This window comes from Microcaecilia unicolor, chromosome 2, assembly GCF_901765095.1.
Source record: "Microcaecilia unicolor chromosome 2, aMicUni1.1, whole genome shotgun sequence".
NCBI lineage: Eukaryota > Metazoa > Chordata > Amphibia > Gymnophiona > Siphonopidae > Microcaecilia > Microcaecilia unicolor.
Window position 1 is genome coordinate 159,091,393 of NC_044032.1, and position 72,089 is coordinate 159,163,481.

Consider the following 72,089-nt stretch of genomic DNA (forward strand, 5'->3'; position numbering starts at 1 on the left):
TAGCTGTCGAGCAAAAGGGTTAGAAAGGTCAGAGAAAGGAATTTCTTTCACCCTTGTGAATAATGAAAGCTAGCTCAACAGCTGTATATTATTAGGCATACTGAATAGTTTTGTAGGCAGGCAGTTTGTTTAGGATTAAATAGAAAAATGCTTAGATAGAAAATACTATTTAGAGAGAGAGAGGCAATAGATTAGTATTTACAAGTTTTTGATATTTAGAATATGTGTTATAAGGATGCTTACTTTAGAATATGTTGTATTCTGTGTAAATTAATAAGGTTTGTGTCTGTGTAGAATATCTGTTAAATTCTGTATTACTCTTTGTCTGCTGTTTAAGAGGTCAAGCAAGGACTGCATTGAGGAGATCAACATGTGGTTTGACTTAGCCATAGTTCTGGCTGGTTCAATGTATAAGCTGATAGGTGAAGAGGTCAGAACTAGTCAGCTCTCTTCTCCTTGATTAATTATAGCTAAGTGTAGGACTGGCCTCCTGGAAGTAATAACCTGATATGTATGCTATTAAGTAAGATTGGCTTTTGACCCCTTTAATGAATGCCAGAGTTTAGTTAGCAGTTAGTACTAGGAATATGAGAAATCAATCATAATAACATGTAAGAGACTGGAGACCAAATGTCTGGCTTAAGGGGCCCCAGGTCAGAGGTCAGTTTAGGATGTCTGGAACCTATGTAACTGATATTTCAAAAGTAATGATTGGTTGAGGCAAGGTAGCCAATCAATTTCTTAACCAATTGGGAGTAAAGGGGGCTAGGCTAGGAGGAGGGCTTAGGACCCTATTTAAGTAGGAGCAGAAGCAGTTTACGTCAGAAGGAGCTCAGAAGAAAGAGAAGGACAGAAGGAACAGACAGAAGAAGGAGAAGACAGCATAAGAAGAGAAGCAGCTGAGACAAAGACACAGAGAGCTGAGAGAAAGAGAAGAGAGCTAGAACTGATGTCTTGCTTTGTTTGCTGGCAAATAAAGAAGATTTTTCTCTCATACTGGTGTGTGCTGTCTGACTCCTGAAGTATCACAAATTCATGCATCCATTCCTGCAACAATGCTACACTGGGAGGGGGGAGCGTAGAGATGCTTGCAAAGGTGTACATCAGGCACATCTTTACAATTTATATTGCAAATTCACTGTGAGAAAATTTTCACGCATTGGCTTTCAATCTTATTCATAGCGTACACCTAACTCTTTAGGACAGACCTTGGTGTTTGCTAGTGTGAAATTTAGGCCCGCAAAGAGCTTCCCCTCATCAATCGTACATGTCTCCATCCCCCAGAAAGTTCCTGTTTACCAATTTAGGCAATCCTCTCAACCCAGATAGCAAGAGCCCCTCCTCCAAAGCCCTTCCTTTCAAGGCCTAGTTCACCCTGCGGGTTACCATATGGCTCCAGAAAAAGGAGGACGGATTGAGCCAGCCGGGTTTTACTTCCATTGCTTTCAATGGAAGTAATTGAGCCAGCCGGGTTTTACTTCCATTGCTTTCAATGGAAAGCAATGGAAGTAAAACCCGGCTGGCTCAATCCGTCCTCCTTTTTCTGGAGCCATATGGTAACCCCCTGCTCATGTGCTTACATATTTAATTTAGCAACACAGGCAAAGTTGTCATGTCGACAAAGTTCTCATAATCTGAATCTGTATTATGGCCCCTCCTCCAAAAGCAAAGATTCCTCTCTGAAAAGTCCAAAACCCTCTCCCGAAGCTGTGAGCTGTCAGACACTGTGTTACCCCCTTCCCCGCCTCATGGGGGAGCGCTGAGCCCCCGCACCGTCTCTCCCTCCAGCAGGAAGGGCGGGCTGAGGAGGGAGTGGCTTTCCTCGCACTAGCTATTGCGATCTTTCTCTTTCGCCGGCGCGGGAGAAAGAGAGCTTCACCAGAGAGGCGAGGCGGTTGTTGTTGCTGCTGCTGTGGCGCCGAGAGGTAGGCGATTGGCGTTGCTCGGGGAGGGACAGGAGCGGGGAGGCACGAAGCGGCTCAGGCGGGGCGGTTCCCGGGAGGGAGTGCGCTGAGTCCCGTGCTTCCTTCCCGTCAATCCTGTGGCCGGTGTACAGGTGATGAGGCGGATGCCCTGATGGTGCAGAGTCCCCAGAGTCGGAGCTGTGCTGGCAGGGCGCGTTCCCCCTGCTTTATCCGATCAGCATTTCGGGGAAGGCCCGGGCTCTAGGCTCGCAGTAACAAGGAAGAGTGGAGGTGAGCGCAGCAGCAACCCCCAGCAGGCTGGCTTAATGAGGTCATCGGCGATCCTCGTACAGGAAAGGATATGTAAAGGCTACTTCAGCAATTACCAAAGTGCCTTCTGCTCCTGAAAAGTACACTCTTTTGCTTTATATTTAAGGTGGTCTCTTGCTTGTGCGTGCCACGGCTGTTATTTGCCAGTGGGTCTCTGTAGAAAAACAGAGAGGTTATATAGTACGTAGACCTTGATGTACAAGACTGGTGTTTTATTCCGGGGGCGGGGGAGGGGAACTTTTTTCGTGGTTAGTGTATGGATTGTAAATAGACATATTGCTGAGCTACGTTTATCTGACGATACTGTTAGTCTTGCAATCAAATAACTACAGCATCTGCCATTTTCCTAGACAGGTGCAGCATTTATTTTAGTACAGTGCATGGTACTGGGAATTTATCTATAAAAAGGATAAGAATGAATAACTAGTCTGTAGAGCAGGGTCAATCGGACAAGAGGTTTGTTTTGGATTGGTGCAAGACGACCAGATCACACATCGACTAGTATGAGTAAAGCTGTGTTTTTCTTACTTGAAGGTGTCTTTTTTTTTTTTTTTTTTTTTTTACATAATTTAGTAGGTAGTGAAAGGAAGCAAAATCATTCAGAGTAACACAGTAGATGATGGCTGAGTAAAAACCTGGTGGGTTATTTTGTGAAACCAGGTGTCTTCCGTTCAGGTTCATTGCCTTTTGGCTAGATGAGTACATAAATTTACTTTCTTAGACCCAGAACTTAAGATCTTTTCCTCTGTTCTAACCTTCTTGCTTCATGTTCAAATTCTGTTCTTGCTTCCACTGGGAAGCTGATTCATGTTTTCTGGTTCTTACAAATGTGCTTTATTCAACACACTGGCTGCCTCACATATCATACTAGCAAGCATTCTTAGCCCACACAGCCACCAGAACTAGGGAGGTTGTGTGAAGTTCTTTGCTACTCTGCGTGGGTTACTTACGTGTATTTGTAAGCCAGAGGCAGTTAAGAGCATAAGAATAGCCACATTGGGTCTAGCCCAACAGCCTGCTTCCAACAGTGGTCAATCCAGGTCATAAGTACCTGGCGGAAATCCAATTAATAGCAACATTCCATGCTACCAGTCCCAGGGCAAGCCACTGGTAGCACCACTCCTTTACCTGGTGGTTGACTTCTTTTTGGCCCTCTTGGGTCCACTGGAGAGATCCTTAGTGGATTTTCAAATAGAAACTACTTGCAGCAGATATCTGCTCCTCCCCTTTTTGTACAAGAAAAATACATATATGTATTGGAAAATGCAACATACTTGCGTAGTTTCCAACCCAAATCTAGTCGCATTCCTGAGTAACATCTATTAACCAATATAATGTGGGGGGATTAATTTCTTTACGGTCAGGCCTACCATCTAACCTGTTGCTTGGACATTTGAAAATCTGCTTGTATATAATTGAATAAACACTAAATCCCATCCTCATTTGTTTTACTTTTACCTTCTCCTGCCATCCTGCCCTGTTTTTCCTTGATATCTGGGTCAGATCCTAGACTAACCTACCATAGACATCCATTTATTGTTTTCTCAATCCCCTGCCCCCCTAGTCACATTTTTTCACTATCCCATTCCCTCCAGGGCTTTTTGTTCATGGGCTTACCTCTCCCCCACCATGTTTTACCTTTGGAACCATAGCAAAGGGAAGCTGCAGGGCATAGTTCTGGGTTGGCAGCAATAGCAGAGAGCGAGTGGAGAGTGCAAGAGTGGTTAGAGCAGTGGGCCGAAGTAATTTTCACCCTCTCTTGTGTCTGGTAGAAGTGAAATACTAGAAATGTACTGCCCCAGAGAGCGATATTGAAAGCCCAAAAGTGAGATTTACAGGCAAGTGTGTCTGAGGTATAAATCTAGAAAGGTATTATTATTACATTTGTATCCCAAATTATCCCACCTTTTTTGCAGGCTCAATGTGGCTTACAGTTCATCGAGGATACTGGAAATAGAAAAGAATGTACATTTGGTTTTACAGCGAGTTTTGGGTACATGATGGTGAAATACATAATATTAGAAATAGAAAAGAGTATACATTTGTTTTAGCAGAAGTTTTGGTTACATGATGGTAAAATACATGATAGTGTTAAAGCCATAGACATTAGGTGCATGATAGTGTGAAAGCAGAAGACATTAAAGAACATTCCTGAGTAACTTAAAGAAAGTAGAGTTACACGTGTTGTTCTTTATGATATATTTTGTCGAAGAGATAAGTTTTCAGGAGTTTGCGGAAATTGGTCATTTCGTAGACCGATTTCAGGTTACGTATAATGTCAAAAAGGCTTTACAAATGGAAGAAAATATTGAGCATAAATGGAAGAAAATATTTAGCTTTCGTTGGTGCCTTTGATAAATTTGAGATATAATGGGGCAGTATTTGGGCAAATTAATTTGAAAACTGTCCAAGTTCTAAATAGTTATCCTGGGTAAATTCTTTGGGTTGAGAACTTCCGTCTACTTAGTATATACAGTGGGGGAAATAAGTATTTGATCCCTTGCTGATTTTGTAAGTTTGCCCACTGACAAAGACATGAGCAGCCCATAATTGAAGGGTAGGTTATTGGTAACAGTGAGAGATAGCACATCACAAATTAAATCCGGAAAATCACATTGTGGAAAGTATATGAATTTATTTGCATTCTGCAGAGGGAAATAAGTATTTAATCCCTCTGGCAAACAAGACCTAATACTTGGTGGCAAAACCCTTGTTGGCAAGCACAGCGGTCAGACGTCTTCTGTAGTTGATGATGAGGTTTGCACACATGTCAGGAGGAATTTTGGTCCACTCCTCTTTGCAGATCATCTCTAAATCATTAAGAGTTCTGGGCTGTCGCTTGGCAACTCGCATCTTCAGCTCCCTCCATAAGTTTTCAATGGGATTAAGGTCTGGTGACTGGCTAGGCCACTCCATGACCCTAATGTGCTTCTTCCTGAGCCACTCCTTGTTGCCTTGGCTGTATGTTTTGGGTCATTGTCGTGCTGGAAGACCCAGCCACGACCCATTTTTAAGGCCCTGGCGGAGGGAAGGAGGTTGTCACTCAGAATTGTACGGTACATGGCCCCATCCATTCTCCCATTGATGCGGGTGAAGTAGTCCTGTGCCCTTAGCAGAGAAACACCCCCAAAACATAACATTTCCACCTCCATGCTTGACAGTGGGGACGGTGTTCTTTGGGTCATAGGCAGCATTTCTCTTCCTCCAAACACGGCGAGTTGAGTTCATGCCAAAGAGCTCAATTTTTGTCTCATCTGACCACAGCACCTTCTCCCAATCACTCTCGGCATCATCCAGGTGTTCACTGGCAAACTTCAGACGGGCCGTCACATGTGCCTTCCGGAGCAGGGGGACCTTGCGGGCACTGCAGGATTGCAATCCGTTATGTCGTAATGTGTTACCAATGGTTTTCGTGGTGACAATGGTCCCAGCTGCCTTGAGATCATTGACAAGTTCCCCCCTTGTAGTTGTAGGCTGATTTCTAACCTTCCTCATGATCAAGGATACCCCACGAGGTGAGATTTTGCGTGGAGCCCCAGATCTTTGTCGATTGACAGTCATTTTGTACTTCTTCCATTTTCTTACTATGGCACCAACAGTTGTCTCCTTCTCGCCCAGCGTCTTACTGATGGTTTTGTAGCCCATTCCAGCCTTGTGCAGGTGTATGATCTTGTCCCTGACATCCTTAGACAGCTCCTTGCTCTTGGCCATTTTGTAGAGGTTAGAGTCTGACTGATTCACTGAGTCTGTGGACAGGTGTCTTTCATACAGGTGACCATTGCCGACAGCTGTCTGTCATGCAGGTAACGAGTTGATTTGGAGCATCTACCTGGTCTGTAGGGGCCAGATCTCTTACTGGTTGGGGGGGATCAAATACTTATTTCCCTCTGCAGAATGCAAATAAATTCATATACTTTCCACGATGTGATTTTCCGGATTTAATTTGTGATGTGCTATCTCTCACTGTTACCAATAACCTACCCTTCAATTATGGGCTGCTCATGTCTTTGTCAGTGGGCAAACTTACAAAATCAGCAAGGGATCAAATACTTATTTCCCCCACTGTACACGGATATGTTGTCATTAGTGGAGCTCTCCAGATCAGATTTTCAAAGGGAGCTCTGCTAACATCCCTACCAGAGAGATGTAGAAACTCTTCTTTATGCTCTCACTTCTGGTGTTATGCTGTTGCCTGTTACTATGTACTCATTCAGTGAATGCTTGAATAATTTCTGCCTGGTTCTTGCAGTCCCCTTAACACTTGACGCCTAGATCCTTTTCCTGGTTGATGACTCCTAATGTGGAACCTTGCATCACGTAGCTGTAGTTTGGGTTCCTCTTTCCCACATGCATCAGTTTGGACTTGTTCACATTAAATGTCATCTGTCATTTGGATGCTCAGTCTTGTAAGGTCCTCTTGCAATTTTTCACAATCTTCATGCAACTTAACAACTTTGAATAACTTTGTGTCATCAGCAAATTTAATTACCTCTGTAGTTATTCCCATCTCTAAATCATTTATAAATGTTATAAAGCAGTGGTCCCAGCACAGACCCCTGGGGAACCCCACTATCTACCCTTCTCCATTGAGAATACTAACCACTTAATCCTACTCTTTGATTTCTATCTTTTAACCAGTATTTAAGAACATAAGTATTGCCATACAGGGACAGACCGAAGGTCCATCAAGCCCAGCATCCTGTGTCCAACAGTGGCCAATCCAGGTTGCAAGTACCTGGCAAGATCCCAAAACAGTACAATACATTTTATGCTGCTTATCCTAGAAATAAGCAGTGGATTTTCCCCAAATCCCTTTTAATAATTGTTAATGGACTTTTTTTTTTAAAGGAAACTATCCAAACCTTTTTTAAACCCCACTATGCTAACTGCTTTTACTACATCCTCTGGCGACAAATTCCAGAGTTCAATTACACGTTGAGTAAAGAAATATTTTCTCCAGTTCGTTTTAAATTCACTACTTTTGTAGCTTCATTGCGTGCCCCCTAGTCCTAGTATTTTTGGAAAGAGTAAACAAGCGATTCACGACTACCTGTTCTACTCCACTCATTATTTTATAGACCTCTATTGTATCTCCCCTCAGCCGTCTTATCTCCAATCAGAAGAGCCCTAGCCGCTTTAGCCTTTCCTCATAGGGAAGTTGTCCCATCTCCTTTATCATTTTTGTCACCCTTCTCTGTACCTTTTCTAATTCCACTATATCATCTTTGAGATGTGATGACCAGATTTGCACGCAATATTTGAAGTGCAGTCGTACCATGGAGTGATACAAAAGCGATACAAGGCATTATCCCATGACGTTTTAATTTCCTCAGGAGCCTTTCATGTCAAATGCCTTTTGAAAATCCAAATACACAATATAAACCGGCTCACCTTTATCCACATGTTCATCCCTTCAAAGAAATGTAGTAGACTGGTGAGGCAAGATTTCCGTTGACTAAATCCATGTTGACTTTCTCATTAATCAATGCTTATGTATATGCTCTGTAATTTTTGTTCTTTATAATAATCTCTACCATTTTGTCTGGCACTTACATGGTGCTCAGTGGTCTATAATTTCCTGGATCACCTCTGGAACCCTTTAAAAAAAATTGGCGTTACATTGGCCACCTCCAATCTTCCTGTACCATGCTTGATTTTAAAGTTGAATTAAATTACTAACAGTAGTTCTACAAGTTCAGTTTTCAATTCTGTCAGTACTCTTGGATTTGCTACTCTTCAATTTGTCAAATTGCCCCATTACTTTTTCCAGGTTTACAGAGATTTGATTCAGTTTCTCTGGCATTGGTGTATCTCCCACATTTTCCTTGGTTAAGACTGAAGCAAATAGTTTATTTAATCTTTCCGCTATGGCCTTTTCTTCCCTGAGTGCCCCTTTTACCATCCAATTGATTCTTTTGCTGTCTTCTTGCTTCTAATATACCTTAGTGAAGACTGAAGCAAAAAATTTATTTTAAGCTGATTTTCCAAAACTTGGTTCATTTTTCCTGTTTTTTTTTTTTTCATTCTATTTTTCAATATTAGGCTATTCCAAAGAGCTCAGGAAGGATTACATAAGAACATTGATAAAATTGACAAAAACATACAAATAAAACAGAGTGTGAGAGCTATTTTAATGTTTGAACAATAAAGGAATAACTGAAACCATATAAACTGTCAATTTATCCAGATTCTGCACAATAAATTTCTCCAATTTACTAGATACATTTATAAGGTTCACCTATGTGTACTCAAATCACTTATTGCAGAAATGATAATAGTTTATTCCGTAGAGCTGGGATAAAAGGCACTTCCATTATGTAGCTTCCCACTGTTCCGAACCTGTGAGATAGTTGTGTCTGTCAACCAGCAATCTCTATCTCTACTTTAGAGAACTGAAAACTGAGCTGTGACAGATCTCTCTTGGCATCCAGTCCAGCTCCTCAGTATTTTCTGTCTCCAGCAAGTGGATGGACACACTTTTCAGCCTCTGGTTCTGAGTGACTTGCTCCTGGTCCATTTGGTCAACTTGTCCCCAGTTGAGCTTTGCAGATGGCTTGAGTCTGCAGAGTCATATCCTGGAGGTCTTCAGAACCCTGTCTCTGTGGCCCTACAAATTTACTTCTTCCCTCCCTTCACCTCTCCCTTGTTTCCTGTGAAGCTTTCCATAACCAGCACAACAACCTTAAAAGAAAGAGGTTTAGTGAAGAAGTCCTGATCCTTCTGGGGTAAGACTTGTGGAGACTGAGAGCTTCGGGGGAGCAGCAGGCATTGGTAAGTCCGACTAAAGTTTGGCTCAGTAGAAATATACACGTTCTGCCTGGTGCAATGGGAGGGATCCTGACCTCGCTCCTTGGGACTGCATTGTGCTCCACATGTGACTTTGGGGGGAGGGGGGGCTGGAATGGCAACACTCACGGAGGCAGTTAAGTGGTGTTCCTGCTGTGGGAAATGCCGGCCGGCATCGGGGTGCTGCAGTGCGTGCAAGCTAGGTTCCCGCAGGATGCAGAAGAAATGGTCGACTGCAGCATGTTTTCAGATTTGACGCAGCATCCAAATATGTCCGACACTTTGTGCTCTCTGGCAGGGTTGGTGTGCAGCTTGACGTAGAAGAACGTGAGAACGGGTACCATTTTATCAAGACAACTGGCAGTGAGGAACAGCCTCTGTCTGATCATGTACAGAGCACGGCTGCCATTTTACAGCCTCATTCAGCTGCATCAAGATCTTTTTCTCTGGAGTTTACCAGGCTTATTTATCAAAGCAAGGCCAGTAGAGTTGGTGCAAGGTGCTTCAGTTGCCCGCCTTGCTGTCCCTCCGGCTCCTAAGAGATCTCGAGCCTCATCTGCCTACTCCTGGAGGTCTGTCTCTGCTCCTCCCTCCTTATATGATGTGGCCTTATTCTATTCATAGGCGCTATTGTTGAAGGAGCCGTTAGAGGAGGAAGATTATCTCAAAGTACTGAGGTTTCATAAAGAGGAGCTCAGTACTCTTTATTTTTGAGGTACTGCTACTACTACTATTTAGCATTTCTATAGCGCTACAAGGCGTACGCAGCGCTGCACAAACATAGAAGAAAGACAGTCCCTGCTCAAAGAGCTTACAATCTAATAGGTACTGGTGGTGCTTTCCATTGAGAAGCCTTTTGCTTCAACATCAGGAATTCTATCTTTGTTGATCATAAGGGGACTTAGACGCTCTTCTAAGGCCTTCCTAATGCATCCAAAAATTTAGCACCTGATTACAGCAGAATGGGTTTCTCTGGACGCAGGGGTTGAGATTGGGAAGAGCAATGACTCACCTCTACCAGTTGGTTCTGGAGGAGAAAGATAAACTACAGCTTGCCAGGGTGAACCTCTTGGTTACAGTGATGACTAAGAAGACCACCTTGCCATTGGAAGTGACATTGCCCTAAAAGACCTACAGGACAGGAAGCTATAAGACTCGCTGAAACAAGCCTTTGAAGTGTGGCCTCTTTGGGCCTTCAAGTAACAATTTGTAGCTTGTTCATGCCTGAACTGGCATCAGCAGTTGGCAACACTAGATGGTTGGAAGCGGGGTTGGTCTACTTGGCAGATGCTGTTTGACATGTTATGGTCCACAGTATGTCTTAGGCTGTCACGGATTTAGTGAAGGGAAGTCTTGCCTCACCAATCTAATGCATTTTTTTGAGGGGGGTAAGCAAACATGTGGACAATGGGGAGCCGGTTGATATTGTATATCTGGATTTTCAGAAGGCGTTTGACAAAGTGCCGCACGAAAGACTCCTGAAGAAATTGCAGAGTCATGGAATCGGAGGTAGGGTATTATTATGGATTAAGAACTGGTTGAAAGATAGGAAGCAGAGAGTAGGATTGCGTGGCCAGTATTCTCAGTGGAGGAGGGTAGTTAGTGGGGTCCCGCAGGGGTCTGTGCTGGGTCCGTTGCTTTTTAATGTATTTATAAATGACCTAGAGATGGGAATAACTAGTGAGGTAATTAAATTCGCCGATGACACAAATTATTCAGGGTCGTCAAGTCGCAGGAGGAATGTGAACAATTACAGGAGGACCTTGCGAGACTGGGAGAATGGGCGTGCAAGTGGCAGATGAAGTTCAATGTTGACAAGTGCAAAGTGATGCATGTGGGTAAGAGGAACCCGAAGTATAGCTACGTCTTGCAAGGTTCCGCGTTAGGAGTTACGGATCAAGAAAGGGATCTGGGTGTCGTCGTCGATGATACGCTGAAACCTTCTGCTCAGTGTGCTGCTGCGGCTAGGAAAGCGAATAGAATGTTGGGGTTATTAGGAAGGGTATGGAGTCCAGGTGTGCGGATGTTATAATGCCGTTGTATCGCTCCATGGTGCGACCGCACCTGGAGTATTGTGTTCAGTACTGGTCTCCGTATCTCAAAAAAGATATAGTAGAATTGGAAAAGGTACAGCGAAGGGCGACGAAAATGATAGTGGGGATGGGACGACTTTCCTATGAAGAGAGGCTGAGAAGGCTAGGGCTTTTCAGCTTGGAGAAGAGACGGCTGAGGGGAGATATGATAGAAGTGTATAAAATAATGAGTGGAATGGATCGGGTGGATGTGAAGCGACTGTTCACGCTATCCAAAAATACTAGGACTAGAGGGCATGAGTTGAAGCTACAGTGTGGTAAATTTAAAACGAATCGGAGAAAATTTTTCTTCACCCAACGTGTAATTAGACTCTGGAATTCGTTGCCGGAGAACGTGGTACGGGCGGTTAGCTTGACGGAGTTTAAAAAGGGGTTAGATAGATTCCTAAAGGACAAGTCCATAGACCGCTATTAAATGGACTTGGAAAAATTCCGCATTTTTAGGTATAACTTGTCTGGAATGTTTTTACGTTTTGGGAGCGTGCCAGGTGCCCTTGACCTGGATTGGCCACTGTCGGTGACAGGATGCTGGGCTAGATGGACCTTTGGTCTTTCCCAGTATGGCACTACTTATGTACTTATGTACAGCATGTTGGCAGCGCTGGTTGCAGCATTGGGCAGCGGATTCAGCGTCAGTCATGTCTAGTTAAACTGCCATTTCAGGGCAAGTGGCTGTTTGGAGAAGATCTTAGTAACTTGGCGAAAGAACTGGGGGAAACCAAGCCACAGTGGTTGCTGGAGGATAAGCTGAAAACTTCTGGTCATCCGTCTTCAGGAGGCTCTTGATCTCAATTTTGAGACAGCAGATGGTACTGGCCTAGTTGTCGGCACTATGGTTAGAAGTCCTGCTTTGAGGCTTGCCGATCTTCCTTTCATGTAGACAAGAAGTTCTCATCTGTCAGCTAGAATGCTCAGTGCCGCTTGAGTTTCACAGTGAAACGAGTCTGATCTACCCTTTTCCTCTGGTGGGAGGACATCTTCAGGAGTTTTGGAAGGACTGGGCCAAAATCATGTCAGACCCGTGGATTCTAGATATTCTTGCAGAAGGTTCAAGTTGGAGTTATCCCACCTTGTCGCTCCTCTCTTCTTGCAGTCTCCTTATCCAAAGGAAACCAAGGCAGTTGAGGTTCTGGCCACTAGATTCCTTGCTGGCGCTCCGGGCCATTGTTCCAGTTCCCTAGGCTGAACAGGGACAAGGTGGATACTCTATCCACTTCATTGTCCCAAAGAAAGAAGGCCCCCTTCATCCAGCCTTAGATCTCAAAGATCTAAACCGCTACCTCTGAGAGCAGTCAAAGCCTTGGTTCAAGAGGGAGAATTTCTCACTGCTCTTGATCTCAAGGAAACGTACTTGCATATACCCATATGGCTGCTGCATCAGAGACTTCTACATTTTGCGGTGCTGAGCTGTTGATTCAGGGCTTTGCCCTTTGGCCTCACCATGGCACCAAGAAGGCTTACCAAGGTTATGGCAGTGGTGGTGGCCTTCCTTCAGCACCAGGGAATCGAAAATCGCCCATATCTTGATGACTTGCTCATTCGTGTGTCATTCTATTCAGACAGCAAGGTAGCAATATACAAAGTTGTCGGTCTTCTGCAGTTGTTGGGTTGGGTGATTTAATTTCGAGAAGAGCAGATGCTGGAGTATCTGGATGTTTTATTCAACACAGCAAGGGAAGAGGATCTTTCTCGCGGAATGCAAGAGGTCAAAGATGGTTCGACAGATTCATCTTCTCTGTCAAGGCTGGCTCAGGGTCTGGAGCTACGTTCAAGTTCTGGGATTATTGACGGTGGCGATGGAAGTGGTATCATTGGCAAGGGCTCATATATGACCATTACAGGAGTCTTCTCAGCTGCTGATCCTCCTGTGTCACAGAAGTATTACCTTCATCTTCCTTGGATGCTGGTTGCCAGATGCAATATGCAATGGTGGTGGTCGCCCAGAAATTTGACTGTCTGAGCTCCCTTTCCGATAAGTGGGAGGTGGTGACAACTGATGCCTACAAGTCGGGTTGGGGAGCTCATGTGGCACAAGGCACCTGGACAGAACAGGAGTCTCAGTGGTTGATAAATCGCTTGGATTTCTCCATTGTGGAGTTTTCTTAAACAATGCAATGACAGTGGCCTATATTAACAAGCAAGGTGGGATCTGCGGCCATCTAATGGCAGTGGAGGAAACCTCCCTCCGTGAGTTGGGCAGAGAAAAATCTTCTTGCTTGTTGGCAGCTCAAATTTTGGTCCTGGAATACGGAGGCGAACTCTTTCAGCAGGCATTCCGACCCAGGAGAATGGGAATATCCAGCCAGGGTTTCAGCTGATAGTGGACTGATACGGTTCTCTGCTTCTAGACTTGATAGCAATGAAAAGGAATGCCAAAGTGCTAAAGTTTTTCAGCCATTGGAAAGAACTGGGTTTGATGCCTTTCTGTATCCCTGGCCAGAGACATATCTACTGTATGTTTTCCCTCCTTGGTCCGTAGGCTGTTTGTTGAAAAGGATCATACTGTACTGGGGTATAATAATTCTCGTAGCCCCGGATGGCTGCAGAGACCGTGGTACTCGGACCTGATTTGACTGTTGTACAGGGATACTCTCCATTTTCTGCAGGTACACAACCTACTGAAGTAAGGTCTGGTGCTCATGGCGGATCAATGCCCCTTTGATCTGATGGCTTGGCCATTGAAAGGGCTCAGTTGAGATGATTCTGATTCGGTCATAGCTACCTTGCTTCAGGCTTGGAAGTTCTCTACATCCATGGCGAATGCAAAGGTGTGGAGGTTGTCCAGGGGCTGGTGTTCGGAGCACTGACCTTCTCCCTTCTCTTCTCAGATGGTGCACATTCTAGTGTTTCTCCAGGCAGACATTCAGAAAGGATTGACGTTACGTTCTCCAAAAATTCAGATGGCTTGTTTCATGGGCTGACTACAGGAGATCTCTCTTGTGGCTTGGATATGATTTTATTCTTGCGGGGAGCTGGCTGCTTGTGGCCTCCCTTTCGTATGCTATGTCCAGAGTGGAATGTTAATGTAAGCCTCCTTTTGTGCCACTCCAGAAGGTCTCCTTGAAAGATCTTAGGCTAAAGACAGCGTTCTTGGTGGCTGTTGTGTTAGTACTTGGGGGTTTTGGAGCTTCATGCTCTCTTGTCAGGATCCCTTTCTTCACTTTTCGGAAGTAGGAGGTCTCCCTGCGCACGGTTCTTCCAAAAGTGGTGGGTCATTCCATGTCAGTTCAACCAATGGTCCCCTACCTCACCCTTTCAGAAATTGATAATAATCTACCAGAACGGAAACTAATGTACAAGATGGAAAACTGTAAAATTTCAGACTTCTTTCTTCAACCATTTTTGAGATATCTGCTTTTTATCCAGCAGGGGGTCGGCACAGTTTGTAGCTGAATGAAAGTTGGGGCAGCTTTTAGGTCTTAATAACTCTGCCATTAAGTGTCCTACAGCTGTGAAATTTGCACCACTTATTCAGAATTCTGTGTAGATTCAGAGACTGTAGCCCATTGTGAGCTGGGACACATGGTTTCCGAGATATTGTTAAAATGGGATTTTATTCAATCTCATGTAACAAAATGCCACTTTCAGCAAACCAAAGATATTAAAGGAAAATCTTTCCTTTAGCACTGGTTAAAATGAGCAATATGTGTTCATTTGTGCGGCTGGAAGCTATAGTTTTCCTGACATGCCTCACTGAAAATTGTCATACTCTGAGAGTCCACTTCAGAGGCAACTTTTATCATGTGGGACAGGTAGTACAAAAACAAGGTTTACATCATTTGAAAGTGCAAGAAAAGTCCTTTTCTTTTATTTGATGCCAGTTTCATTTTGCTTCTCTCAAGCTTTATATGCTAATCTTTATGAGCCAGAAGTTATCTTGTAGAACTATATGCACATCATAAGTAACCTGTAAAAATTCTAGTATTGGTTGCTTAAATTAAGTGAACTTGTAAATGTTTAGATCCAATTTTATGATGTTTAGTCATAATTTAGCTCTCTTAAAATATAAAGCAGACAAGCATTCTGCTATACAGTTCTCTTCCAGAGTAATTGTTGCATAAAAAGAGTCCAAAATTATTTTGTCTAAATTGCACTGATCTGTAGGTCTGTCTACAGATTTTCAATAACTTCTAGATAATTGCTGTGTAAACTATTTTTAAAGTTTCTAAAGGTAAACCAATGTTAAATATAAAATCCATATCTTTGGATTTGGTTTGGAAAATAGGTCAAGCCAACAAAGCTTTCTAGCCAATGAGAGCTTGACATGTGAAATTCTGGCCAGTGAGATTCTTGGCACAGCTGACCACCAAGAATAACTGGACACAGGTTACACGATTACATTTCAGTTAGATTCCATATTGACTCTGTTCAACAATGATTTGTTATACAATATTTTAGAAATCAGTGCGCTAAAGTTTGACTGTGATCTCTGGACAATTTCTTAACAAATTTAAGGCCTTGTTTATAAAGGTGTACTAGCGTTTTAGCGCATGCTAACCATGTAGACCGCCATATGAATATTATGGTCATAATTTTTACATGTGCTAAAAATGCTAGTGCGCCTTTGTAAACAGGGCCTCTCACTTTTCCCTGCGACTGTCCCTGCTGCCTTTAAACATGCTGTGGTCACACCTCTCCTTAAGAAGCCTTCACTCGACCCTACTTGTCCCTCTAATTACCGACCCATCTCCCTCCTCCCTCTTCTCTCCAAATTACTTGAGCGTGCTGTTCACCTTCGCTGCCTTGATTTTCTCTCCTCACATGCTATTCTTGACCCACTACAATCTGGTTTTCGCCCTCTCCACTCAACCGAACTGCGCTTACTAAAGTCTCCAATGACCTATTACTGGCTAAATCCAGAGGTCTCTATTCCATCCTCATTCTTCTTGATCTTTCCGCTGCTTTTGACACTGTCGATCACAGCATACTCCTCAATACCCTGTCTTCACTTGGATTCCAGGGCTCTGTCCTTTCTTGGTTCTCTTCCTACCTCTCCTTCTGCACCTTCAGTGTTCACTCTGGTGGATCCTCTTCTACTTCTATCCCTCTGCCTGTCAGCGTACCTCAGGGTTCTGTTCTTGGTCCCCTCCTCTTTTCTATCTACACTTCTTCCCTTGGTTCATTAATCTCATCCCATGGCTTTTCCTACCATCTCTATGCTGATGACTCCCAAATCTACCTTTCTACCCCTGATATCTCACCTTGCATCCAAACCAAAGTTTCAGCATGCTTGTCTGACATGCTGTCTGGATGTCTCAACGCCACCTGAAATTAAATATGACCAAAAACCGAGCTTCTCATTCCCCCCCCCCCCCCAAACCCACCTCCCCGCTCCCCCCGTTTTCTATTTCTGTTGATGGCTCTCTCATTCTCCCTGTCTCCTCAGCTCGAAACCTTGGGGTCATCTTTGATTCTTCTCTCTCCTTCTCTGCTCTTATCCAGCAGATTGCCAAGACCTGTCGTTTCTTTTCTTTACAACATCCGTAAAATCCGCCCCTTTCTTTCCGAGCACTCTACCAAACCCTCATCCACACCCTTGTCACCTCTCGTTTAGACTACTGCAATCTGCTTCTTGCTGGCCTCCCACTTAGTCACCTCTCCCCTCTCCAATCGGTTCAAAACTCTGCTGCCTGTCTCGTCTTCCACCAGGGTCGCTTTACTCATACTAGGGTCTTGATCTGTTGGAATTCATTGTGAGAGCAATTGTCACCAGAAAACTCAGTGCAAGAAGGCTGTGTGTTGAATGTCTTTTTTATCTGAGAATGAGAAGGATCTACTATTTGCAAGAATCTGTGAACTAGAAGGCACAGTTTCATCTTCAGATGCTACATTAGGCTACTGTCACAGAATGTTTACTTGGACAAGTGTGAATTTAGGCAAAAGACATGTGCTAATCCATTTTCAGTTCATGCTGCTGCAGTAAAGGGTGTGCTGAGAGCAGTATCCATGGATCTTGCTAAGAAAATCTCTTACAGCAGTAGAGGTGAACAAGAAATTAAACCTGGCCAGAAACTTTGTCCGAAGCGTTATAACATCAGCTTCTGCAGCAAGTTGTTTGTGTTCCAGTGGTACTGTATCAGAATATGAAGAAGATTTGAAGAGACCAATATTAACATGAGTCTAACTGCTCTTGGGTGCAGAAAAGATTGTGTTGGCTACGGCAGAAGAAAACTTGAGCAAACAAAAGAAACTTTGAAGACAGAATTTGCTTGTGCACTGAAAGTTGAAACGGAGGATCTACAGTCAGTACGAAGCTGCAGAAAATGTTCTGATCTGGATGAAATAATTAAAAACATGAAGGATACATTTGCTAGGTCCTGTAAAACAGGAAAATTCAGATACTGAGAGTGGTACCTTCAAACTGGACAGTAGAGCAAATTACTGAAGAATTTAGAGTTTCCAAACATATAGTTAAGAAATCTTGAAAGTTAGGGAAAACTACTTTTCATGGCTGAGGCAGTAAATTTAAAGAACTGTCATCTGAAGTTTCGTCTATAGTGGCTGAATTTTTTGAAGAGGATGATATTTCCCAAATCTGCCCTGGAAAGAAAGACTCTGTGAAGATTGGTGGTGTGGTTATCCATAATCAGAAAAAACTGCTCCTAGCGAATCTTCATGAACTATACAAAGTATTTAAACAGAAGATGAACGGAATTTACAAGACTGGAATTTCTAAATTCTGTTAATTGAGACCAACTGGCTGTATTACTGTTGGTGCTAAAGGAGCTCATTCAGTGTGTGTTTGCAAGATTCACCAAATGTCCCTGGATATGAAAACATAGGAGATTGTAGGGTGATATCAAACAGGTAGTGTATACAAAGAGGCCTAAGAAGATTTCTGAGCTGGAATAAATTCTATAAACAAAAATAGAAAGGATCACAGAAAACATTTTGGAATCTGCTACTTTTTCCAAAGAAAGATTTACAGTTTACAGACTGAAATGGTGTCCTGATTCTTGCATCTGCTACAGTAGCGCACTGGAGTTTTTGTTAGTGTTAGGCTACCATTAAATTCACAGTTTTTCCTCTTGCAACAACCGCTATGCCTGCTGCAAATACTCAGTCTAAAATCCAGTTGCAGGTTATGTCAAAGTCCACAAAGGGCCAAATCCAACAAGAAGCACCTTGTTTCACTAACCGGGCTGCTTCAGGGGATGTATACTCTTAATTCGACAATACCATGACACAGACTGTGCATTTTCTGATGTGAGGCTTATCCAGTTAATAATGGACTAGTTTAAATCACCCATTATTATAGCGTTTGCCATATTTGTTGGCTTCCCTAATTTCTGCTAATATTTTCATCTGTCCATTCTGGCCAGGTGCAGGCTATTCTCTTTCCCTTTAGACATGGAATTTCTATCCATAACAATTCCTCATTAAGATTGTTTCCGGTTGAATATTTATTCTCTTTGGCTGAATTCTTCCATAATATAGCGTTGTCTCCGATTCCTCTATCATTGCAATGTAATCTGTACCCTGTTATCAGTGTCCCATTGGTAATCCTTCTTCCACCTGGTCTCCGGGATAACCTATTGTATTGCTCTTCTTTTTAGTGCTGTATCCTCTCATCTGTTGTATCTTATGTTTAGGTTTTGAGCTTTTGTATACAGACATTTCAAAGTGTGTTTTTGTTTTTATCTTCAAGCTTCTTGGCAGTTGACGAGAATAATTTTTGTAGTCATCATCTGTCTGCTCTTCCTGTAAAATTCACCTGGCTTACTTTTGCCTTGATTGCAACATGTCTGTTGGGATGCATTTAACTTCCCTGTTTTGGATTAGGGTCCTTCAAGGTACCGTACACCAAACCATGTGCTCTTGAGTAACTGTTGGCTTTCTCACATGCCCTAATTTTAAAAGCTTTCTATCTCCTTTTTAAATTTGGTGCCAGCAGCCTGGTTTCACCCTGTTTAAGGTGGAGCTCATCTTTTCGGAATATTCTCCCCCGTCCCTAGAATGTTGCCCAGTTCCTAACAAATCTAATTCCCTCTTTCCTGTATTGTTATCTCATCCACATATTGAGATTCAGGAGCTTTATTTCCCTCTTGAGTCCTGCTTGTGGAGTGGGAAGCATTTTTGAGTGCTTGGAAAACTGTTCATAAACATGAAAAAGAGTTGAAATCGAATTGCTTGAAAACTTTCTGCATGTTTCACTCCCAGCATTAATCTAGTAAAGACACCATTAATAAAGGTCTGGTATGAATATGGCCCAAATCACAGAAGAAAGAACTTAAGGAAGAAAAATGTTTTTAAAGCAGCCTGTGGTCACAGAGAGACACATTTTTAACTCTATGAAAATATATTAGGTGTAGGGGAGGCAGGGAAGGAGTAGAAAAGACATAAATTAAAAGCAAATGGCTAAGCTATGGTATTTTAAAGATCATATATAGTATTGCTTCTTTCAAGCCAGAGTGCAAACATGAATTTGCATGTGTCTCTGCTCTCTTCCTGTTTTGGTATTTATCTATTGTTTTGCCAAACAATACATTGGTTATATACATGTACAGCATTTGTTCAATACAATAGAGAAGCTATTGAGATAAAAATGAATGTATATTCTTTCCTTCTGACTTTTGGTGCAATTACAAATTGGGGGCCTTTTTACTAAGCTGTGCTAGTAAATGGCCTTAGCATGTTCTAACAGATTTTCCTGCACGCTAAGCCCATTTCAGCATGGCGGTAAAAGAGGCATTTTTCTATTTGAGTTTAGGAGGTGCTAGGGATAGGGCTGGGTCTTAGGCAGGGGAGGTCGCACAGGGCCTCGCGCTCCTAGGGGCCCCATATCTCTGGCATGTCGGTCCTCCTGTCTCGGACACCTCCCTGCTCCGTACCTTAATGTGAATGTTAATGGTGTCCTGATTCTTGCATCTGCTACAGTAGCGCACTGGAGTTTTTGTTAGTGTTAGGCTACCATTAAATTCACAGTTTTTCCTCTTGCAACAAACCGCTATGCCTGCTGCAAATACTCAGTCTAAAATCCAGTTGCAGGTTATTTCAAAGTCCACAAAGGGCCAAATCCCAACAAGAAGCACCTTGTTTCACTAACCGGGCTGCTTCAGGGGATGTATACTCTTAATTCGACAATACCATGACACAGACTGTGCATTTTCACTGCAGCGTCCCGCCCCCTATTGATGTCACTTCCTGCTTCCGCAAGGGCGGGATGAATTTGCGAGGAGGCTCTGGGCTCGGCAGCTGATGTGATATGAAAATTGCTGCCACTGTCTGCCGCTCTCTGCTGAAACGTGGTGGATACATATCAAGGTATGGGGTGAGGTGGAGTTCCAAGAGCTCTAAACCTTCTTTTAAACCTCCTTTTAAGCCGTGAATTCACCCTGGAACTGCTTCTATTTGTACTTCTGTATTTGAACAGTACAAAAGTAGGATTGGTTTGTTTTTGACCTTCAGCATTGCTGCACCCCTTTGTGTTTACTTCTCTAACTGTGGGACTGGCTGATCAGAAAGTTTCATGCAGCTTTGTGCTTTAGGGGTGAAATAGAAATCTGTAAATGACATACAAATAAATCCTATTGGATTTATAAATGTTTTACCAAGATAACCAAGAAGCTTTTAAGGTAGCCTTTTACTTATAGAGAGCAAGCCATTTGGGTTGTGTGGCAGTGCTTGGGTCACCAGTTTATCTGCTGACAAATGCACTCTTTCAAACTCTTAAGCCTAAAATATATAAAATTTTAAAAAGTACAATTATGCTTGTGGTTTGATAGCCTTGACTTAGTTGAAAATAGATTTATCGGTGAATTGCTCAAGCGTCTGAAAATGTACCAAATCAGTCATATCCAGAAAAAGAGGATGTTCACTGCATTTCACTTTGAAAATCTGTGCTTCCTGTGAGCTAGTTTCTCAAATTGTTGCTGTCTTATTTCGGCTAGCAGAGATGTATGTCACGCCCTCAGTTGTTGGCACCTGTGTGTGTTTGTCCTGATGCTTAGCTTGCTCCTGTCTCTGCAGAATAATCTAGTAGTTGCAAATAAATGTACCTTCCAGATGAGTGGGCAGAAAGTGCAGCATTTTTAGGACTTGGATATTCTGTTAAGTCCTGCATGAAGCCTTGAATATCTGCATTCAGAGGCCTGCTTATCCTACTGGTCCTACAGCTGTTGGGTTGTCAGTTTATCTGCAATGAGGATGAACAAGATATGTGTGCATATATTGGAGACTAACCATATGCAAATTTATCATGTGCGCATTCATTGTGGATATCCTTATTGGGTAACCCTGCTTTAAAGGGCTACAGCTTGAAGGTTCACTAAATAGGGTTTTGTGCCTCATTATTTTGCATTTTTTTTAACAGGGAAATTTTAAATAGGTATGTGGTAACATTAACGAGGGTGGGCCCGGAGCTCAGGTAAGACAGAACCACACAGCGGTTGCAGGTGAAAGGAAATACAGTTATTATAAATATGAGATAGGGGTCCTATTCTATTCACAGGTAGGGAGACGAAAGTAAACACAAAAAAGGTTTTTAAATGTAGCAAGGTTTTTCCAGTGGCCTGCTTCTGCAGGGCTTACGGTGTACATTACTGTTTCTCAGCATGGCAGTACACTTTACTTGCTGTGGTCTAGTTCCTTAGAGCTACCAATATAGTCTCAAGTAGAGAGCCGCACGGGAGTGGGGATGGTGGGAATCCCCTTCAGGTCAGCAGGGATGACCTGGGGTCTATGGGGATCCCGCGGGGATGACCTGGGGTCCAACAATTGAACCGCCCTATGCTTTCCCTTCCCGCACATACCTGAAGTCACCCTGGTGGTCTAGTGGCTTGCTTTGGGGCAGGAAAGATCCCCACTCTTTCTTGCCCGCTGCCACCGCTTGTTTAAAATAGCTGCCGAGACTTCAGCGGAAGTCTTGCGATGCCACCACTTTTTTTGTGTGTGTGTTTCATTTGTACCCCGCGCTTTCCCACTCATGGCAGGCTCAATGCGGCTTACATGGGGCAATGGAGGGTTAAGTGACTTGCCCAGAGTCACAAGGAGCTGCCTGTGCCTGAAGTGTAATCTCGGCAGCCATTTTAAACAAGCGCCGCCGCTTGTTTAAAAGGATTTCAATCAGTGGCCTCGTGAGACGTCAGTGGAAGTCTTGCAAGGCCACCACTTGTAGTCTTGGCAGCCATTTTAAACAAGCGGTGGCAGCGAGATGGATTGGTTTCAGCGGGCAGGAAAGAGTGGGGATCTTTCCTGCCCCAAGCAAGCACTAGACCACTAGGGTGACTTCAGGTATGTGTGGGGAGGGCACCCAGGGCTGGAAGGGAGGTGGATGCAGAATATGGGTGCAGGGAGAAGGGGGGGGGGGGGAAATGAGCAAGGAGATGGTAAGAGACTAGCTCAATGGGTTGAAGCCAGCAGGCAGAGATTGCCGCCACACTTGTTCACCCTAAACAGTAGCAAATGATTATTGAAAACGGTAGCAAAAAGATTTATAGAAATAAGGGACTGCCTATGTAATGTCCATCTGTAAAAAGTCAAAAGCTGTTTCAGTTGGTAGGCAGTGCCTTAAAAGGCGGAAGACAAAAAAACGTTTTTTTTTTTTTTTTTGACAGCTTTTTAATTTGAAAGCTTCCCATATGTAGATATAATATCATGAAATAAAAACTGAATATCACTGAAAATAAGTTCAGAAATTATTGCTGGTAGAAACAGCACTAATTAATAAAGGCACATTTTTCTACACTGTTCCATATAATACAGTAATACATGGCCAAATTTCAGTGAGGATATCCAGTTTACTGATGGGTTCATCAGGGTTGTAATCTGCCTTGGGAAGCCTGGTGTTTTATAAAGATTGGAAGTAAAATTAAACTCTTCTTTCATGGGGTCACATGGAATCACTTGACCTAATCTCTTTTGTACAAGTGGATATTCTGTTTTGAGCATATTTCAGGGACAAATGTTTTTCATAAGTTAAAATAATAATAAATTAACTATTTCATGCAAATCTCTTTCTTGGGGGGAGGGGGGAGCAAGGTGACTGAAGTGCTGCAGAGGCTGGGTGAACCAGGGGCGGGGGTGGAGGAGATTACTAGTGGCGTGGATGGGTGGGGACGGGTTAGATTCCTCACGGGGATGGGCAAGGATGGGTTGGATTTCTGTCCCCGTGCAACTCTCTAGTCTCAAGCAGTTACTTGAATCAAAGTTGCAAGGGTCCAAGTTGAACTTGAATACCTGACTGTTGAGTTCACATGTAGGCTGTGGTGGCAACTGCAGTTAGATGTCACTGCTTCACTCTAGGCCCCCTTAACTTAGCTGTGGCCTCGGCTTACATCCTGGACGATGTTCTCCTGGCTCTCCCATGTCACTTCCTCCTTGGGCAGGACTGTGAAATTTTAAGGTGGCTCTGGACACTGTTTATAAACAGCTGGAGAATCTGAAGATGGACAAAACCTATGGGGCCGGATGGGATACTTCCCAGGATACTGAGGGAGCTCAGAGAGGTCCTGGCAGGACCTCTTAAAGATTTATTTAATAGATCTTTACAGACGTGAGAGAGGTTCTGCGGGATTGGAGATGAGCGGATGTGGTCCCTCTTCACAAAAGTGGAGACAGAGAAGAAGTGGGAAACTACAGACTGGTAAGTCTCACGTCGGTGGTAGGAAAAATAATGGTGTCGCTGCTGAAAGAAAGGATAGTTAGCTTTCTAGAAGCCGACGGGTTTCAGGTCCCGAGGCAACATGGCTTTACCAAAGGAAAATCTTGCCAAACGAATCTTGACTTCTTTGACTGGGTGACCAAAGAACTGGATGAAGGACATGCGCTAGATGTAATCTACTTGGATTTCAGCATAGCCTTTGATATGGTCCCCCTCAGAAGACTTGTGAATAAGCTGAAAGGGTTGAACTTAGGACCGAAAGTGGTGAACTGGATAAGAAACTGGTTGACCAACAGGTGGCAGAGGGTGGTGATAAATGGAATCCGCTCGGAGGAAAGAAAGGTGAGCAGTGGAGTTCCTCAGGGGTCGGTGCTGGAGCCTATTCTGTTTAATATATTTGTGGGAGATATAGCTGAAGGGTTGGAAGGAAAGGTGTGCCTTTTTGCGGATGACACGAAAATAGCCAATAGAGTGGATACCCTGGAGGGAGTAGAAACGATGAGAAGGGATCTCCGAACCTTAGAAGAATGGTCGAGGGTCTGGCAGTTAAAACTTAATGACAAGAAGTGTAGAGTGATGCACTTGGGGTGCAGAAACCCAAAAATGAGGTACTGAATAGGAGGGGAGAAATTAGTAAGCTCAATCCAGGAGAGAGACCTTGGGGTGTTGGTGTCTGAGAATCTGAAGGTGAAGAAACAAGGCGACAGCCGTGGCCAGAATGATGCTAGCCTATGTAGAGAGGGGCATAACCAGCAGAAGAAAGGAGGTGTTGATGCCCCTCTACAAGTCATTTGTGAGGCCCCACTTGGAGTATTGTGTTCATTTTTGAGGCCGTACCTTGCTAAAGATGTAAAAAGACTGGAAGCGGTGCAAAGAAAAGCTACAAAAATAGTATGGGATTTGCGTTGCAAACTGTACGAGGTGAGACTTGCTGACCTGAACATGTATACCTTGGAGGAAAGGAGAAACAGGGATGACATGATACAGATGTTCAAATATTTGAAAGGTATTAATCCGCAAACTAATCTTTTTTGGAGACGGGAAGGTGGTAGAACTAGAGGACATGAATTGAGGTTGAAGGGGGGCAGACTCAGGACTAATGTCAGGAAGTATTTTTTCACGGAGAGGGTGGTGGATATGTGGAATGCCCTCCCGCGGGAGGTGGTGGAGATGAAAACGATAATGGAATTCAAACTTGTGTAGATAAACACAAAGGAATTCTGTTTAGATGGAATGGTTCCTCGGAATCTTAGCGGAGATTGGGTGGTGGGTGGTGACGCCAGTATTTGGGAAACAAAACGGGAGCTGGGCAGACTTCTACGGTCTGTGCCCTGAGAAAGGCAAGGACAAATCAAACTCTGGTATTCATATGAGGTATCTTGTTGGGCAGACTGGATGGACCATGCAGGTCTTTATCTTCCATCATTTACTATGTTACTATGACACTGTGAGGGAGTCTATTAAGGAGGAGAGACAACGTCCTATAGACTCCCTCAAAGGGTAATTTTATAATTGTAGTTAACAGCTGTAGACTTATATTTTGAGTTAAGTAGGTGTTTCTGGTGACTGGCAGCTGTTTGGGTTCTGCACAGCCAAGAAATTTCTGGTTTGATTTCAGCCTTTTTTCCAGATGTTTTTCATGTTAGGTTTTAAAGTGCATACAAACCCCCCCCCCCCCCCCCACACACACATCTTTAACACATGCGAATCAATTGTGTATGCATTAATTCATAGGAGTATATGTGTACAATTGAGTTTATACTTTAAAAAAATGTAAGGTACCCAAATGAAACAAATGTGTGCTAATGAACACATGGAAGCTGTCATTGTGCTCAGATTTTACCATAAATTGCCACTTGTTTCAACTTTTCTTGTAAAGGTTCTAGATCTGTATTTCCAGTTAGTGTTAGATAACCTTCCCTCTTAATGTTAACAGGGTATGGTAAAAGGTTAGCTTTTACCATATCTTGATTTTACCATGGGAGTTGGCAACCTGTGGGCAATCCTGCAAGTTGCTGACTATGGTAAATGAGTAATAATGATTACAATGGCCTTGGAGCTGCAGCTTGATGTTCCTGGGCCCAGTGCCATTCCTCCCCCTCCACAAGGGCAGCCCACTATTATGGTTGGCCTAAAAGCTCATTACCTGTATTCTTCTATCACTATTAAATTGCAAACCAAACTGCAGAGTTTATAGAATACTACTGCTAGACTCATTTTTCACTTGAAAAAGTATGACAGTGTTACCCTTAGCCTTGATTTCCTTCCATCTGTTCAAGCTTGTATCTTTTTTAAATTAGCATGTCTTGTATTTAAAATGTCTAATGGTAGTAGCCCAGAATACCTGTTAAAGCTGGTGGCTTTTCCTTTGACGAGATTCTCAGGATTAGAGATGCCTTTCTCTTACTTTACCCATCATTTGTGGGAATTAAATATAAGAAACTCTTAGAAAATTCTTTTGCTTATCAAGCAAGGAAGACAAAGACAGCAGATGCCACCCTCAAATAATCTGTGCCCATATTTTATTTATTTATTAGGATTTATTTACCGCCTTTTTGAAGGAATTCACCCAAGGTGGTGTACAGTAAGAATAGATCAAACATGAGCAATTTTGATGTGGATTCATATAAATGTCTCCATGACCCCATGATTGGCAATCCCTAATGGTTAACACACTCAAATACCAGAATAAATTAACTGGGAATAGGCTTTCCATTTGTTGGTTCTGCAATAACTCTTGACACATTTCATACTTCAGTGCTGCCATGAGACAGGAGCTCACTGGCATGATAACACAGGCTAGTGTATCATACTTTTTCTGTCCAAGGTGCATTGCAGATACCGACAGAATAATTAGCACCCTCCCTTTCTTTTGTTGGTGAGATCAAGTTGCTCCTGCTGGGATCTGAAGGACCAGGGCACAGGGTTTACAGCCTGCCTCCTTTCTTTACTTTGGTATTACATTTTTGCTGTAAGGTAAACTGAGTAATGTCAGCACTGTGCAATGACAGATAGGCAGAGATACTGAAGAACCCAACTAACTATGCCCAGAGTTCAGACATGCAAGATATGGCTGTAGATAGTATGTCAGAGCCTGAAGCCCATCAAGCCTGTTGCTATAACAGCCTTTTCACATCACTGAATCTAAATGTGTGTTGTGTGGGGGGGGGGGGGTATTTGAATTTGTCTCTCTGTTGGCAGTAGTTGTGTCAGTTAATGCTCAGGCACTCTAGATATTTTCTTGGGCTCACAATCTGACTTTGTACCTGAGGTAATGGAGGGTTAAGTAACGTGCCCAAGATCACAGGAACAGCAGTGGGATTGAAGTAGGCTTCCCTGGTTCTTGGCCTACTTCTCTAACCATTCGGCTATTCCTCCACTAACTTTAAAGCTAACCTAAAATGCTAGGTAAGGGTGTGTCCTGTAAGCCCTGTTTTGGGGCCCCAGTTACTCACCTCTTTCTTACCTTTTGACCTGTCGATTTCTTCTTGAGAAGTTCCACTGTCCTGAAGGACTCCTTGCTATCAATGCTATAGACCAAAACATAGCCATCAGTGCACGAGAAGCAGTGCTTGGGGAGATCTGAGTTGTCTCTCAGGCCTCTGATGTCATAGAAGCGCACCTGCTCCCTCATGCCACGTTCTGACTCAATTGACCCCACATAAATATCTTGCTGGGTTTCCATCATTTCCGAACCTCAGGAAGCCAACCAGGCAACTGTGAGAAAATTAACTCGTAAAAGCTAACAACACTTTTTTTTTTTTTTTTTTGCCGTGGGGATAATTAAGTGAAAAGTCTAAGAAAGTTATGTTGATCTCAAACTTAGATTACACTTTGTGATGTTATGATCAGGTTTTATGAATCAAGCAGTGAACTTTTCCCTTTAAATATTAAAATTTAATTTCTGATTGGCTAAAAGCTTACAAAATCACTAACCTAAACTTCCTTTACACGACATGAACATGAGAGCAGAAGACACTTGATTAGGGCATCTTCAGAAAACAAAAAAACTGGCAAAAAGTAGTAATTTAAGGGCACTTGTGAACAAAGATACTGATACTGTGCAGGTGGACAAAGGTTCAACCAATATCTCTTTCCTAAAAACACAATGAAATAATCCTTGCTTAGTGGGCCTGAGATTTTCAAATCAGAGAGAACATCTACTTCCAGTCCTTAGAGACTGCAATCTTGCTGTCTCTCATGCTACTTTATGGAATGTTCAGGAAAGATATTTAAGTACATCTGGCTCAAGAAACAGGCTGGCTGCAGACTTTGGCTACCCTGAATCCAGACCTCCTTGTGGTGTCTGAAAGACAGTTGCCAGAACTCTTTCTTAAACACACTGCGCTGAAGATGATCAATTAGAGCTGTCCCCTGTGGGATGTTTAATGCACACTAACGTGTTATATCATTGTTTTGGGGTGGGCCCAGTAAGAGACATGACTTGTCTGAAATCTGCTCAGTGTGCGACAACGGCCAAAAAGGCAAACAGGATGCTAGGAATTATTAGGAAAGGGATGGCGAATAAGACCAAAAAGACTATAATGTCTCTGTATTGCTCCATGGTGCAAGTTCACCTTCAGTATTTTGTTCAGTTCTGGTCGCCGTATCTCAAAAAGATATAGCGGAATTAGAAAAGGTTCAAAGAAGAGCAACCAAAATGATAAAGGGGGGACTCCTTTCATATAAGGGAAAGCTAAAGAGGTTAGGGCTCTTCAACTTGGAAAAGAGACGGATGAGGGGAGATATGATTGAGGTTTGCAAAATCCTGAGTGGTGTAGAACGAGTAGAAGTAAATCCGATTTTTTTTTTTTTACTCATTCCAAAGTGCACAAGACTAGGGGTCACTCAAGAAAGTTACATGGAAATAATTTTAAACAAATAGGAGGAAATATTTTTTCACTCAACGAATAGTTAAGCTCTGGAACTTTTTGCTGGAGGATGTGGTAACAGCAGTTAGTGTATGGGTTTAAAAAAGGTTTGGACAAATTCCTGGAGGAAAAGTCCATATTCTGCTATTGAGACAGATGTGGGAAACAACTGCTTGCCCTGGGATTTGTAGTATGGAATGTTGCCATGATTTGGGTTTATGCCAGGTACTTGTGACCTGGCTTGGCCACTGTTTGGAAAACTGGATACTGGGCTATACGTCTGACCCAGTATGGCTACTCTTATGTTCTTATGGCTACTCTTAAGCAGTTCAACTTTGGCTCTTATTACCTGAAGATTTGTGCTCAGCTACCTCTTACGTTTTCAAAGAAAACATATCTATTCAGAAAATATTGTGTGTACATTTTTTGGTTAATATGTGAATATTTTTTTAACCTGCTTTGAACCACCATTTGGTTTGAGATTTAGCGGGATATAAGTGTTATATCATATCATATACCTGGTGGTCCAGTGGTGTTAGGACAGGAGCAATTCCCAGTAGCTTCTGTTCTGCTGCCTCTGTTTCCAAAATGGAACCCCTAATGGTAGTCTCCCACTATTTCCACGAGGGGTCATATTTTCATGTAAGGTGCTCTTTGGGGGGGGGGGGGGTGTCTGGCATCGGGTGGTGGCTTTGAAGCGTAGTGCTCCTGGCTGGGTTATTCTACTATTATTTTAAGTCCAGAATGCGAGTTGTAGTGTGCACCCGGTGCACATTTTAAGTTGTGTTCTGCTTTTTCCATAGTAATGAGCTGCTTTTATATATTTGCATATTTTGCATCTCATTACTATGTAATCTGTGGTGACCTAAATATCACCACAGGAGGGCATGATTAACAGCGTTAGAGCACTTTAAGTCATGTTAACTGGCAAATAATATGACTTAAGGCCTTAATGCAGCTTGATAACTTACCCCTAAATATATTTACCGCTTTTTAAGGGGTTGCACTGCCACCAGGAACCGAAACAGACAAGTGACTTGTGTATAAAAAATCTATTCCTTGTCATCAAGCAGATGAATCCATTACGAATGGGTTGTGTCCACCTACCAGCAGGGGGAGATAGAGAGCACTGAAAAACCATAGTGCCTCTTGGCCAGCTAGCTCCATCTGCCTTTCAGTATTCTCTATCTCCCCAGCAGGGTAGACGCATCTTATTCAGCTCCTTCAGAAATCTGCCTGGGGTGGCTCCTGGGCTTTGGCCAGTTGTAGCAGGGGTGTTGTGGCTGGTGGTGCCCACTTTAAAGGCACATAGGTTCGCCCTTTCCCTGCCTTACCCGGCCCCTATGTGGATGCAGGCATATAGGTTTGCCCTTTCCCTGCCTTTCCCACACTCTTCTATGTGGCTTCAGGTGCATTGGTTTGTCCTTTCCCTCTCTTTCCCACTCTCCTGTACCTCCGGGTACCTCTGTAGCTGTTGCCTCTAACTTTCCTCACAGTGTTAAAAAAAAATGCGACGCGCTTGTTAGCGCTGCGATTCTGAGGCTTCTTGTTTGTGCAGCGTGACCGGAGCTCTGGACTCGGTCTGGTGAGGTAAGAGAGTCTTGTAGCTCTTCCAGGAAGGGCCCGTGATCGGACATTTTTGGCGCGAATCCACCATTTTGAAATTTTCTGCTGTTTTCGGCGATGGCTGCGGAGGTTGTTAAGCGCTACTCATGTTGTGGCAAACGCAGATCCGCAGTGGGGCCCTGTAAATCGTGCTCTTCAGATGTCAGGGCCGGCCTGAGCATGGCGAGCAATGTTTCTTCCCGGTCGGTGGAGCTGGCAGCGGGCTCTCGCGCTGGACGCCCTTTGATCACGGATGCTGTGTAAATGCAGGTGCTAGTCTGGCACTAGTGGCCTCTAGCACCTGCATTTACTTTGATCTGGCCCTGGATAACCGCACTAGTTCACCATTGGCATGATATGTTAATATAGCCTGTCTTTTGGCCTAGATTTACTAAAGTGCGCTGCTGCATTAGTGTGCTTAGTGTTAATATGCATTATTAATAAACTAGTAAAAAGGCCCGTTTCTGACACAAATGAAATGGGCGCTAGCAAGGTTTCCTCGGAGTGTGTATGTTGAGAGAGGTGTATGTGAGAGTGACTGTGTGTGAGAGAGAGGAATGTGCGAGTGAGTGTGTCTGTGAGAGAGAGTGAGTCTGGGTGCGAGTGTGTCTGTGAGAGAGAGAGAGGAGAGTGTGTGTGAGAATGAGTGTGTGCAAGTGCGTATGTGAGACAGTGTGAGAGATGAGGAGTGTGTTTCACACATACAGTGTGTGCGAGAGAGAGAGAGGTGTTGTGAGACACAGACTCTGTTAGACAGTGTACGAGACCAAAGAGGAGTGTGTGAGTGAATGTGATACAGTGTGAGACCTAGTGTGTGAGAGACAGTGTGTGAGAGTGAGAGAGAGAAAGACAAAGACATTGACTATGAGAGAGAGAGAGTGGTGTGTGGAGAGAGGAGTGTGTGTGACAGAGATACCTTCCCCCCCCTCTCTGGTGTCAGCCACCCCCCCCCTCTCTGGTGTCTGAGCGTACTGTGCAGGACGCTGAGCTCTGGCTGTGCTTCAAGGAACTAACCAATCCTATTTATAATCGAATGCACCTCCAACATTCTGAAGCCAAGAAACCTCGTGTGGTTGGTCACTTCTGCTTGTGACGAACCCGGAAGTCCGTGATGTCAATTCAGGAGATGGATGCTAAGTAGTAGTAGTAGTAATACAGAGAGAAGGAATGCCTCAGCCTTGCAGTCAGCTTCAGAATGTTGGAGGTGCGTTTTATTATATAGGATAGGTTCCACTGCATAAAATAGGATCTGCAGCAAAATAGTATTTTTTAATGTATGGACACATGATAATGCTGTAGTGCTTTTTAGTAGATCTTGCCCTTTTGTCCTTAAACCAATGGGACAGCATGTGGAGCATAGCTCATGAAATTCTTCCAATATTTCTGAGTGTGTATGGTAGCTGTGCTGTCTGCATATTTCTTTGACTTAGAGGAGAGAGGAAGAGGCATTTGAGGATACAGAGTATGATTTTTTTTTTTCTTTTATGGCAACATTGGAATTTCATGCACTCTGAAAAACATTTGAGAGGTACTGACCAGAGACAGCGCTGTGAAACTTTATAGGCCAGAAGCCTTTTTATTGAATGATACCGACATAGGGTGGTAAAGGGTCTGATACTGGGGTGCTGGATTGGGCAAAGGGGACTGATTTTGAGGAAGTATCCAGTGGTAAGGTTAGGAGAAGAGGGATGGGAGAAGGGAGCCGAGTTGGCAGTGCCGAGGCTAGGAGTTGAGACAAAAACGGACTGAAGGCTGACTCAGGGCCTGACTGACAGACATTGAAGATGGGATAAGGGGGCTGATGCTGGCAGTTGCTTGGTTTGGGAGTTGAATTGAGAAAAGGGCTAATTTTGGGGAAAAGATTTGATCCTTTTGATCCTGGGGCTGGGTGAGAGGGCAGAAGGCTGAGTGGACGTGTGAGAATGCTGCATTGAAGGGGGCAGATGCTGGTGAGAAGGGCATTGATGATGGGGAAGTGAGAGACAGATGTGGGGGGAGGATTCAAGGGCATATTCTGTGGAAAGTGAAGATGAAGGTCTGGATGGATGGATGCTGGAGGGAAAGGGAAATGGGACTTGATATACAGCCTTTCTGAGGTTTTTGCAACTACATTCAAAGCAGTTTACATATATCAGGTACTTATTTTGTACCAGGGGCAATGAAGGGTTAAGTGACTTGCCCAGAGTCACAAGGAGGAAGAGAACGTGTATTTGAGAAGAATGTAGGCAGGTGCTGCGGGAAGGGGGTGTGGGCAATAGATGTTGACGAAAGGAGATTATGAGGGAGAGGGCTTTAAAGAGGGTGAAAGACAAAAGATATGGATAGGTCTTTGAAGGAGATGAGCGGAAGAGGAAATGGAGAGCTAAAAAGGGGCATTGGAGCTTGTATGAAGGGACTAGTAAAAAGGCCCGTTTCAGAGCAAATGAAATGGGCGCTAGCAAGGTTTTCATCGCCATCACCCCCCCCTCCGTGGCCAACCCCTTCGTTGTTCTGCCATTGCTCCGCCCCCAACATCATGACGTTTGACGCAAGGGTGGGGCTTGGAGCGATTTCCCTGCCTCCCTCCCTGCCAACCCCTTCGTTCTGCCATTGCTCCGTCCTCGAGGGCGGGGCCCGGAGCGATTTTGGTGGCTTCACCACCATGAACCTTCGAACCTTTTTGAAGGAAGTCAGGGCTTGGCTTCACAGACGTCAGTGTCCTCAGAACGTCATTCCGTGTCAAGTGGACCAGGGGTCCCCACCTCACCATCTCAGATTTTGATGAAATTTGGTACATAGTTTCTTTATGATAAAAAAAAACTAAGCTATGCAAAATTTTAGTTCAAAAGACTAAAAATTGGAGGTTCTAGGGGACCTCAAGTAAAGGGTTGCAAAATGTCGCCTGAGCAAAAATGACATTTTGGGCCAACTTCCAGAAGCTGTAAAACTGGAAGTTTTAGTAGTACAAGGGGATATTTGGAGAACCTGCACTACTTTTAGGGCTTAATGAACTGGCAAAACCCCATGTTCCTAGTCTTCTTACATTTTGAATGGTTTAGGCTCAAATGTTGCCAAAAAATGGCAAAAATCAATTTACAGCGATGTTGAGGCTGCTGTAGTATCTAAACTAGTTGGCCTTTCAGGTTGATTTTTGGTAGGTGTACTAAATGCACGGCTGTAATGAGGTATTCCAATTTGCAGCACTTTCCTTCAAGTGGTTGAAAAATTATAAGCGTTCAAAGTTGGTATAAAAAGCATTTTTGCCCATTTTAGGCTATCTTTGATGCCCTTGATCTCCAGTGGGACAGCTTCAATATTCTTTCTTTTAGCACCATTAGAAAGAGCAAATTTCCTTCTATCAGAATATGTAGTTGTCAATTTGGAGTCTCTCCATATAAGGATTGCAAAAAAAAGTGTTTTTTGGCCAGTATTGTTGAATGATAGATGAAACGGATATAGGGCCCATCGATGTTTCTAATTGCTGTATAAGTCACTCAGTTGCTTTAAGCATTCGTTGGTCCATGGTGGCTACGCCACTACCAGTTCAATAGGAAGTGGCAACCTCATCGCCAAGAGGTCACGCCCGATAGCCAGGTAAGTCCAGCCACTTGGCACAGGTTCCCAAGCCTGAAGGTGGGCATCTTACTTGAGGTTCCCAAGCCTCATTTGGTTGTCTTTGCCTAGTTTCTCAAGCCTAATGGGGGTGTCTTAATGGTTCCCAAGTAAAACCTCAGTGCTGAAGTGACAAGAATTTTTCACTGATAAGTTTCACTGCTGTTTCTGGAAATGTATACTGTCGTCCAAGTGCTGTAGTTGCTGGTACTGGAAGAACTGCTAGAATATGCTGTTCAGAAATCCAACAAGAATCTCTTCTGCTAGGCCAATGAAATGATCATGCAGGCCCGCATGGATGCATAAAGTTGACCAAGGCATCATGTTCTTCAAATGATGTGTAACAGACATTGCCAATCCACCATTTGTTGTCATAAATACAGGCAACATACTGCCCAGGCTGAAGTTGAGACACATTTATGCCAAGTACACTCTCTGGGTCATCTGACTGACAAAGTTTGACAACAAATGAGGAGGAATCATTTGACACACTACTGACTGAAATTTGGTTCAAGTCAATAGGAATAAACTGGTGATTTTCACGAGTTCCAGCAACTGTGGAAGCTTTACTGAATCTTTTCTCTTGTGCAGATCTTGAAGATTCAATTTCATCCTTGGAAACAAAAATGAACTTGATTTTATTTATTTTTTGATCACAAAATTCAAACAAGCCTTGTGCTGTGAGAATTTGGCTATTTTTAGGTTGTTGCAAACTAGCCTGAGCAGCTAGTCACTTTGTTGTACCACCTATGGCATCACATGGTGACTTGCCATGGCTCGTGCCAAAGAAATTCTGCTGTGCACTTATTCCAAATTCTGTTTGATGATAGCACAAGTTGGTAAAGTTTTTGAAGTTCTTGTATTGTGCAGCTGAGCCATCACTAAAGTATGTTACATATTTTATTTCTCCAATTCAAGAACGCGATTAATTTTTCCAAGAATGCATGTACAGCAACTGCATCATGCCGCAAGCTGTCACTTATTATGCAAACACTTATGCACTGAATTTCACTTGAAGCATCACGGAAGTACACAACAAATGGATGCAGTGTAGCTTGACTGTTTTCCCAGTGGAAACCTTGAACAGCATCTTGGACAATAAAGGAGTAGTTTTCAGCAAAGTCCAAGAGAACAACAATTGCACAAGGATTTAGGTTTTCTTTAACAGTTTTTAAGTATTGTGTCTGATGTTTGGAAATGTAATGGTGAATTGACAGGTTTGAAACTTTCAATGCAAGCTCAGATACAAAATCATCAACATACATCTGTTTGGTCTCCAGTGTGGTGTGATCTGTATGAACCCACTGCTTAAACTCTATTGTTTCACCTGGGTCAGCATCACTGAACACTACTTCTGTCAGGTAATTTTCACACACATCTTTACCTGGACATATTTCACACCTGTGAAGCATGCATTCTTTGCATTCCAAATTGCACACAGTTTTAGCCATCAGTGCTTTGTAATCTTCGTTCAGCAGATGGCTTCCAGCAAGCATAAGCTTCACATTTTGATGAATGACACAAACACACACTGAATGCATACCAGATGAGCCAACAGCGACGCACCATTTTGGCCTTAGCTCACAAAATTTGGAAAAACACACTTCTGGCCCATTTTGAGTACGAAATGCAACATACATTTCTTTTAGATTGCTAAGCAGCAAGCGCTTTTGCATTTGAATTTTTTCAGTGCCAGTTCTGACAGAGACAAAATCTTTTTTCCCTGGGCACAGTCTACTGAATTCATCATCTTCAAAAAGCCAAGAATTTTTTTTTTCTGTTCTGGTAAAACTTTACCTTTCTTTTTGTCTGGTTTTGCCAGAATTCCACAAACTGATTTCAGATTTCTTGCTTTTTTAACCATTCTAGTTGAAACCATGAATTCTGAGGCAGTTCTTTCAATAGACCAGCTGTTTGGTGCTAAAGTTAGTATTTGCAGTTTTTCTGCATGATTTGCTGAAACTTGGACTTTGTTTTTCAACTTGTTTAGCAGGTCATCATAATCAGAACATTTGTCACATTTCTGACTGGTAGAAGGTTGAGTTTCAAACTCATTTAGGTCTAAGCCACCAGCAACTGCAAGATGATGACTCAAAGTATTTTGCACTCGCCTGATTTTGCGCTTGGTGTAGCCTCGTACATCACGCTTGCTGACTTTTTTGAACTTTAATGGAGAAATACCAAGAGATGTCAGACTTGTGTTCAATTTGCCAGAAATGTCACTGTGTTCATCATCTGCTGTTGTTGATGATTATAAAGAATCAGCAGCTCTGTTACTGACGTCTTTTCGACAAGATGGACATAGTTTCTGACCCGGCACAAATATTTTGCTTGTTAAGGCCTTTAGCTGGGCTGCTAGTGTGTCATCCAGCACTCTTAAGCCCCTTTTTGCATTATGACCACCTTTGGAAAATGGGTTACAGCAGGTTCTTTGCAAAAAATTCAAACTTTTTCAACAGTAAGGATTCATGATGAAGGCAAATAGTTGATCCAGCATCGAAAAGTTGACCAGAACGCTCTTGTAACAACTTCTGTTGATCAGGCAGAAGCTCTTCAATTAATTTCAAACCTTTATTTTTATTGTATGTCAGTAATGACACTCTGATGTACTTGAACAGCCAACTGAGCAAAGTGGAAATTCATCTGATCTTTCTGGATCCATTGATGACCATTAGCATCAGTTCAACAAACGCATTTATTCTTGCAATCAGGTTTTCAATGGGTAAAATTTTACTTCAGTCTAAAGTGATTAATATCTTCATTTGTGGCATTTAATTCAATATAAATGAGCCTGTCGGTGCAGATGCGAGTTTCTTCAACAAGAAGTATGTATACAATGGTTTCCACCCTGTTTTTTAGTTTACTTGAACACAGTTTTATAACATAATGTTTAAAGAAAACTTCTTTAGCCAGTTAGACTTGGCCAATTATGATTGGTGAACCCTGTTGCAAGGCAGAATTGTTTGTTTCATTGCCCAATTGTATGCTTCTGGTACCTCCTGGCTCCTGAGTGTTTGTTGCTAGGCTTACTTTGATGCCTACAGTTCACTAAGAGGTCAAACTGTAGCAAGGGTGAAGAAACACCAGCAACAGACACTCAGACGCCTTGCAACAGGGTCCACCAATCATAATTGGCCAAGGCGGTCATCCTAACTGACTGCAGTTTTCTTTAAACCTGTTATGAAATCTGGCCTCATCCTTCCACATCCTAAAAAACATTCCTGTTTTTTAGTTTTCTTGAATACAGTTTTATAACATAATCTGTTCTTTATTTTAAAAAAATTGGTGCTTTTTGAAAGAAGAATCACTTTTACTACACTTGTATCAAGGGTGTAGTGAAGAAATCACAGGCTGCTGCCCACAAACATTTGAGGGCATTTTTGCAATCCTTATATGAAGAGACTCCAAAATGAAAACTACATATTCTGATAGAAGGAAATCTGCTCTTTCTAATGGTACTAAAAGAAAGAATACTGAAGCTGTCCCACTGGAGATCAAGGGCATCAAAGATAGCCCAAAATGGGCAAAAATGCTTTTTATACCAACTTTGAACGCTTATACTTTTTCAACCACTTGAAGGAAAGTGCTGCAAACAGCCGTGCATTTAGTACATCTACCAAAAATCAACCTGAAAGGCCAACTAGTTTAGAAACTACAGCAGCCTCAACATCGCTGTAAATTGATTTTTGCCGTTTTTTTGGCAACGTTTGAGCCTAAACCATTCAAAAAGTAAGAGGACTAGGAACATGGGGTTTTGCCAGTTCATTAAGCCCTAAAAGTAGTGCAGGTTCTCCAAATATCCCCCTTGTACTACTAAAACTTCCAGTTTTACAGCTTCTGGAAGTTGGCCCAAATGTCATTTTTGCTCAGGTGACATTTTGCAACCCTTTACTTGAGGTCCCCTAGAACCTCCAATTTTTAGTCTTTTGAACTAAAATTTTGCACAGCTTAGTTTTTTATCATAAAGAAACTATGTACCAAATTTCACCAAAATCTGAGATGGTGAGGTGGGGTCGACCTTTAAAATTGGTCCACTTGACACGGAATGAGTAGATAAGAATCAAGAAAGGAACTGGAGGTTGGTGAGGAGATGAGAATCAAAGGTAGATGAGGCTAGGTAGGATATGAGTACAAGAGGGTCAAAATAGGGACCTAGAAAATGGCTGAAAGATGAGAATAAGAGATTGGAAAAGGAATGAGATACTCTGGATATGGGAGAACTAGAGAGGTGAGTGCAGGAAGTGAAAGGAGATGGCTGGAGAAAAGGCAGATAAGAAAAATGGAGAAAAAAGATGAAGCAGAGGGATTGCTGTCAGAAATGGAGGGGGGAGGAGACACAGAAAATGGAAATGAGATAATAGAAAAGAATGTAAGCAAAGAAAAAAAAAGGGGGGAGGGAGTGGGAAAAGAGACGCAAGACCAACCCAATTAGGAAAAAGAAGGTACAAAATATTAGTTTTTAGAGACTTGAAAATGTGCATTATTTGTGTTTTGATTAGTACAGGAGGAAATGTGTTTTTCTTTTTACTCTTTGTTCCATTCCTCACTGAGTTGGTTTATTGGTTCTTCCATTTCCTTTTTTGTCTGCAGTTTGTCACCTAGTAAAAAGAAAAAAAAAAAAAACTGCAAATGAGAAACGGTCTGTATTTCCTGTTGTAACCAAGGTGAGGGATTCTGTTAACATATATAGATTCTGTGAAGGAAACTAAGTAGTTCATCTTGTTCTCATTTCTCAACTGACTATATACTTGTGTCCTAGTATATTTGTAATGCTGACTTCTTGTGCGGTTTGAATTCCTGGTCTTGGTTCTGCTATGGTACAGTAAGCTTCTGCGAGTCCATTTGCAGGATTTTGTGTTATTTCACACAGTGTCTGGCAGTGGAGAGAATAAATATGTGTTGGGAGGAAGAGAGACAGGGAAGGAATGCCTGGAGGAGGGAAAAGTGGAGAGGAAAGAGGATGTGCTAGGAGGGGTTGGAGGGCGAGACGGTATGTCAGGAAGGACAGAGGGAAGTGTGTGTGTATATGCTGGGGAGAGGCAAGGTGAAAGATTGGAGAGAGATGAAAAGGACATAGCCAACTTTTCAAAATGATTGGGCGTGCTGAACCCTGTGGAAATTATCCCTTCCTGTACACAGTCAAGGAGTTTGCTCAATATTTGGGGTGCTCAAGCACCCACAGAGCTGGCACCTGTGAAAAGAGAAGGATGTGGGGAGGTGGAGGGAAGAGCTAGGAGAAAGTTGGTTGTGCTGTGTGGAAGTCGATCAAGATCAGAGGAGGTGGTAGGGATGGAGTGATGGTCTCAATTCTGGGCCTTGCATTCCAGAGCCCCCCCCCCCCCCCCCCGGCCTAAGGGAAAGATTGTGGCTTGCTAAGTGGCAGTCTCCTGGGCTTAGGGTTGAGGGGAGGAATGAGGGACTGAAGAGGAAGCAGTCGTAGAGCCAAATAAAAACAAAAAAACACCCAAACCTGAGGTGCTGTGAGGAGAGCTACTTGACACGGCCGTGGACAAAAAGGACTGAAGGGGCACCGAGGCATTTCTCTCCTCTACCCTTCATCCACCAATAATGACTGGACATTTTTTTTACCTCTTGTCAAGGTTATGGCTGGGGATGGGCTGCTATTAGGGGAATAAACATTTGGATGTTAAACTCAAAGGGTTTTCCAACCCTGAAGTGGGGCAGCGGGGTTGATTATTAGAGAGAATACAGTATCTTTAGGTGGAAGATAAGTATGATTGCCTAAATAATGACCATGTGGAATGTTTTGTTGACTAGATTCCTTTATAGTATTTCCTAGTTTTTCTTTCCGTGATGTGGACTAGGCTGTTTTCTAAACAAGAAAAAAAAAACCCACTAGACTGTTTTCTAAACAAGGACCCCCCCCCCCCCCCCCCACTAGACTGTAATATATTTGAAACTTCTCTTACACTAATTAAGGATATGCTTTGAATTTTATTATTAAAAGTAATCTAGGTTACCACATGCTTATTTGAAGACCTTAGTTGAAATTTGAGGCATCCTGGAATGTTACCTGTATCTAATCTGTATCTGTCTTCTTTCTATTAGGTGCAAGTGCCACATTCAGAATGGAAGTGGATGTGAATGGAGATTTGCGGACTACCATATCTTCCCTCCCTTTGCCTGCTTCAGGGGAGGGGAATTCTCCAGTCAAAGCAGAGGCAGAGAAGCCTCGCTGCTCTAGTACTCCATGTTCCCCAATGCGAAGGACTGTATCCGGTTATCAGATTCTTCACATGGATTCTAATTACTTGGTTGGCTTTACAACTGGTGAGGAGCTTTTGAAATTAGCCCAGAAGCGCACAGGAGCTGATGCAATGACAGGAGAAGCTTTACCAAATTTACCCACCTTGCGTTCGAAACAGCTGGATTCAGGACTTTCTCGTTCTTCGCGGTTATACAAAACCAGGAGTAGATATTATCAGCCATATGATATCCCAGCAGTTAATGGAAGAAGGCGAAGGCGGATGCCAAGCTCAGGAGATAAGTGCACCAAGGCTGTACCATACGAACCCTACAAGGCCATCCATGGTCCTTTGCCTCTTTGTCTTGTCAAAGGTAAGAGGGTTCATTCTAAATCCTTGGACTACCTCAATTTAGACAAAATGAACATGAAAGAACCAGCTGATACAGAAGTTCTGCAGTATCAGCTTCAACATCTCACTCTTAGAGGAGATCGTGTGTTTGCTAGAAACAGTACATGAAGCTGTTTTGGGGCATTTTGACCAGCTCTTCGTTGATGGCCATGTGACTGAATTAAAAAACATTCCATTTTTGACCTATATACATGGCAAGTGGTTATAGCAGCTAAGTGTTCTTTGAACCTAAAGACGATTGAATCATGAGGATTGAGAAGAAAATCTAAACCATGAGACATTTTGAAAAACAAATTTCACTTTTGGACTTGATTATATGGTCTTAAGCAAGTTCGTGGTTTAATATTTACTATATTGTAACTCTTAGATTAATATTGCTCGATTATTGGGAGCCGTGATGAAAGTTTTTGGGCTGTTTTTTAATCCTTCCTGTATTTTATTGTAAAATCTCTGCGTGGTAATGATTTATTGCATTTTAGGAGAAAAATTATGGAATGACTAAATTGGGCAATTTATTACATCTTAAAAAATGGGAAAAAAATTGTTTTTGTTCTGGAAATTCATTATGTTGGACTCATGGAGGAAATCTAATCATCCGAAAAATACAAAAATAGTTGGTGAAAAGTTTTAATATTTTCCTGGTCTTGTTTTTGTCAGATCTTAATGCTTAATGAAAAATACGTAAGTTGAGAAGTGTTTTAGATGGCACAGGTTTTTTTTTTATAAAACCAGGAATATGGAAATTTTCAGTAAAATTCACTAATGAACAGTATTTGAAATTTCTTTTAAAAAGCTGTTTTAAAACTGCTATTTTTGAGACTGTCCAGACAGGGACTCAAATTATCCAGAGCATGTTGTCTGTCTTCAGATTTGCAGTAGGGTCTTACACAGAAATGATGATCATAAAGAACACATTTATGCATGGTAAACTTCAACTGGGTATTCAAATATCAAGTACTCTGTGGTGGCCAAAATGTCTCTTCATATCTTAGACTGAAACCAGTTTGACAAATTATTACAAGTGAGATTTGTGAAACTATTTTCAGTAGTTTGCCAGACATGTTTGAGGTCCTGTGTTATTTTTTTTTTAATCTGTCTTTTTACAAGAATGAGATATTCAGTCCTTTATTTCTTATTTACCCGTAAACTGTCAAGGCTGACTGGACACTTTCCATGAGCATAAACAAGCCAGACTGCCAAGCTGATAAGCAAATCCTGAGTGATAATTTGAGGCAGACTGGTATTTTTACAGTCTCTTCTATTTGTATTGATAGCTGCTTCAGGTTTAGAGAGAACATGACTCTTTGAGTTTTGATATTTTCTATACAACTGAAACAAAAGATGTAGTACATGAATCGTCAAAATGACACGGCTCCTTTTTTAAGATGTGGTGTTGTGTTTGAAGGGGAAATCCTGAGAAGGCCTCATTTAAAGTTTCATGTTGCATTCTAGAAGCTGTTTTGTGGAACCAGAGAAGGTTCTCAGAATGTTGCCGAGTCTGGCCCATCAGTTTCTGAATATGTACATTCTAGAGGAGAGGAAAAAGGGGATATGATAAGAAGCAAATATTTTTCAGTGGTAAGGAAGATCTAGAACAAGGTGTAATGGTCAAAAGATATAAACTTTGGAAGTACCATTGGGGAAAATATTTTTCTAAGAAAGTGTAATAATTGCATGGAACAGCCCTGAAATGTAGATGGTAGAGGCAGAAACACTAATAGCCCAATGATCAAAGCCAAACGCAGGTACTAGAGGCCATTAGCGCCAAAGTAGCACCCATGTTTGCCTTCACCCTATGGTCAGACCTGGCGAACGCATGTAACAACGAGCTTGCCAGCTCTCAGCACAAATAACATGCAAATGTATGCTAAACAGGGCATTAGGTATTCCTCCTCAATGCTCAGCGGGCAGCATGCTAAATATTGACGCTGCTCCCGCAGCAAACCCTTTGCCAGCTCGGAGCTGGCATTTAGGGTTTGCAGAGCATTGAAGAAGAATGGGAAGCCCTGCCCAGCATGTGTTCTCATGCTTATAGGCCCCCATGCCCCCCCCCAGTACCTTGTGAAGCAGGAGGAGGCAGTAGCACTGCTGTCTGTGACCGTTGCCTTCAAAATGGCGACGCCCTGCCCGGTGCATCCTGGGATGTGCTGGGTGGGGCTTCAATATATAAGGGAGAAATTCCCTTATATGGTACTGAAGCCCCACCCAATGCATCCCAGGATTCACCAGGCAGGGTAAGGTGCAGCCATTTTGAAGGCAGTGCTAACAGGAGGAGGGAGTGCTACTTCCTCCTCCTGTTTCATGAAGGTACAGGGGGCACTAGGCCACCAGGGCTTGTGGGCTACTGTCCACTGGGCCACCAGGGAAAGTGTTCTGCACAGAGGGGGGCTGGGGGTCCAGTGGACCCCCACCCCTTCTGTCCAGGTGGGGAAGGAGGCCCCTTATATTGCTCCATTTTTTTTCTCTGTTTGACAGGTCTGGGCTTTCTTTTTTTACAGCCTGTACCTGTCAGATAGGAAACTTGTGCCTTGGGTGAATGCCCAGGCACAATTCTCCACAAAAGTACCTCGGTGATCAGAGCTAAAATCATGTCTAAATTTGCATGCTATTAGCTCTGATCATCGGTTCTTTCCCCATGCTGTTCTGGCGCTAATTTTATAGCACTGTTTGGAACAGCTCGGTGTTTTTGATCATCTGCTTATAAAGGAGTTTAGGAAAGTCAGAGATAACTGGGGGTCTATAGCAGGGATCAACAGATCCTGGGTGCCTAGAAATTCACTGGGATTTTTTTGTTTACTGCTACTGTCCAAAATACTGTGCCTCGCTCGTTTGCACTGTGTAGTTACTCATTCTTGTGAGATTTCAGACTGTAAGACCAACTCGGGTGTTCCTGCACCGTGTGACTCAACCTTGAGTGGAACAGTGCAGGCTGGAGAGGAGCAGCTGTTGCAGTGGCGGCAGCAACGTTAGATAACAAGGTGATGGCAGTATATTTATTAGTATTGCTGGCTAGTTGGGGGGGATGGGAGTTGAGACTCCTGCGTAAACACAGGGTTGAAAGAGGGAGACTTTAGACAGGGTGAGGTGATGAGGGGAGACTTCTGAGGACAGGACTAAAATAAATGAACTTAAAGGGGGGAGAGCATTGCAGGAGGGATAGAGGTGAGGAGGAGACTGAAGGGTAGGGGGATGAAAGGAAGAGGGAGTTGGTGAGGATCTGTACTGGTAGGGGCGTACTGGCATGCTGCAGATAGCACAACTTGGGAAAGAAAGGCTGTTGATCTCTGCTAGCTTTGGGCTTCTGTTACAAAGCTGTACTAGCAATTCCTGCACAGCAAATGAAAGGAAGCCCATTCATTTCCTATGGGCTTCCTCTCATTTGCTGTGTGGCTTTGTAAAAGAAGCCCTTTGTGCAGTAAGAGCTTGATTTTTCTAGATGATATTTTCCCATGGAAATAGGAGAAATCTTGGTAAATCAGGCCCTAAAGGAGCTGTGACAGACTTCTGAGGGATAGTCCTCCAATCCATGCTTTTGAAATTTGGTAATGATAACGGGGGAGGGGTCTGTTGCTGGCTGCTAAATTCCAGAGTTGGCTCATAGATTGGCCAATTTACCTTTTGTTACAGTCCATGGCCCAGACCTTGACACATTTTCTTTCAGATGGGCCTTCCTGTTTCTATTCCCCTAAGAAGGGAAAATGAAAAAAAGGACAACTGGCTTGTTCATTGCTCACAAAATGGAGCTATGTGGCAACTCTGAGTAAAGAGCTTGATCACTGTATGAAAATTTGAAATTCTGTATTGAAAGTGTGCATCATGAGTTGGTTAATTTACTGCTTGAATCAGGATTAATGTGTGAAGAAGACATTTGGTATGACCTGTTTAATACATGGTAGGACCATAACAAACCCCCCTTCTTTTTTTTTTTGCTTCTAGTTTCTCACTGTATTTTAATGTATGTCCAAATTTCTGGGACATTTCCCTGCCTAATTTAGTGAGAGAATTGAACATTTCATTTGAGTGTAACTTAATTGGCAAAATCATTTTTAGCAATTTTTTTACTAGCTTCCCCTTCTAAAAAGTATACTAGTGAAATACTCCACTGGTAGAGTTTTTAAAGCTATAATATACCTCCATTGTTGAATGCACTGATAACTTTATGATTGATTTTTAGGCTGCACTCTTATTTTGCTATTAGGCCTGCAAGCTCCATACTGGCCTAGGCATTGAATTTATTGTGTATTTGAGAAAGGGATTTCCCCCCTCACACACTAAAAAGGATTTAAAAAAAAAGAAAGAAAAAGTTTATCACACTTGATTACTTGCACCTCTAATAGCATTAAAGTGAGGTTTCAATAAAATACAATATAAATAATAGAATATTAAATAAAAAAATTATATCCTCCTCCATCCCAACCAGCCCATCAATCTTCAATCCACCCTTGCCCTAATATACAATCTGTCTCTCCCAACAAATAGAGCCCTAATAAATAGGAGTTCAGCCATGCTGTTTCTTTCTTTATAAATGACCAGTAATGCTTGTCCAATTTCAGCTCCAAAGGAACAGTATTCCAGTAAACTGGACCTACCTAGGCAAACTCATAATGTGTATTCGCTAGGAATCGATAATACTGCCTGCTGAAGTTTTAACTATTTATTTACAGGCACTTGATATACCAGCAGGTGCTGCTGGATAGTTTACAAATCTACCCACAGTGATAGATAGATACGGACTATCCTTTTTCACTAAAATGGGCATGACTGGGTCACTCCAGTTGCTGGTCAGAACCTGTCACCATTTCTGGTTGTAACTAATGACACTTCTAATTGTCAATTTAGCTAGATAGATTTATAAGTACATAAGTACATAAGTAGTGCCATACTGGGAAAGACCAAAGGTCCATCTAGCCCAGCATCCTGTCACCGACAGTGGCCAATCCAGGTCAAGGGCACCTGGCACGCTCCCCAAACGTAAAAACATTCCAGACAAGTTATACCTAAAAATGCGGAATTTTTCCAAGTCCATTTAATAGCGGTCTATGGACTTGTCCTTTAGGAATCTATCTAACCCCTTTTTAAACACCGTCAAGCTAACCGCCCGTACCACGTTCTCCGGCAACGAATTCCAGAGTCTAATTACACGTTGGGTGAAGAAAAATTTTCTCCGATTCGTTTTAAATTTACCACAATGTAGCTTCAACTCATGCCCTCTAGTCCTAGTATTTTTGGATAGCGTGAACAGTCGCTTCACATCCACCAGATCCATTCCACTCATTATTTTATACACTTCTATCATATCTCCCCTCAGCCGTCTCTTCTCCAAGCTGAAAAGCCCTAGCCTTCTCAGCCTCTCTTCATAGGAAAGTCGTCCCATCCCCACTATCATTTTCGTCGCCCTTCGCTGTACCTTTTCCAATTCTACTATATCTTTTTTGAGATACGGAGACCAGTACTGAACACAATACTCCAGGTGCGGTCGCACCATGGAGCGATACAACGGCATTATAACATCCGCACACCTGGACTCCATACCCTTCCTAATAACACCCAACATTCTATTCGCTTTCCTAGCCGCAGCAGCACACTGAGCAGAAGGTTTCAGCATATCATCGACGACGACACCCAGATCCCTTTCTTGATCCGTAACTCCTAACGCGGAACCTTGCAAGACGTAGCTATAATTCGGGTTCCTCTTACCCACATGCATCACTTTGCACTTGTCAACATTGAACTTCATCTGCCACTTGCACGCCCATTCTCCCAGTCTCGCAAGGTCCTCCTGTAATCGTTCACATTCCTCCTGCGACTTGACGACCCTGAATAATTTTGTGTCATCGGCGAATTTAATTACCTCACTAGTTATTCCCATCTCTAGGTCATTTATAAATACATTAAAAAGCAACGGACCCAGCACAGACCCCTGCGGGACCCCACTAACTACCCTCCTCCACTGAGAATACTGGCCACGCAATCCTACTCTCTGCTTCCTATCTTTCAACCAGTTCTTAATCCATAATAATACCCTACCTCCGATTCCATGACTCTGCAATTTCTTCAGGAGTCTTTCGTGCGGCACTTTGTCAAACGCCTTCTGAAAATCCAGATATACAATATCAACCGGCTCCCCATTGTCCACATGTTTGCTTACCCCCTCAAAAAAATGCATTAGATTGGTGAGGCAAGACTTCCCTTCACTAAATCCGTGCTGACTTTGTCTCATCAGTCCATGTTTTTGTATATGCTCTGCAATTTTATTCTTAATAATAGCCTCCACCATCTTGCCCGGCACCGACGTCAGACTCACCGGTCTATAATTTCCCGGATCTCCTCTGGAACCCTTCTTAAAAATCGGAGTAACATTGGCTACCCTCCAGTCTTCCGGTACTACACTCGATTTTAGGGACAGATTGCATATTTCTAACAGTAGCTCCGCAAGTTCATTTTTTAGTTCTATTAATACTCTGGGATGAATACCATCAGGTCCCGGTGATTTACTACTCTTCAGCTTGCTGAACTGACCCATTACATCCTCCAAGGTTACAGAGAATTTGTTTAGTTTCTCCGACTCCCCCGCTTCAAATATTCTTTCTGGCACCGGTGTCCCTCCCAAATCCTCCTCGGTGAAGACCGAAGCAAAGAATTCATTTAATTTCTCCGCTACGGCTTTGTCCTCCTTGATCGCCCCTTTAACACCATTTTCGTCCAGCGGCCCAACCGACTCTTTGGCCGGTTTCCTGCTTTTAATGTATCTAAAAAAATTTTTACTATGTATTTTTGCTTCCAACGCTAATTTCTTCTCAAAGTCCTTTTTTGCCCTCCTTATCTCCGCTTTGCATTTGGCTTGGCATTCCTTATGATCTATCCTGATCTATGATCTATGGCAGGGATTTGGATCATGTGCACTGGTTTGTGTTTTTAAGACGTCATGCCAACAGAGCATCAAAATGCAATTGAAACTTGTGTCACATAAATGCTGTTCCTTTACCTTTTACAATGGTAGGGAATTTTGTGTTTAATCCATTAGTGCCCAATATTCCCATAATAAAATCCCGTATGGGAGCGTTGGGCACTAATGGGTTAAAATGAACAAGAAAAAGTGCAATTTATTATGAAGGAGCTGATCCAAAAGGCTTTCAGATCAACCTGTTCTCTTTTGTAAGTTTGTTTAGGAGAGAGGGTTTAAAGTGAGCGCTTTGCTCCTTACAGATAAGTTTTAACTGAACAGTTATTCTGGCACAATCCTGATTATGCAGATTCTGTTTTGTGGAATATGAATATCTTAGCCTGGTCTGCTCCGTTGTTTGGTACTTCACTGGCTACAGCAGAGCTGGGCAGCGCTGGTCCTCAAGGCTGAGGGCTGCAAAAGGTCTGTTTTTTATGATATTCCCAATGAACACGTGAGAGATGTTAGCATGTGCTGCCTCTACTGTAGTTGAACATCTCATTCATATTCATTGAGGACATCTTGAAATCTATCTTGGTAGCCCACTGACAACCTCCCTGCCAGCTGTAGTCTGTTTTCATTCAGCACTTGAATTGTAATGCTCACATATTTTAAAAAGTAAATTGCACCTTCTGATTCACTGTTGTACTGGAGAACGGTGTCTGAGGTGCGCTATTTATATACAATTTTTGCTTTGACTAAACAAATAAGTGACCAGATCCTAAAAGTAAAGATATGGTCTTTGCATTTAAGGATTTGACATTGCTACTATATTGACAATTTATTCAACAGAATTGTTACCTATAGCTATAAAATAAAAAAGATATAAATTGTGTCTCTTATTTCGAAGTGATTTACTGTGTTTTGTGATGCATTGGAGGATCATTTTGACCTAATCTGTTTACAATGCTTTCTATAGGGATATAGCAGTAGAATGTATGGCAATGACAGTTTTCAATTCCTTTCTCATGGGTAAGCAAGGTGTTCATCCACAGGGAAATCCCACTGGAAGTTACCCACCTCCGTCTGAGGATAAAAGTAGCTGTTCTGGAAAAGGGTTTGTTGCAGGGAAATAACTCAAGAGAAGAAAATCCCATGCTGCCCCTCCCATGGGTCTGCAAGCCATGCAGTTAGTAAGTACCCAATTAATATAGCTGTCAAATGTGTATTATGGTATCATAATACATCCCACAATAGGAAATACCTTCTAGAGGCATTTCCCTCAACAGTGTGCAGCTTTATCAGCCCTCTAGTAGTCATAACCCTTCAGTGTCCAATGCTTCCGTAATAAGCCATATTGGAACAGATTGATGAGAACATTGGACACTAAAGGGTTTTTAACAGGGTAGTTACTAATGTTAAAGGGAATAATGCACAATTTTTGCCTCTCAGTGGGGCTTGTTTACTAAAGGGTGTAAGGAGTTGGAGTTAACATGGATTTTAGCACATGTTAACTGCAAATCTAACACTTTTTTTTCTTTTTAAGAGTATCTTTTATATACGTCATGCATTAATATAGTCATTAGCATTTGGTAACTTCTAGGATATAACATGGGTTCACTTAGTGACTCCTATGTAGGAGGTAAGTGATCCAGTGTTAACTCAGCTGTTATCCAGTTAGCATTTGTTACCTAGTGGATATTTCCACACTCATGCCACACCTTCTCCCAGAACAGTTCCCTAATGTGCGTGCTCACAGGTATATTGCTGCAGAATGCCTTAATACTTTCATACAGTACCCCTGTTACATGTGCAAGAGCAATGCTTTTTAGTAGACATGCCTCAATAATGAGTGATAAATGGTACAGTGGTACCTTATGTACCATAAAAGCATGTTAGTTTAAGGTACAGCAGGCTACATAATAATGAGATGCAAATCTTCCAAATGCATGCAGAACACCTCTTTACTACGTGAATCGAATACCACAGCTTGGGTCAAAATTTGCAAGCTGCATTATTTCAGGAAAAATAATGCCAGCTCAAAGCCGGTGGTGTGTCTTTCTGCCTGGGAGCATCAAGCTACTAACACGAAACCAGGTGCTCTGAGGGGCCATCTTAAAGTGGCTGGCTTAGGAGAAAATGATGCATAATTTGGGGTATCTATCCCCCCTCTAAAGACACGTTAGTTTAGAAGGGAGTCCAGCCCTTCCCAAATCTCACCTAACTATGGCAGCCTGACCTTTAGTAGTCTTGCAGCTTCTGCCCTGGAACGCCTGGGGCACCGGTGATGATTTGACCCCTTCCAAACTAATGTCCGGGGGGGAGAACACTGGGCCTTGGATGATTTTTATCATACCGACCCCTTTGAAAAATTCCCCAAGAGCTTTGGGGATTGTGTTTGCCCGCTGCTCCCACAGTGCAGAATAACTCAAGTTGCTTGCAAGTTGCATTATTCCTTTACTCTTGGAGTCTGCTCAGTGTGTGACTGTGGCCAAAAAAAAAAAAAGCAAACCAAAGAGAATGTTAGGAATGATTAGGAAAGGAATAGAGAATAAAACCAAAAATGTGGTAATTTCTTTGTATTACTCCATGGTGTGATTACGCCTTCAGTAGTCTGGTAATTTTGGTTGCAGTATCTCAAATATAGTGGAATTAAAAACAAAAAAAGGTAGAGAGGTGTCCAAAATGACCTATGGAACAGCTCTCATAGGAGGTAAGACTAGGAAGTTTGGAGAAGAGACAGCTGAGGAGAGATATGATAGAGATCTATAAAATCCTGAATGGATTGGAACAGGTAAACATGGACCAATCTTTTACCTTCTCAAAAAGTACAAAGACCAGGGGACATTCAACACATAGTTAAGCACTGGATCCTGTTGACAGCATGTGGTAACAGCAGTTAACATAATTATATTAAAAAAAATTTTTTTAGAGAAATTCCCAGAGGTACAGTCCATAAACTATTTCAAAGGGTGAAAATGACTTTTGGGTGGGGGAGGGAATGCTAAGCCAGAGCTGTAGCAGTTCAAGGAGGTGAAACTTTAACACTGTATTCTTTCTAGTGTGTTTAATAATAACTTGTGTTGAAACAGTTGAGAAGTGGCTGACGCCCTCAGCACTAACAATTCAGCTTGGCGTTAGGGAGCTTGTGCTACATTCATAACTACCTTTGTTCCAAAGATGTTGCTGGCAATAATGATAGTGGAAGAATGATGCACAAAAATGGGGCAAGGTTAGTAGAAATGAAAACTTGGGCTCAGCTAAGCATTTTTGGCTAATGTGCACATCCTTCTCTTAAAGACACTTACACTGTTCTGCCTCTGTTCCCAAAGGGCTAATTACCCAAATACCCCAATGTAAACCAACAGAAATAGATATCTCAGTTTAATTGAAGTAGCTCTACTCTAATTGCAGTTCATTCTCGGGCTGGAAAGATTTTTCTCAGTGGTAATCGGGAGACTTTATTTAATCTGAAGGTCTGAAAAACTGAAATGTTGACGTAGGTGAAGATTCTGGAACTGGAGCATACTGTAAATGTCTCAGCATGCCAAGATTTGTTAGTATGGCACTTTAACTTAAAAAAAAACCTAATATATTCAAACTGAGGTATTTTTAAGTTTCCATGTCAGGAGATACACACCGGTTCTGCAGTTCAAAAATTGTCTGCACTGCATATTTAAAAAAATATATATCAACTCATTGAACTTTTACTCAACATTTTTGTGTTGTGTATGAGAATTTCACATTTATTGGGTAATAAATTAAAATGTCATCATGCTAAGGAAAAAAGGCAAAATGAATTAATGGAAGATTAGTTGAAAATCTGGTATTCATTAAAAATGGTCAGCTAAAGATAATCTAAACACCAACCCAGAGCTTATAGAGTATCACACTATTTTCTAATCAACCAAAAATATCTCTATTCAAATAACATAACAGTGGTATAGTGTATTTTAGGGAGGAAAGGCCTCAAATAGTGATAGGATAGGATACTCCTTTGTTGATCACTTATTCAACCTAAGGGAGCTCCATCCATTCATCACAGGCTGAAAAACCTCCTTAATTTTAAACATATGGTTCCCGAAGAACATCTGATTCTGCTTTTTACTAGTGTTGAGAGGTTCACTTATCTCTCCAGCTGTTCAGTCTCTTATCACCGTCCACGGCCCAACTTCGGCCCGAGTTTCGATTCCTGCATCAGGGTCCGTGGTGGACATCGACTGTTGTCTGCAAGACAGTAATCTTATTACACAACACAAGTCTCAAAAATCTGACCTCTCTCTTAATTCCAAGTCTCTCCTCACATTCAATGCTGGCTCCCCTCTCATCTGTTTAAGCTGTCAATATGGCGGTGGCTTATAAACCCTGACGTCAGACGCTTCTAGCCAAGCCACACCCATTGATTATAAGTCCAGCCAATCATATGACGGAAATAACAAGGGAACCTCCTCTGACAAGAGGACATCTCTGGGCGGTAGAGTATCCCTCTCCGGTCACTTGATCTATCACAAACTTGTTTTTATTTTTATCAGAAAAATTGATTCCATTCAATCTTGGTGTTAAGTCCATATGGTTGTATAGTTCTCAGACGGTAAATCCACCTTTGTTCTTGTTGTAGTAGAAGAAGTTTCTTGTCTCCACCTTTGATGCTCAATCTACATTGTTGTAACACCACACATTTCAGGGATTTGAAGATATGGTTTGCTCTGTCACAGTGTGCTGCTAATGGTGCTGTGGTCTTCTTAATATTCATGTTACTTTTATGTTCTGTAAGTCTTATTGTTAGTTTTCTGGATGTTTGCCCTATATATAATTTGTTGCAGGAGCATATAATACCATATACCACCCACTCAGATATACATGAGGTATTGTGGTGAAGTGTGTAATTTCTTCCCGACTGTGGGTCAATAAATTCTTTTGTGTTCAGCATGATGTTACACATTCCACAATTACCGCAACTCTTATGTACCTCTTTAGGGACATCACCTTCTGTGGGCTTTCTCAGAGCTGCAGGCGCCAAAATCTCTTTTAAATTATGTCCCCTACTGAACGCCATTCTGAGTTCTGTCTTGGCAAACCCTGGTAATGTCTGTATGACATGCCAGTTTTTCCTTATTATATCAGAAAATCGTGAGGCCATGGTAGAGTAGCTGCCATGCAATAAAAACCTCTTCTGTCTGCCCTGCTCTTTGGTTGGCTGTAGACCTCTTTGATTATCCCCAGCGTGAGTGAACTTTGACAACTAATAAAAGCAGGCATCTATGGGACTGGACTCAAGGCAGCAGCTGGGCTTGCAAGGAAGACACTATGAAAGGAAGGAGTTGGAGAGAGCTTGTGTGAAGGAGGAAGAGTGAGGGTTGGGGTGGTTGTATGAGGAAACCATAAATTGTTTTAGGGAGGGGAGAGACAGAAATCCATAGTGATTATATTTCTTCTAAATCATGGAGGAATTTTTGAATCCCCTTATTGTTCATTCTCCTTGCCATTACCACAACCTATTTCAATAAAATAGTGTTTTCTCATATTTTCTGTGTGTGTGTTTTGCTAATTTCCTATCTTGACTCTTTGTCCATGAAGTGACTATTCTGTGGGCATCGTCTCCTTTAATAATTTTATTTTTGTTCCTAATAGACTACAGCAAGAACAAAATGAAAATTAGGGCATTTTGGAGGAGACTTATAAATCAGATCATCCATCCTTCACATCCAAGTTTCATTCATTACCTTTATTTCTGGGCAGGAGCAGTACGGAGAATGAGGCATATTCTAGGTAGCTATGATGCTCATTCTAGACTTTGTACTATGTCATAAATCAAAGGCTAGAAATTAACCAAGCTTGATGTGCTGTGGTTTGCCTGCCTTGTGTGGCTAACCCCCCCCCCCCCCCCCCCAAAAAAAAAAAAAAACACATTACAGATTAAATTCAAAAACTAACAGATAACACACACATTAGGAGCCTCTTCCCTAATCACAAAATACAACAATATAGTTCTAAGGGCAAACTGCTGCCCAAAATCCATTTGGGCATGTCACTGTCCCCCTGAAACCTTTGACTTGCCACTGCTGAATGATTCTTTCAGAAACTGTTCAGCAGAATCCTGTTGTGAATGCTCTCCTGCTCCTTACGCTGTAGCAGTGGTTCTCAACCTTCACCCCCCCCCCCCCAAGATGGGACACATTTGACACACTACATACATGACCTTCATAGACCTTTGGTCTGACATAGTATAGCAGCACTTATGAATTAAATGTAAACATGCTTTGCATTCACAAAACTTATCTCCGCCCCCCCCCCCCCCCGACAAAAGGTGCAAATAAGAGTTAGAACATTTATCCATGGAAGTCACCGTAGAATAAAAAATTGATTCTCATGCCATCTGAGCAATAGCAACAAATTCCTGCACTACTGGGACCATTATGAAATAACAGAAAATCTAGGAAAAAAAAACCCCTAATGCAACATACATGTAGCAAACCTGCCATGGCAATAGTTAATTCCTATGATTCAAACAGCAAAATCCCTACCTCTGAATAGGCCTTAAAATATAATACACTTACTACTTGTAAAACAGAACAAGTGTGACAGTTACAGATCTCTACATAGGAACTACATGCAAAAGAGTACCACACTTTGAGCATATACAAAACACATACTTTGCCAAATACAAAAAAAAGGAATCAAAATTAGAAATATTAAGAAAACAAATTGGACTGGGAACCCCAAAGAAGTCATGTTTAGCATATAACACAAAACTGGAGAAATAAAGACAGAAATGTATTTCCTCTTATACTGCACAACAACAATAATAATAATAATAATACTACAGCATTTATATCCTGCTTAACCAAACCGGTTCTAAGAGGGTTACAATAAGAGTAAACAAAAAGCAATTAAATAAGATCAGATTCTAGACAAATTATAATAAAAGTAAAACAATTTAAAATCACACTTTAAAATCATATTTATAATGATGAATTTATTGGAATATTCCAGAGTAATGAAAAATGAGCAGGAATTTTATTATCAAAAATGTATTACTACCTTTATGAATCATCAAAGAAAACTGTTTAATGTAGTGCGTGCTTTGATAACCCCTGTGAACTTTGAGGGAGGCTTCGCCATTCTCACCTGAAGAGCATATGATTTTCTTTGAACAAAAAGTCAATTCTCTTGTAGCTAGTTTTCCTGGGCAAGTAAGTCTGGACAATGATGATTCTGCAGTGTATGAGAAGTGCGAATGGCTCCGGAGCCTGCCGTTAACAAGGGGGTGAGCGCCCCCCCCTTTAGATGTAGCGGAGAAGTAAGTCTGACATCGGTGCCGGGGAAAATGGTAGAGGCTATTATTAAAAACAAAATTACAGAGCACATCCAAGGACATGGATTATTGAGACCAAGTCAGCACGGCTTTTGTGTGGGGAAATCTTGCCTGACCAATTGACTTCAATTCTTTGAAAGAGTAAACAAACATGTGGACAAAGGGGAGCCGGTTGATATTCTGTATCTGGATTTTCAAAAGGCGTTTGACAAGGTACCTCATGAAAGGCTACAGAGGAAATTGGAGGGTCATGGGATAGGAGGAAATGTCCTATTGTGGATTAAAAACTGGTTGAAGGATAGGAAACAGAGAGTGGGGTTAAATGGGCAGTATTCACAATGGAGAAGGGTAGCTAGTGGGGTTCCTCAGGGGTCTGTGCTAGGACCGCTGCTTTTTAATATATTTATATAAATGATTTAGAGATGGGAGTAACTAGCGAGGTAATTAAACTTATTGATGACACAAAGTTATTCAAAGTCGTTAACTCACGACAGGATTGTGAAAAATTACAGAAGGACCTTATGAGACTGGGAGACTGGGCGGCTAAATGGCAGATGACGTTTAATGTGAGCAAGTGCAAGGTGATGCATGTAGGAAAAAAGAACTCGAATTATAGCTATGTAATGCAAGGTTCCACATTAGGAGTTACGGACCAAGAAAGGGATCTGGGTGTCGTCGTCGATAATACACTGAAACCTTCTGCTCAGTGTGCTGCTGCGGCTAGGAAAGCGAATAGAATGTTGGGTATTATTAGGAAAGGTATGGAAAACAGGTGTGAGGATGTTATAATGCCATTTGTATCGCTCCATGGGGCGACCGCACCTTGAATATTGTGTTCAATTCTGGTCGCCGCATCTCAAGAAAGATATAGTAGAATTGGAAAAGGTGCAGTGAAGAGCGACTAAAATGATAGCGGGGATGGGACGACTTCCCTATGAAGAAAGACTAAGGAGGCTAGGGCTTTTCAGCTTGGAGAACAGACGGCTGAGGGGAGACATGATAGAGGCAAATAAAATAATGAGTGGAGTGGAACAGGTGGATGTGAAGCGTCTGTTCACGCTTTCCAAAAATACTAGGACTAGGGGGCATACGATGAAACTACAGTGTAGTAAATTTAAAACAAATCGGAGAAAATGTTTCTTCACCCAATGCATATTTAAACTCTGGAATTCGTTGCCGGAGAACGTGGTGATGGTGGTTAGCTCGGCAGAATTTTAAAAGGGGTTAGACAGTTTCCTAAAGGACAAGTCCATAAACCACTACTAAATGGACTTGGGAAAAATTCACAATTCCAGGAATAACATGTATAGAATGTTTGTACGTTTGGGAAGCTTGCCAGGTGCCCTTGGCCTGGATTGGCCACTGTCGTAGACAGGATGCTGGGCTCGATGGATCCTTGGTCTTTTCCCAGTGTGGCATTACTTATGTACTTATGAAATGTTTCCTGTGTGTACGTTGGCGTCAGGCCGGCAGGATGAGGACACATGGGAACCTGATTAGTTGGAGGTTTTGAAAGTGTTTGGGCAGAAGCTGCTGACCAATCAGTGGTAGCTCCTGCTGGGAGGAGGGTGGAGAGAGTAAGTAGAGTTGGAGAGCCATGGAGGTGGAGGAAGAAAATCCTGCCCATCCCTCCCTTCCCATAGAAAAACAAACAAAAAAAAACAACAAAAAAAACCCCCAAACAAATAATCTACAGGTTACTGGTTTATCTGGTTGCTTATATCAGCAGTTGTCGCAATGTTGGGGGGGGGGGGGGGGGGGGTACCCGAGCATAGGCCCTTCAAGGAGGTCCTTGAAGGAGGCCTTACTGTTCACCCAGTAGTGGATGGGAGGCCTTGGTTACTATGCCAAGCCTAGAGGGTTCTGCTAACTTGCCTTGCTGGATGGATGGGCAAGGGGAAATGGTATTTGGTAAGGTTTACTACAGTCACCTTGCTGCAGATGGCAGGTAGCCTAGTGTCCTTTCTTGGTTGAACGCTAGCTCGGGTTACTGTTGTACCACCAATAGATGAAGCTGCAGCCTTGTTAAACCCAATAAAATGATTTCACTGTTAATATAAAAACCAAACAACCTTTTTCTTTATTGGGTGAGGGGGGGAGGGCAAGTCTCACATCCCTTGTTATTCCTCTGTGAGCGATCAACAGGTGGGACAATATTTGAAGTGTTGTCGGCCCACTGGGTTGGTGGGGAATATATGTTCCCCAGAACTTTTGAAGAGCATTTTGGATTTTGTAGTTCCAGAATTAAGAAAAATTGTAAAGTTTTATTTGAAATCAGGCTATTGCCTGGATGAATTGAAGTTGGCCACAATTTGTCCTGTCCTAAAAGATTCAAAAGTAGGAAATGCTGTTTTGTCCAATTATCGTCTTCTTTGCCTGTGGTTGCTAAAATGTTAGAACCAGGAAAGTGATTCAAGCCACGGTTTTGGGAAGCCTGGATTATTGTAATATGATTTATTTGGGGTTGCCTAATCATTGTATTCAGGCCCTTCAAGTTTCACAAAATTCAACAGTGCACTTGTTATTTGGGTTGACTAGGTCAGAGCATATGACTGTGTAGCTTACACGTTTAAGGTGGCTACCTATTAAGTATTGTCTTTTGTTTAAACTGTTGCTGCGTACACATTGTGCATTGTACCAAACTTCAACTGTCTACTTGAAGGGAGCAGTGGTGCGGTATGTGCCAGTACGTACATTACGACCGCAGAAACAAGATAATCTTATTGTGCCTGATCTTCCATGTTTCCACCTGCATTTGACAAGAACTGTGCTTTTTCTATGGTGGCACCAGTGGAATAGAACAAACTGCCCTTACACATGAAGGCTGACCCTCAGCTTACCACTTTTAAGAAAGACTTGAGAGGTTACTTGCTTTGTTTGGCATATTTTGTGCCTGTTTAACTCTGTTACCAGTATAATCTGGGGACTTGTTATTAATTTACCTTGTGTATTTTGATGCAGAGATTTTTCTTTGTCTGATATGTCCCTGTTTATTTGTCTGTATTTTATGTATGTTTTGTTGTACTCCTGCCTTGCATAAAGGCGGTTTATAAATAAACTAGTGCAACCAAGCCCGTTTCGTCAAAAATGAAACGGGCCCTAGGAAGGCTCTCATCTAAGTGATTTCTCCTCTCTCTCCTGCCCTCCGCTCCATGTTCCACGATTCTTCCCTCTTCTCCCATCCTCCCCTCAATTCTTCCCTCCCCTCCCACCCCCTCCATGTCCCGTGATTCTGACCTCCCCTCCATGTGCAGCGATTCTCCTCTGCCCTGCCATCCCCTCCGTGTGCCGCGATTCTCCCCTTGCCTCCCATCCCCTCCATGTCCAGTGATTCTCCTCTGCCCTGTCCTCCCCTCCGTATCCCAGGATTCTGGCCTCCCTTCCATGTCCAGCGATTCTCCTCTGCCTTGCCCTCCCATCCCTGTCCATCGATTCTCCTCTGCACTACCCTCCCCTCCCCTCGATGCCCCTTGATTCTGCCCTCTCTTCCATGTCCAGTGATTGTCCTGTGCCCTGCCCTCCCATCCATTCGTAACATTCTGACGTCAGCTTGCCTCCAGCGTTCTCTTCCCTCTCACTGTTCTGCCCTCCTCTGATGTCATTTCATCTTTACGCGAGGCAGGGGCGTAGCCAGACACCTAATTTTGGGTGGGCCTGGGACCAAGATGGGTGGGCAGAGGAATCCTGCCCCATCCCACAGGTGATTTGGTCTCTCCTTCTCTCACCTGCATGCCATATGGTCTCTCAAACATCCCCCCACCCCCACCCCACCCCACCCGCATACCTTTTAAATAGCAGATTTTCACTGTCAACGAGCAGCAACTAATATACACTGCTCATGTTGTCCCCCACAACCTTCCCACTGATGCAACTTCCTGTTTCCGCATAGGTGGGAATACATCAGAGGGAAGGCTGTGGGGCCGAAGCAAGCAGTTTGTATCAGTCACTGCTTGCTGTGGGCGAAGATCTGCTATTTACAAGATATGCAGGAAGGACAATTGTTGGGAGTTTTCAGTTGGTGGGGCTTGGGAATCCCTGCCAGCCACATCATAGATGTGCTACTACTGGGTGGGCCTGAACCCTAAGTTGGTGGGCTTGGGCCCACCCGGGCCCACCCTTGGCTACGCCACTGACGCGAGGGCGGGACAGTGAGAAGGAAGGGAACACTGGAGGCTTGCTGACGTCAGGATGTTACGAACCCAGCCAGTCAGCCATAGAACGTTGAGGTACAAATTATTTTATTAGATATTCTAATTCTAATAACACATCCTCTATGACATCAGTTAGAAAATATCCTGTCAGATCAACTTGAAGATATTTTTGGAATAACCATGTTTTTATAGCACATCAACATTGCATATAATCTGTAATTTTCTAATCTGATGGTAGATTATTCCATAAATCTGGAGTTTTACCAAATAAAGTTCTATTTCTAGTTTTCATTAATTAGCAGGATGAACGAGAGGGAAGTACAAAAAGCAGTTAATTTGAAGATCTCAAGTATCGATATTACTGCGGTAAGTAGCCCATACAATATCTTAAATACAATCAACAAAACTTTTAAAGTCAACCCTGGCATAAACAAGAAACCAATGTAGTTCACATAACAGTGGTTTAGCATGGTCAAATTTTGTGCCTCCCGAAATAAACTTTGCTGCTATGTTTTGAATAACTTGTAACCTCTGGATTTGTTTCACAGGGAGTCCCAGCAGACAGACATTACAATAAGAGAGAATTATGGCCTGAATGGTTACTTGCATCTGTTGTTTATCTAAAACATATTTCGACCTCTGCAAGCTTTTCAATTTAAAGAAGGCTTTCCAAATGAAATGATTTACACGAGCATCCATAGCTAACCTAGAATTCAACCATATCCCTAACAATGTTTAGATTGAACATGTAAGATATTTGTTTTATCAGGATTAATTTTAAGATAATGTCATGACATCCAGTCATAGATTTCTAAGAAAACAGTATCTATTAACTGCAAAGTGATCCTTGGGTCTGATTGAACAGGAAATCATAACACAATATCTACACAGGAAAAATAATAAACCTTCCTATTTTGTAGGATAACTCGCATTCCACTTATATACAAACTAAACAAAAGTGGGGATACACAGTCATGTATGATCCACATTTCCCAAAGCTATTCCAGTTTAGTACATTTAAAATAAAACACTTTTCTCTACCTTTGTTGCCTGTAGATTTTATTTTCCTAATCATATTGGCCCCCGTGTCTCTCTTCTGCTTTCTTTTTTTTATGAACTTTTATTTATTGATGGGACCTTTGACTAAGCTGTGATAAAAAGTGGCCTGTGTTAGTGTGGGCATGTGTTTTTGGTGTGCACTGGGCCATTTTTCCCAGCCGCAGTAAAAAAAAGGCATTGTTTAATGGGGCAGTAAATGGCCATGCACTAATATTAAAAGTAGCATGTGGCAATCAGGCAGTTCACGCCAATGTGGCCACGCTGATGATTAACATCAGGAACGCCCCCGTGGTAGAAAAATAGAAAATTATTTTCTACCATGGGAAACAGTGTGTGCCAACCTCAAAACTACTGCAGGGCACCAGTGCTACCCCTGCGGTATTGCCAATTTGGCGTGCACTACCTGCAAATTAACCCTATCACTGCTTAGTGTCACGGTTGTGGTCGTGCCCTTATGTTCAGACCTACTGTTTCTCTGTATCTAGCTCTGTGACCTCTCCAGTCTGCCTTTTTTCCTGTTGTTGATCTTCCTGTTAGCCAAGCCTTGCTTTGGTCTCCCTGCTTCATTTCCTACTTGTGACGTCATCAGCCTACTCCTTTATAAGGACCCAGGGAGCTTTCCTGCATTGCCTTTGCAACAGATCTATTTTCCTTTTTCTTATTGTACTGTTGTGTGATTCTGAGGGAACTGGTCTTCTTGTTATGCTGTGCCTTTGGGCACAGCCTTGAGCCCTGTGCGAGTGGTTTTGGTTTGAATCTGTATGGATTACTTCCCTATTAAGGTTTGCTCTCAAGCAAAGCCCTCTTCTGCTTCTCTGTGTGTGTTGTTCTGCTTTAAACCTGTATAGATTACTAGCTTGCTAACTTTGCTTCCAAGCAAAGGCCTGTTCTGTTTTTTTGTGTGTGGTTCTGCTTTAAACCAGAATAGATTCTTTTCTTGTTGTCTAGGCTCTCCAGCTTAAGCTTGTTCTGTTTCCTTGTGTGGTTTCCCTTGATACCTTTCACTGTTCAGAGAGCTGGTTGTTGCCAGCCCAGCTGCTTTCCTTTATTACCTTGCTCCTGTGCAGCTGGGTGTGCTCTGTCTCTGCCTGCCTTTCCCTTCCTGGCAGAGTTCTGGTAAGAACATTGTTTGGTTTCCCTTTGTTTGCTTTAAACTTTTGACTGCAGTGTAAGCCTTGCTTCTTCCTGATGTGTTTTAGAAGCAGCCCTTCCCGTTAGCCTGCTTTAACTCTTTGTCTGCTGTATCTGTCTCCTGATTCTTGTGAGCATTCCTCCTTATTTGATTTGTGTATGTAAAGCACCTTTCCCTGTTTGCTTACTTTTCCCTTTGTCTCTAGTGTCTGTTATTTGACTCTGTGGCACAGCCTTGTGTATTCCTATAAGCGGCTTCCCTTTACCCTTGTGTGTTGTGTGGCCAACCTTGTGTATTCGTATGAGTAGTTTCCCTTTACTTTTGAGTCCTGTGTGGCCAGCCCTGTGTATTCCTATAAGTGGCTTCCCTTTTCCCTGAGTGCTGCGTGGCCAGCCTTGTATATTTTTATGAGTGGCTTCCCTTTTCCCTTGAGTGCTGCATGGCCAGCCTTGAGTATTTTTATGAGTGGCTTCCCTTTTCCCTTGAGTGCTGCGTGGCACACCCTTGAGTATTTTTATGAGTGGCTTCCCTTATCCTTGAGTTCTTATGGCATAGCTGTGAGTGTTCCTTTGTATGGCCTTGTCTTGAGTTTTTTGTGTGTGCTTTCTGTTTGAGTTCTCTCTGTGAGGCTTCTGGTTGTGTTTGAGTGGATTGCTTTTTCGTTTAGCTGTGACTACTAGCACAGCCTTGAGCAGTCTCTCTGTGTGGCATGAGTGGACAGCTCTTCCGTTTAGCTGGGACTACTAGCTCAGCCTTGAGCTACCTCTCTGTGTGATTTCAGTTTGACTTGGTTAGGATTATTCGTTTATAGCTGTGGATCTAGCACAGCCCTGAGTGTCCTCTTTGTTTGGTTCTGTTTGTGCTTGAGTGGGTGGTTCTTCTGTTTAGCTGGGACTACTAGCCCCCAGCCCTGTGCTACCTCTCTGTGTAATGTCTGTTTGACTTGGTTAGGACTATTCATTTATAGCTAGGGTTCTAAGCCCAGTCATGTGCTGCCTTCCTGTGTGGTTTTCTTATCTTTTACTTGTGGTTTCTACCATGTGAGTCTAAGTGGGATTGTCTTTTCCACTTCAGTTTCTTTGTGCCTTTGGGTAGGGTCTTTTGATCCCTTGTTTGTGGCTCTGTTTAGAGCAGTGTGTGTGCACTGCTCGAGTAGTACTTGCTCAAGAGTTTCCGTTCTGTTTCTTTTCCCTTCCCTCTGGTATGATTCGGTTCCAGTTCGGCCATGAGGCCCATACGCTTGGACTCTGTACGAGTGGGTTCTGGATCGGCTGTGAGGCCTGCCTGAGTAGTCTATCTCCCTTTTCTGGTGGTGCTTGTTGCTTGTCTTGAGTGTGCTGTCTATTTGCCATGTCTGGTATCCTGTGTGTATTCAGTGCCTAGTTCGCCTCTGCTCTGCGCCTCCCCAGAGGACTTGTCTGCTGCAGCCTGGCTGCAGCCCAAGGGCTCACCATCTCGGGTTCCATGACACTTAGTAAAAGAGCCCCTGACAGAATAGAACAAAGTGCAACAACACATTATAAATAGCAAAAAAATAGCTGATCAAACATTGTTGAACCATGACCAATCATAGAAAAAGCATATTTTCCCTCCCGTCTCTCAACTACCCTTAACCACATCTACTTGAGTTCTCAAGGTTAACTCCTGAAACCTACCCCATAGGGCACAGTGTAGTCTAGACCTCTCCTTCCCTTACTTGGAGAGTCTTAACTTGCTCCCATGCAGCTATTTACAACATGAGTGCATTCCAGTGCTGTACTGTAGGAGTGTCTTTAACCACCCAGTGCTGGAGTAAGGCTTTTTTTGCTGAGTTGAATTTTGCCTGTAAAAAACTGCTTTTGATAATTCAAAACCCCTTGATTTGTGAGATCTTATCAAGTCCCAAAAGGAGAACCCTATACGACCACTCAAGGGAGATACCTGTAACCCCTTCTAGTTTGTGGAGTATTCCAGTCCAAAATCCCTGTAATCTGAGCATTCCATGAAGTGGTGTATCAAGGTATCTCTATGGGGTTTGTACTTTTCATATATATCACCTTCCCAAAGCCCCATAGTTTTCCCCTTGCACCTACAGGAATCCATAAATATGCACCCAGTTATGTTTGGGCTGATAAAACCAGTCCACACTCAATGTTTTCCATTCAAGGAATTGCATGGTTAATCTCCCCCCCCCCCCCCCCCTTGCTGTGGTCTTTGAAGATGGCCTGGAACTGGTGGAGGACCAAACTGGGAGGAGCATTGGGACCATCCTCCTTTTTGGATTTTAATACTTCCCTGTAGGCCAAGCACTTCTCCCTTCTGCAACTGGTTAAAGGGAGGCTGTAGCTAACTGGGTACTACTGTTTCTCTATGAAATGGGTGGACTTGAAAATGACAAAATAGAGATACAACACTAGTCTGCAATGTTAAGTACTACAATTCAAAGTATATCAAATTAAATAAATACATAAACATTCCAGGCAGAGTCAATGGCAGCCGGGCACCTTTCAAAAACTACACATCACAATATTGCACCTTCTACAGAAAAGATCATCACATCAGATGAGTAGGAAAAGCCCATGTTTCCTGACTGTCTTGTCTTGCTGCATCTCTTATAACTACTTATGATGAGCCAGAATCATTCAGTGCCGTCTGTACAACTGTAGACATCTAGTATGCAAAAAAGCTTCTGTATGCAGTGGACTTTGTGAAGATCACTAGTAAAGGAGGCAGGAGAAAATGAATTTGCTCACAAGTGCAATGGCTTTATTTTAGATAGAGAAAGCCTAACCAGAATGAATCATCAATAGTCTGTGGAGGAGAGAGCAAAAGGAGGCAGGAGAGAATGTGTCCTGGTGTGTGGGAGGGCTGGGAGAAGACACAAACTCACAGATGAAGGACTATTATATGTGTGATCTGGTTTAACCCCTTTACTGCCAAGCCTTTTTATACTCTTATGGCCACAATTATTTTCTTCATGTGTGTCTAAAGAAAATCATATTTTCTCAACATCAGAGCTCTGTAGATTTTCTGGTGTCTGTAATAATGAATAAAGGTACCATAGTGATTAGAATGATGGACTTTGAACTAAGAAAGCCAGCGTTCTCAGACACATTTTTCTACTTATTCTTCTTGTGAATGTGGACTTGTTACTTTGCTCTTCATTGTTGCAGGTACAAACATAGGGGCCCTTTTACTAAGCGGTGGTAAGCCCACTGTGGGCTTACCACACTCCAGTCTAGAGCTGCGGCCGGCCTAACATGGGCGTCGGCAGTAGTTCCACCTCCAGCGTGTAGCATTTCTGGCACTAGTGGAAATAGTCAAAATGTATTTCCGCAGGGGGTTACTCTGGAATCGGGCAGCCCCAGGTGTCACCCGGTTACTGCCGGGTTAGCGTGGGAGCCCTTACTGTTCCCCCCCCCCCCCCCCCACATGGCCATGCGGTAAAAGCAATCTTACTGCATGGCCATGTCGTTTTTTTTGGCCTTTTTACCCACTGTAGTAAAAAGGGCCTCAGCGTGCAGTAAAAATTGCCCCTGCCACTAGCACAGGGCTCTTTTTACTGCAGCTTAGTAAAAGGGTCCCTTAGATTGCAAGCCATCTTGGTCAAGGCAGTACCGGCTGTACCTGATGGTAACTCTCTTGAATTTGGAAAGGCAAGTAATTTAATCTAAAATCCTAACCCACTCTAAGGATATATACATATTGATTTTCAGTGAGTTATTGTACCCACAGTTGGGGGAACAGATATTTCTCAACCTCTTTTGGAAAATTCTTTCCAACTTCTGTTTTTTTTAGAAAGAATAACAAGTAGGGAAAGCATATAGAGCAGGGCTCATGGTATTTTTTTTCCAACCCCTCCATGCGCGTGTATGTGGGAACCCCTGCCAGCCAAGTTATTTGTGGTGGTGGTGGGGGGGTGGTGATCAAAATGTGCCCCTCCCCACCTTGGGCTCTGGCCCCCTCCCACCTCAAGGTCTGGCTATGCCCCTGCTCTTAACTCTTATCAAAAGTCCTCAAATACTACATGTTCAGCTAATACAGCTTGTGGCAGGACTGATTATAAATGAGAACTTCAGGAAAGAACAATGTTTCACCTCTTTCTGAAATCCATATGTTGGGCCTATGCAGTAAAGTTCATAGTAAAATAGTTCTACCAACTTGCATAGTAAACCACTTAAGGTAGTATGTTATAACTAAGAGTTATTTATATATATTTGGATCTTGCTCACACCTTTTTCAGTAGTAGCTCAAGGTGACTTACATTCCGGTACACTGGGTATTTCCCTTTCCATGGAGGGTTCACAATCTAAGGGTCCTGTTTACTAAGGCATGGTAGCATTTTTAGCATGTGCTAAAAATTAGCACGCACTGTGTAGACATCCATAAGAATATTATGGGCATCTACCCGGTTAGCGCGCACTAAAAATGCTAAAGCGCTTCTAGTGCAACTTAGTAAACAGGGCTCTAAGTTTGTACCTGAGCTAATGGAGGGTTAAATGACTTGCCTAAGATCACAAGGAGCAGCAGTGGGATTTGATCTGGGCACCTCTGAATGTCCAGACCGGCACCTCCACTATCTGTTGTGTATTAAATTCTTGCCACACTAATAGCATGCATAATTAAAACTTAAACATCTGTGCCATGCATTCTAGCTACCTGTCAAAATCCCCAGTGCTAGAAGGCAGAATGAAAGGCCGGTTGCAGAGTTTCACAGACGTGGCTAAAGCCATACAATTAAAGCATAGGTCTTCGCATTTGGAACTTCATTTTAGTTGAAGTGTTCATGCAAGCGGTTGGTCAAATATCAGCAGACTTAAGCATCTTTCATTCTCTTATGCTGGAAAGTTTCCTGATTGATAGAGAGAATGGTTCAGCAGTAGCTTATGCATCTTTGTTAGAAATCAGTAAAAGGACTTAAGACTGTTCATTCTCCCGTGATGTGGGCTTTATGCTTTGTGTATGAAAGTATCTTTTCTTAATATATACTTTGAAATTAAGTTATACCTGAGTTGATTGCATAAATTTCTGTTTTGAGATAATTTGAAAGTTTCAATTAAAAAAAAATGTAATAGAAAAAAAGAAAAAGGTAAAGGCAACTCTAGCAAGGAAACCTTGACATTATACATATTGATGCCAGTTCCCCAACAGTTGATTCATACTCTATTATCCATGGGAAACAACAATAAAACACAGTTCTACCAGGAGATGCAAATCTGGATGAATAAAAAAATGACAACCCAGCATCAATTGCTAAGCTCCAGTTTCTATGGTCATGTTTGAGGCCTATGGATATAGGAAGAAGTTTCATTCCAGAGAATACCAAAGAACAACGACACAGTCCCAATTACACAGCTACAGATACTATCAAAACTTCAGCTAAATATATAGGATTCTGTGGAAATTTAAAGGTGAGTGATCATTTTCCATGTTGAGTACGAGTACCTCTAGTGTAATATTAAGTTTCAGACTTTTAAAATCTGGTTCTGTGTGCTAGGGCAATGGTTCTCAACTCAGTCCTCGCCAGTCAGGTTTTCAGGATATCTACAATGAAATAGAAACATGACAGCAGATAAGGGTTGAATGACCCATCCAGTCTGCCCATCCTCAGTAACAACTAACTCCTCCTTTTCCTAAGAGATCCCATGTGCCTGTCCCATGCTTTTTAAAATTCCGACACAGTCCTCATCTCCACAACCTCCACCGGGAGGCCATTCCATGCATCCACCACCCTTTCTGTGAAACCTATTTTCACTTAACTTCATCCTATGCCCTCTGAATACAGAGGTTTCCTTCATTTGAAAAAGGCTCACCTCCTGTACATTAATGCCACATTTTTAGGTATAACTTGTCTGGAATGTTTTTACGTTTGGGGAGCGTGCCAGGTGCCCTTGACCTGGATTGGCCACTGTCGGTGACAGGATGCTGGGCTAGATGGACCTTTGGTCTTTCCCAGTATGGCACTACTTATGTACTTATGTAGATATTTAAATGTCTCTATCATATCCCCACTCTCTTGCCTCTCTTCCAGCATATACATGTTGAGGTTAATAAGCCTGTCCCTATGTTTTATGACAGAGACTGCTAACCAATTTTGTAGCTGCCCTCTGGACTGACTCCATCCTGTTTATATCTTTTTGTAGGTGTGGTCTCCAGAATTGCACATAGTATGCTAAATGGGGCCTAACCAGAGACTTATACAAGGGCACTATCACCTCTTTTTTTCCTGCTGGTCATCCCTTTCTTTATGCACCAGAGCATCATCATTCTGTCTTTGACTGTTGCCTTTTCCACCTGTTTGGCCACCTTAAGATTATCAGACACAATTGCCCCCAAGTTTTGCTCTTCTTTCGTACACAGAAGCACTTCACCCCTTATACTGTACTGTTTCCTTGGATTATTGTAACCCAAGTGCATGACTCTGCATTTCTTAGCATTAAATCTTAGTTGCCAATTTTCGGACCATTCTTCAAGCTTTGCTAGATCCTTCCTCATGGCGTCCATACCCTCTAGGTCAGTGATGGCAAACCTTTCAGAGACCGAGTGCCCAAACAGCAACCCCAAATCTAATTATTTATCGCAAAGTACTGGTACTCATTATGGGCGGGGTCACCACATATGACTCCACCCCTATGATAGCCACACCCCTTACACCAGCCATGGCGCATATAAACAGACATCATTGAAAATATTAGTATAGGAGAAAAAAATAACATGGTTTTCTTTCATTAGAAATCATTTCTGTAAGCTGTTACAGCTCCAGTATACCCAGTGCAAAATAAGACAGCAGATGTAAATTCTCAAATTGGACATATTCCAAACACTAAAATGAAAATAAAATGATTTTTTCTACCTTTGTTGTCTGGTGATTTTGTTTTTCTATCCATATTGGTCCTAGTCGCTGATTCTGCTGCTCTCTATCTGTTCTCTTAACTCAGTTTCCAGGGCTTCCTTTCCATTTATTTCTTTACGTTCCTCCTTTCTTCTTCATTTCTTGCCCTGCATCCATGTCCAGCAACCCTCCTCTCCCCTCCAGCCACCCATGTCCAGCCACCCTCATCTCCCCCCTGCCCTCCCTCCCTCCCAGCACCAGGCAGGCCTCCCTCCCACCAAAGCACCAGGCCTCCCTCCCACCGAGCACCACCCAGCACCAGGCCTCCTTCCCTCCCACTGAACACCCAGCAGCACCCAGCATCAGGCCTCCCTCCCTCCTTCCCACCCAGCACGCAGCAGCACCCAGCATCAGGCCTCCCTCCTACCCAGCACCCAGCAGCACCCAGCATCAGGCCTCCCTCCCTCCCACCCAGCACCAGGCATCCCACCCAGCACCAGGCATCAGGCCTCCCTCCCACCCACCCACCCAGCACCAGGCACCCCACCCAGCACCATGTACCTGGCACCCCTCCCTCCCACCCAGCACCAGGCACCCCTCCCTCCCGGCCACCCACCCACCCACCTGGCATCAGGCACCCAGCACCCCTCCCTCCCACCCAGCATCAGGCATCCCACCCAGCCAGCACCAGGCCTCCCTCTCTCCCTCCCACCCAGCATCAAGCAGGCACCCCTCCCACTCACCCAACATCAAGCACCAGGCCTCCCGGCCTCCCTCCCACCCAGCATCAGGCCGGCCTTCCTCCCACCCAGCATCAGGCCTTCTTCCCTCCCACCCACCCACCCACCGAGCACCAGGTCGCCCGCCCGCCCTCTGGCACGCACGCTCAGCCACTTTCCCTTCATCCTTCGTGCAAGAAAAAGAAAAAAACCCCCAAGCAATCGCGGCACCACGCGCCGTCCAGTTCCCGCCCCCCCAAAATTTAAAACTCATACCTGTCCTGCTCCGGGTTAAGGCGGCGTTGGCAGCGAGAGCACCAGTGAAAAGCGTGCTAACTCAGCGCGCCTTCAGCTTCCCTTCTGTCTCTCAAGCTCTGGTCCCGCCCTCAAGCACGCTTTTCACTGGTGCTCTCGCTGCCGATGACGCCTTAATCTGGAGCAGGACAGGTATGAGTTTTAAATTTGGGGGGGGGTGGGGGGGACTGGACGGCGCACGGTGCCGCGATTGCTTGTTTTTTTTTCTTTTTCTAGCACGAAGGATGGGGAAAGTGGCTTGGCGTGCGTGCTAACAGAGGGCTCTGCGTGCCATAGGTTCGCCATCACTGCTCTAGGTTGTCCACACTATTACAGAGTTTGGTATCATCTGCAAAGAGACAAACCTTACCAGACTCCTCCTGTAATATCACTCACAAAGATGTTTTAAAAAAAAGCCAGTCCAAGGACCAATCCCTACAGTATACTACTGATAACATCCTTTTACTCGGAGCAAGCTCCATTTACCACTACCCTCTGTCTCCTTCTATTTAACTAGTTTTTAACCCAACCAGTCACTTTAGGTCCCATACCGAGGGCATTCAATTTATTTATGTTTCAATGGTTTTTATTGATGACAAATCGAAAAGTACAAGTCCACCGTAACATAGCGGCTTCAGTGCAATTCAACAGAACTCAATGGAGCAACACTTCAAAAATACTGCATTATGTACAGCCATCAAATATTTATAACTTTTATCCCCTTCCCCCCCTCCCTAACTGTGTTCTATGTTTAACTTTCTATATTTCAACGATTGTTATTGATGACTTGACTCCGCCAAGAAACAAAAAGCCATCTGGTGATACAGAGTATATACCTATTAACAGCAAAGTACAAAACCACTAACACCAAAACCACATATACACAATATATTCTGCTGGTATATCACCCTGACAACATAAGTTACTTGTATTATATTTGAACTCATATATCCCCCTCCCTTCCTCTACCCCCTCCTCCCTCCCTATATACCCATACAATGTTTTCCGCACCGTGCACCGTGCATCATAATTTATTAAGGATTAGACTTCTTCCCCGTTGTGTTATCTTGGCCAAGTAGGGGTTCCAGATCCCAAGGAATCGGAGCTTACGTTTATAAGAACCTCTAGCCTCTTGTGCTTCCCAAGTAATTACCTGATGTACTTGGTTTCGCCAATGCCAGTATTCTGGCTTGTCCTGTGAGGCCCATTTTTGCAAGATGCACTTTCTTGCTATCAAGCAAAGCTTGCGACACAGCAAGGCTTCTCCCGCTCTAAGCCCTCTAAATGTGTCTGGACAATCAAGCACCACCTGGGCAGGCGTTCCCTGTACACATTTCGGCAGCATGAGAGAAAGAAATGCCACCACCCTCTTCCAAAAGCATCTTATAAGCGGACATCCCCAAAACCCGTGATATAAAGAGTTATCAGCTAAGTTGCACTTCAAGCAAGTGGGAGTCTTTATTCCACCTGCTCGGAATAGCTGGACTTGTGAGAAGTATGCTCTGTGTATAACTCTGTATGCGCACTCTCTATATCCTGCACCAGTAATTAATTGTGTAATATTCTTAAGATGCGCTGCAATATCCCAAGATGTTAGATCTTGGCCTACATCTACCTCCCAACGTCTCTTAAGCTGAACCAGCTCCTTTTCAGGCACTAATGCCCAAAGTTTCTTTTGTAGATTGGAAATGGAGGGGGCCTCATTAGAGACTTCGGCAAATAGGTTTAAAATTCTCTCTCCCAAGCGAAACTGAAGTGCCGCCTTATTGAGAGAGTGAACATAGTGTTTCAACTGACAGTGTGCAAAGGTGTCACCCCACCGAATGGACTCTTGAGGGATCAGATGGTCTAAAAGTCTAAGCTCTCCTGTGTGGCTTACCACTGTTCCCAAGTTCTTGAGGCCTTGTGCTTCCCACCGCACAAATACTGGATTTTCCTGTCCGGGTCCAAACATAGGATTCCCTCTAATCGTTAAGAGTTCCGACACCTGTGGATCCCCTCCCAGATGTTTCCCCAAGAATCTCCATGCATCCCGTACAGGTCCCAGAAGAACAGATTTACCTCCCATTTGTGCCAATGATGCACCATCCCCATGCAATAACGAGACCAGTTGGTAAGGTTTAAACAATTCCCTTTCTATGCCCAGGGGTGTATGGTATTCAGAGAAACAAATCCAATCACGTACTAGTCTCAGGTTACATGCTATGTTATATAATTTAATATTAGGCAATCCCATACCACCTTGCTTCCACCCCCCCAAAAGTAAGGGCAACCGGATCTTTGCCTTTTTATATGCCCAACAAAACCTCGTCACCAAACGATAAAACAGTCGTATATCTTTCTGTAATAGTCTTATTGGCAATGTTTGCATGGCATATAGCCATCTAGGGAGAATAACCATGCGTACCATGCACAGTCGACCTGACAGTGACAGTGTTAACGCCTTCCAAGCTTCCAACTGCTGTTTTGTTTTCTCTAACAACCACTGTATGTTAGTTCTATGTAAATCCACTGTCCTTGTAGTCAGTAATATACCCAGATAACGAAAGGAGTTCTCCACCCATCGCAGTGGAAATTGTCCCACCCATGATCTACGGGTCTCTGCCGTTATGGCCAACGCTTCTGATTTGTCATAATTAATTTTAAATCCTGAGTATGCCCCAAATTCTGAAAATATTTCCAACAAGTCTCCGGCATTCAATTTATTTATCAGTCACCTATGTGCAACCGTGTCAAAGGCTTTGCTAAAATCCAAGTACACCACATCTAGCACCCCTCCCACGTCCAACTGCTTGGTCACCCAGTTAAAGAAGTCAATTTGTCTGATAAGACCTGCCTCTAGTGAAACCATGCTGCCTTGGGTCCTGCAGTCCATTCGATTCAAGAAACCTTACAGTCTTTTGCTTTAGAAGCGTTTCCATTAGTTTACTCACCACTGAGGTCAGACTAACCAGTCTGTAATTCACAACCTCCTCCTTTCTTCCACTCTTGTGCAGAGGGATCACATCCCCCCTTCTCCAGTCCTCCGGGACCACTCCAGACTCTAAGGAAGCATTGAAGAGGTCAGACAGTGGAGCCACCAGAACTTCTCCAAGTTCCTTGAGTATAGGGTTACCATATGGCTCCAGAAAAAGGAGGATGAATTGAGCCAGCCGGGTTTTACTTCCATTGCTTTCAAGGGAAGTAATTGAGCCAGCTTGAGTACCCTATGATGCACCCCATCAGGCCCCATCACTTTGTCTACTTTTAGTTTAGCTAGCTCCTCATGAACACAGTCTTCTAAGAATCGGTCTTGATCTACCATCCATCCATCCCAGGTACTCCATA

At 42.9% G+C, this 72,089-nt stretch overlaps 1 protein-coding gene across 5 annotated transcripts; it reads left to right on the forward strand.

The window, feature by feature from the left end:
* The first annotated feature begins 1,719 nt into the window (after positions 1–1,719).
* C2H5orf30 (chromosome 2 C5orf30 homolog) lies at positions 1,720–42,406 on the forward strand. 5 transcript variants are annotated; one of them, XM_030193446.1, is made up of 2 exons: positions 1,720–1,925; positions 39,851–42,406. In XM_030193446.1, exon 2 carries the CDS (start codon positions 39,871–39,873, stop codon positions 40,504–40,506), a length of 636 nt encoding a protein of 211 aa, XP_030049306.1. In that variant the 5' UTR covers positions 1,720–1,925; positions 39,851–39,870; the 3' UTR covers positions 40,507–42,406. The 5 variants fall into 5 exon arrangements, with proteins under 5 accessions (XP_030049306.1, XP_030049303.1, XP_030049309.1 ...); XM_030193443.1 differs by lacking the exon at positions 1,720–1,925 and adding an exon at positions 1,990–2,195; XM_030193449.1 differs by lacking the exon at positions 1,720–1,925 and adding an exon at positions 2,037–2,056.
* Positions 42,407–72,089: the final 29,683 nt, after the last annotated feature.

What these genes read in the sequence shown, in the direction of transcription:
- C2H5orf30 (XM_030193446.1), top strand. Translation starts at nt 39,871, where the DNA reads ATGGAAGTGGATGTGAATGGAGATTTGCGGACTACCATATCTTCCCTC.